Source organism: Phaethon aethereus (assembly GCF_964289735.1).
Source record: "Phaethon aethereus genome assembly, chromosome: 23".
In the NCBI taxonomy this organism is placed as follows: domain Eukaryota; kingdom Metazoa; phylum Chordata; class Aves; order Phaethontiformes; family Phaethontidae; genus Phaethon; species Phaethon aethereus.
This window is the reverse complement of record NC_138599.1, coordinates 6,075,021-6,146,893: the sequence shown is the minus strand read 5'-3', so window position 1 is coordinate 6,146,893 and position 71,873 is coordinate 6,075,021. Positions and strand designations below refer to the sequence as shown.

Sequence of the window (71,873 nt, the reverse complement as noted above, 5' to 3'; positions counted from 1 at the left end):
ACATGGGACGCTCAGTCTCTGTTGACTTTCTCCACGTGAGAACCTTGCCAACTACAAAGTAAAAGGACTGGATTAATGTTGGTTTAACATCCAAACTTTGTGTGCCTTTTAGACAGCCGCTTGCTTTCTATATAACACAGCTCCTCATTTTCCCCCGAAGTCATTTAATCTTAATTGAAGACTCAGGGACTTCATACAGGTAATAGAATACTATTCAATAAAAGGAGCTTATAAAGGCAAAACAACAATATTGTGGTGTGTGTTTTTTTTTTTTTTATTTGCTTTTGTTTTGCCAGCTGGCTGAGGCACCAGGTAGTTCTGATTTTGCCTTTCCTGCTGCTGCCCTTCACCCTGCGGGGTCAGGGCTGTCTGTGAACGGCTAACTGATGTGTAAAGAGGACTTTCTCATCTCTCTTGCCTTCAGCTTGAGTTTGTCTTTGGTGCATCCTAGCTGAATAGAATAAAAGAATCCATATCCAGTGCATAACACCTACAGCTTAAGCCAGAAAAAGAGCCCAGTAAAAAAACAAACAACAAAACTCTCCTGCTTTGAAATTCACTGATGTTTCTTACTATCACAGCTGCTTGAAGGACCAAAGCTTTTAAAATCTTAGTTAGAGAAGACACTAATAGCAGCTGATTCATCCAATAATGTTTCTTCAAACTGGTTTCATGTTTTCAACACAAAATCTGGAGGGTCAGCATTCTTCTCTGTTTCACAGCTGAGGAAACTGAGACACAGAAAGGGTAGATGATGTGTTCAAGATCACATAATGAGTGCTGAGAATGTCAGGAACTACAAGATGATGTCCTGATTTTGAGCTAATTGATGCAATCCTAAATTCACCGTATTTCCCATGACTGTCCTGGTGTGGGAAGTCCAGCCTGTGTGACTTTACTAGTAGAGTGTTTGATTTTTCCCTTTTTCACAGGGAAGATGGATCCGGGAGATCCTGTGGACCTTTGGTGATGCCTGACAGAACTTTTTGTAAGAGTAAAGCCTTGTCTCACGGCTTCCCCTTTGTTTAACCGTGATCTTTGAAGGACTCCGCTCTGGAGCAGCAAAAGAGGAGAGGATGTGAGACTGTGACACATGGCTTAGGGTACTATAAACCAGTTCTTCTTCTGGGCCTCAGAAAAAGTGCAGAGAGACTGTCAGAAATGGGTGGTGTGCACGTAAGAGAAGAGGGGGCTGAAATGGTGGGAGAGAATGAGAAGGGAAGAGGGCAAGAAAAATATGTGAACACAAGAGGTTCAAAGACATTCCTTGGCTGCTTCTGCCTCCTGTGCCTGTGCTGGCTCAGCTAGTGCTGGGGCCATGAAGGCCTTTCTTAATCTATATTTCCTTTTCCTCCTTCACTGGGAATGGAAGAGTCATGTGTAAGTGACCCTGCTCTCCCCCTCTTTCCCTCTCCATTTCCTTTCCCAGCAGTGTCTCTCTGGGATACGCAGCCATCTGGCTGTTTACTGCAGCATGAGCTGAACTCTTAGATGTATCCTTTGGAATTTGGTCTGCGTTTAATGCTTTCTCCATCATTCCTTTGCATTTTCTATACATCTCATTTGTGCCCTTGGTGTCACTGTTGCGTGAGTGCACTCTGTCCTTTTGTATCCCATGTACTTTCATGTTTCTTCTTCTCCCTAGAACTTCTCAACATTCCTGTTTGGTTTCTATTATTTTTATTCCATTTTTTCTCACGTTTCTCCGCTTCATGTTAGCACAGGGAGCACCATCCCACTCTGAAACAGTTGACTGAGCATAGGCATCAGCCTCCCTCCTGCTCTAATCCTATCCATCCTGGGTCAAGACACTGACCTCAGAGGCATTGCTGGAGGCGGAAAGGGAAGATGCGAACGATTCCAGAGGAAGTTCAGCCTTGAAGTTCAGCGCTGGGATAATGAGCGAGAATCCTTAGCTTTTCTCCCTTTGTGCTATGAGTAAAATGCACAGTACTGTCTGCTTAACTCCTTCACTTCCAGGAGCAAGCAAAGGTGCTGGTAGAGAGACAGGGAAACAAAACGGAGCACCTTCCCTGAAGAGACCATCTATTTGATATTGGTAAGAGCGCGTGAGGTACTGAGAATATAATGGTAAAGTAGAACCCTGTCCTTTCATACTCCTTTCCTCTTCCAGGATATCTCATAAGATAATGTTAACCATACAGGTGCCGCAAATAGATTTCTTGATGGACTTCTCATGAAAGAATGGATTGATGCCGTGGACTGAAATCTTCATTTGTGTCTGGTGGTGACATAAACTAGGAATATTATAGGGCTATTGTTCTAGGCTCTTTGAGTGTTGGGGACTTTTTCCTGGTTATTTCATTCCTCTTGCTTTAACAGTGAACTTCCCATAGCTGTTTGCTTGTGCTGGATGCCATCAGGGAAGGGCTGAACATAAAGTTGGTGCTTCCTGTACCATCGCAAGTGTTAGATGTGACGAGTAGCATGCAGGGATGGTGTGCTGGGATCTGTGCCGAGGAGGTTGAATGGCCACTGACAGCTTCACAGTGGCAGAGGATATGGACCCAGAATAATTAAACAACTGTGTCTCATTGCAGCTCATGACAGCTTCCAGATGCTGCTGTAAGTGATTCCAGATGTGTTCTTCAGAACTTCTGGTTGTTGAGAGCATCCATGCATTGGGAGGGTGAGAGGTACATCCTTTTCCAGGGATGCATGTGGCATAACTTTTTCTTTTAGACTTACCTGGTGGGGATGAGATCAGCAGCATTCAAAAGCACACCCAAAGGGCAAAGGCTTTTTTATGTGTCCCTCCAGTAACTGTGTCCTTTCAAGAGCTCACAGATGTGCACAGCTGTGCAGTTGACCAGGGCACAAAAGATTGTCTCTGTATATTGCCTTTTAAACCATTTTCTTCTTTATGCACAATTACTTTCACAGCCCACGGTCTCCCACAGTGGAAGATGGGAGTGGGAGACATGCAGACCCAAAGGGACCATCGTGGTCCTCTTGTCTAACAGCACAGAGCATGGAATTTCTCTTGGTTACTCTCATGTCTGGCCTGATACCTCCCTCTGCTGTTCCTTGCCTGTTTGGCACTCAGCATCCAGCTCCAGTCCAGCTCGGGCTTTACTCCTGAATATTTTATATCTCCAGAGCTGGGGTCAGCCTCTTGCATGCTGCAGGTGGCAAGAGAGCAGAGGTGGGACAGTGAGTTCACAGCAGTAAGACTCCACAAATATTGCAGAGCAGGAGGATGACTTGAAATGAAGTTCATGGGCCGGGCATCCTGGATGAGCTCTCTGCCTGGGGAGGTGCTCAGAAGGCAGAGGGGTTCAGCTCTGTGAACCCTGAACTTGGGAGCCAGAAGGCCTTTCTGATACTGACTGCAGGTGCTTCTCTCAGTTTCCCCATCTCTAGGATAATGCCACCTCTCCATATACTTCCCAGGGCTGGGTTTTAAGAGATTGATTTGCTAAGCTTCATATGGTTGATTTTTTTTTTTTTTTTTAATGATGGTTTATGCACTCAGTCCCAGTGTCATTAAAGGCCTTCTTTTGTCCTTCCCAGCATGAACACTTCTAGACTGAGATTGGTTTATATTTTAGTGCTTTTAAAGTAATAAATGTAATGATACAATTATGGGAAGATCCAGAAAGGAGGAAGAGTAACAGAAGAAGCCTTATTCCTGCTCATTCAAGCCCCTTCACTGTACTGTGCAAACCATCTGCTATAAAACAGGCAGGCAGTTTTACCAAGGTGTGTGGAGACTAACAGTATTCCCTCCGACTTCTGCACAGGAGCTGCTCGGGTAGGAAAGGTGTTATATTGTCTGTGGGGGTGCCCCCAGAGAAACAGAATAACATTAGATTGTAAAATCTTGGTGAAAGGGGCAGTTTTTATTGCATGGTGATTCAGCATCCAGCACAAGGGGTGCTCATCCCAGCTGAGCGCCATCCTATTAAAAGTAACTATTACTTTCCAAAATAAAAATAGCTACCATAGTAGTAACAGTAAAGTGGGAAAGACAGACAAATGAGACGAAGAAGAGGGCATGAAGTGATGATTTTGCCCGTTATGGTACAGATGTTCAGACTGAATTCGTCTGCAAAGCTCAGGGACATTTTGGTCTTACTTTCTCAGGTTTCCTTGGCTTGACATAGTGCTCTTGACTTATGTTGCAGCAGTAAGAGTTTTATGCTTGCGCACCGGCTCTGGGGCTCTGCTCTGGAGGATTGCCATCTGGTGGTCTGCTTTTGGAAAGGCATGGCTGTGGTGGGTGGTGAACTTGGAATATTGTACCCTGCGTTTACCTGTGCAGCTTGGCTCATCCCTGTTCCCTCTGGTACATGAGCTGGTATGAACCCTGGCAGGGCAGAAGCACCTTTGCTGACTCTAGACCAGCCAGACTGGGGAGCAAAGCTGGACGTTTTAAAATAGTTTTTATAAATGCACTAAAAAGCAAAGTAGTGAGTAGAGGTTGTAACATTAGAAATCAAATGCCAAACAGTCTTATTAAATAAGCACTTAGGTGCTAGAGGTGAATGCATTCAAATTAGATGTAAAACTTTCATTTTGTGGTGGCACATCTCAGCAGGTGGGTGAATTCTCTTTTTCAGGATGCTGTCAAATGAAGGCTTTGTGGATGCTTTCTGAAGATGTTGTTTCACCCCAAAATTACTAACCAGAGCAGTTCAAGGACATCTGCGTTGAGCCGTCTGGATAAATTTATCATGTGTGCTTTAACTCTATGAATGTGTTGCTATTGCTTAGTAGGGAGGGTGACTTGAATAATGGGAAGAGAAGGCTGGACTGGGTTTCAGACTGCATGGGTTATACTTCTGCCCATGAGAGAAAGTGGATGGCAGTCATTAAGACGAGACGGGGTAGCCCTGTCTGTATACATTTGTTTAGAAACATAGTTATACTGGTGCAACATGAGAGTACAGTATCTGGTACAATAAAGTTGGCTATAATGGTTTAGGTTTTAGCTGCAAATGTACTGCTATGAGCTGACTTCGTCCACACAAGTTGTAAATCAGACAGTGCCCATCCACAGTTTTAGAGTGGTTTTAGGAAAATCATATTTTGACTTGAAGCTGAGGAACTCTGTGTGGACTGAGTTGGGGTGAGGACTTCTATGTTCTCTTTCTGGGACACATGGATGTGATTCATGAGCCTATTCCTGTCTGCGATGAAGAACTATCCAGGAATATGGATGTGCAAGATATTCCTGATATTCCTGGTAGGTAGGAACCAAGTATAAGGCTGGTAGTGACTTAGACAGGAACAGAAGAAAGGAGAAACTTAAATTTAGGCAAGACGGTTTCTATAGCAAGCATGCAAGACTCATCCCAGGCTCATTCTGTGGTCTTCTGTTCGCCCATTTTACATGGCAAGCAACAAAGCCTTTATCTAACACTGTATTACTGTGAGCCTATTGCACCTTAAGAGTTTTAATAACTTCTTTGAGCAGAAGGATGCAGACGTTGGCTTACGATTTTATTCGGTCCGGCTGGTGAACCTGTCCTTGGCTTGTCAGGAGACAAGGGAAAATGCTCTGATTAGATGAGCAGACATCCTGCAGGGAAGGACTATGACACAAGACATCTGGTTGTGTTTGGAGTGCTGCCCTGAAAATCACTCTTATTTCCCTAGACGAATCTCACCCCTCATCTTTGCCTCCGATTCCCCACATGTAAAGAAAACGATAGTGTTGCGTGATCTGTGGATGCTGTGAGAGTGAATCCGCTAGTACTTGTAGGGCACTCAAATTCTGTGGTAATATGCTCAAAGAAAAGTCAACCAGTAAAGTAAGTGATGAATAACACAGGCCAATATAAACCATTTCTTGGATGTGGTACAGCACAGTTTTAATGACTCATGGTCTCGTGCAGTGTAACACCATCGTTTCTGATAGAACAATAGTTTTATATTGCATCATGCATCAAGTGCTCACAGACTTATGCACAAGAAAGACAGTTTTATGTTTTATACACATATGCTTTGCAGCCTTCTGCCCCTCTGCTTCATAAAGATTCAAGGGAGGGGTTATTCCAACTTTGCAGCAAAGCCAGTGTTTCTTCCTGAAGATTAGTAATTAGATCCTGTGGCAGCACTTAGACATTTTGATGATGGGTCCTTTAAAAGCATCTTAGATTAGATAGTCAGATAGGAATGCATGATAATAAACTGAGCAGACAGGGCCATGTGCTGAGTTACTCGTTATCACTTCAATCCATTTTGAATTGTGTGAACATGCTGCCACTAAAAAGGGAAAAAAGTGAAGTGGGCTTCTTAAAAATAATCCTATTTTTTGCTCTCCATAATTGATTATATACATGTGTTATTGTAGCATGATTCAGAAGAAAGGACAAGTCATTTTATCCTTGCCTGACTTTTGCTGGCTTCCTTAGAAAATGCAACTTCGAATAGATACAATAATTCTCTGAAAGTCTAAATTACATTCTCTTAAAAACCTTATTAATGGGCCCTCCGTGAAATGCCAGCTCTGACAGTAGTGAGTCAGGCTGCATTTCAACGGACTTCAGTTGAAGCTCAAACACAGGATTGGGCATTTATAGAGGGGAACCTGATCCCAGAAAGGCACTGCAGGATGCCATTCACAGTTATGATTAGAAATGTCCCAGGAATGCGTGGGGAAGGATGAGTGTACAGTCTGCCTTAGATAGTGCCAGCGTGGTCTCTAGCTCTCTCAGAAGTGGCCAGATGGTATTGTCTTTTTTTCCCAGTGATTTCGATTCGATAAGGTCGTCTTTTCCATGTGCTCAACGGTAACAGCTCATTCACTCAGTCTGGCTGCAGAGGACCTGGGAGAGGGGGAACATCTGACTCAAATCTTTTCTGTGGGATTGTTTCAGGATTTGCTGCCGACCCCATTCCCCAGTGCTGGCATGCAACAGTCTACTGCAGCGCTCCAGCAAGCAGAGCAACAGAGGGACACCACCCAGTAACTTCTCAGCCTGATACCCAAATTTCCACTCCCATCTATTTCCAGGCCCTGTGACTGGCCTCTGGCAACTAAAGAATCTCTACAAGAGGCTTCCCTTTCTCTTGCCAGTGTAGTAAATTTAAAGCTTTGAGATCATTGTACAAAGACATAACACCACTGCAGCACCAACAGTATCATTACTAGGGTTGTTAGCCAACAAGTTACTGGCTGAGTTTAATTTCTTTGGCTATTTGTCAGTTATCTCTAGATAGGCTTTGATTATTTTTTTCCCCTGACACGAAGACTTTGTGGCATACAATAGAGCTTTGAGCTCTATTCACAAGGAGCCCTAGCCCACCCTTGGATTAATTGAATATATAATTTTTTTAAAATGTAGAGCTTGTTAAAAAGGACTTGCAACTGCAAATTTTGCCAGAAGGGGGAACTGTGGCTCCATCTCCCAAGAGCTACTCTACCACAACTGGCAGGCATGTACTTCTTAAAAGCTTTGGATTCAGATTCCTCTTTCTCTTGAGGCAGCTGCTGGAAAGAACTCTTGGTAACATTCAGAGTGGATTAATTATTCTATTAGGTCAGTTTTCCCCAAAACCCAATGATCGAAAAATCACATCAGGTCTGAATGGACTTTAAGTACTCATTTAAAATCATGAAGTTTTTATTACTACAGATGCTGCTTGAAAGAAGCATCTTGTGCTTTTTTCTTCAGTCTTCTGGTGGTTCAGTTTCCCAGCAGTCAGAGTTGATCTGACAGAGATGTGATTATATTTCTAGTAACATAACTGAGGAAGCTGGTGCTTTAAGAAGAGTGTCAGCGCTACAAATCTTGCAATGAATTACCGAGTCAGAAACCCTTCACACCTCAACACTGTTGGCCACCTGAAGAGACTATTCAGTCAGGCTACATTTCAGGGGCATTGATCACGGTGCAGGCCCCACACGTACGGTTGCTTCTTTTTCAGCTGTACATGCAGTTCTCCAGAGAGCTGTCTAAGCAGAGAACAGCAACAAAAAAGGTAGGGCTGTGTTGCAACTTTTGTGGGGTCACAGGGCTGGCAAGTGGCAGAGCCAGGAATTGCATCCATCTCCTGCAACAGAGTTGTTTGCAGATAGCACTGTACCTTCCCAGCACACAGCAATGATCGTTTATTAATTGTTCAGTTTAGCAACACATCCATTATCTGTCTCTCCTGTTTTTTCATTTCTCCACCTCCTCCCTTCACCCAGAATCTCAAACCACAACAAATTCTGTACCTCTTTTTGGGGAAGAGAAGTCTTCAGAAAGACTCACAGCATTAAACGTAATGGAAACATTTGCTAATGAATGAGCCCTCGTTATACATGTTACAAGGAAACACTTAATTGACAGTGGCCACCGGATAACAGGGTTTAATTAATAAATCTAGGTGGCGTCATATACACCACAGGAAGGGATTACAGGGGTTAATGTGTCTGTCTGTTGGACTTTTATGGAAGAGTTGTGTTGCCTGTCTTTTAACATGAATAACCCGCATGTCTGTGACCCAACACTTGCAAAAGGGAGAGTCAATTGGTTATGAGAACACAGCAGCCCTGTCTGGATGTTTGAACATGGGCTGGATGGCATCTAAGGCTGAAACAGAGCAAAGGGACATTTGTTTTCTTGCCTCTTTAGCCAGCATCTGGGTTTCTATGGTGCTATCTATTCTAGCCACACACACCACCGTGTGTTTGACAAACAAGTCTTCTCAAACTTAGCATTTTAATGATGGGTTCATTAGTGCCTCAGACTGTCAGCACTCACCACAACAATACTAGCAAGATTTAGCAGCAGGATATGCAAAACAGGGATTCTCAGCTGATGGATGTTGATAACTATTGAAAAATTAGTTAAGCTGTGCTGACCTACATCTACCTAGCACTAGTACAGTGATGCCACATGCAATGAGAAGCGAGGCTCTGGAGATCCCACTGAAGTCTGTCAAAGACGACAGGTTGCTGTTACTCTGACCTGCAAGCTGCTCTTTGAGTTTGCAGTGTAGTGTGAAAAGGTCAGAAAGAGTCCAAGTCTTCTAATCAATCTGTCCTTTGATAACATTGTCATCCTTTTCTGTTTGCATGTATCTAGAACAGTTAAAGTGCTTATTTTAGAGCTGAGAGCATTTATTTGTTTGTAAAGTACAATGGGGTAACATTCACAAACACCACCAGCCCAGGAACACTCCACCTTTACCCACTCTGCAGATTGCTTGGGTGCTAGTCACCAAGACCTCAGAAATCCCCTGCAGAGGAGACAGAAAGCAGCAGCTGACAACATGTACCTTTGCCCAAGAGACCTGTATCTCCTCATATAAGTTCGCTAAGCCCTGCGGAAGCAAACAGAACCAGCCTGATTTATCCCAGCCCACGACCTGGGCTGCATATCTACTGTTACTCATGCATACGAAGTGACAACTGGGCACTAGATGAACAAAACTGCTCTCTGCTTGAAGTAGCACCTCACATCAGGAGAGCCCTTTGGAACGTGGCAGAGTTTGTACTCCTGTACACAGGAGCATCTTGTAGCAATGTGGCCATACCAGTTCTGCTTAAAACAATTAGGAACAGAAAACCCTTTAACCTGCTCTTTGCCTTTCCCAAAATCATTTGTGACTTACCAGTACATTTTAAGGCACTGTCCTTTGCCTGATTGAAGCCGTCATTGTCATGCCTTTAAAGTTCCAGTGTAAATTTTTTATATATATATATATACACACACACAGTAAAGAAGCAACTTTTCACAAGGATGCTGCTATAAACTCAGAGCAGGTCTTTATTGTTAACCAAGTTACTTCTCCTGATTCAACCAAGAGAACAGTTGGACCATGGAGACCTAATTAGCTGGTAATTATTCTCAAGATTTCCCTCATCTGGATCACAAGACAGATCTTTATCAAGTATCAGTTTAGTACCATTGCAGGCAATGGAGTGGGATTAATCTGTTAAACTGGATCATGTTCACATTCCTAATATTCTGGAAGATCCTGGGAGTTTTCCCACTTGTGTCTGCAGAAACACCGCAGCTAACAACAAGTGTGAAGTGGAAGACAGTGAAGGTACAGAGGTGACATTGATTGGCCAATGCAGATCAAAGTACCAGCACAAAAAGAGGGACACAGACCAGCTACTAGACTTAGCACTCTGCCTCCTGCCCCATCTTCCCTAGCCAGCCTCTACCACGCAATGTCATTCAAACCTTCTCTCCTTCCTGCTAGGAGCTCTATTTACTTCTTAGCTCTCACATCTCCTTTCATGCTTCCAAGACCCAATTGCCCTCAGTTCCCCCATCTTGCTTTCCTTTAAAGCATCCACAATCTGCTTTGATTATGGGAAAAACTAAGACAGGAGACTGTCATGCTAGAATGGACCAAGAGCTGCTGTAAACTGGTTGATGCCCATGAAGTTGATAGCTTGCTTTCCTCTACCCAGATCAGCAAGGTTAGCTCTGCTTATTGGTGTCTAAAGCATGTCCTTGACTTTCGCATTAGTTGCACATCAAATGTCTATGTTTCAGGCATTACACCAAGACAGAAACACCGGATAGTTTTCTGTCAAGCTTTCCAGCTAGTGCCATTACCATTTGTCGTCAGCCCTATCCTTCTCACCCCAGCTGCCCATCCATGTCTGCCCTGAATTTTTTTCTGAAAGAATTGTCACAGAGATGCTGTATGTTTCTTTTATATGTTATTTGTTATTCTACTCTATTATAGAAGGGAAGAAAGCCTATTTCTGTCATTCTAGGAGCAGACATCTCACTGCTCGATGAACAGGCTGGAATAAACAATTTCATTACTGATTATCACTAACAGGCTATGAAGTGGTAGTAATAAGTTGAAAAGAAGTTGGCTTCACTATGAGAAATTTTATATCTTGATTTACTCTCTAGCTGCAGATGAATCATTTCTTTCTGTTCACTTAGTAGAAGACTTTCTATAAGCCTTAACTCTTCCGCCATGTGCCAGTGTACATACCTACTTTAATGTTTCTGTTTTCCTATGCACTCAGTATTCTTCTAGACCTGATAAATACTCATGTTCTTTTAATGCAAAAAGCACAGAACAGAATGCAGAGAAGCATTAAGTCTCTAAGGAGTCTTGGAGTGCTCCCTGACCCCTTGTTTGTAGCTCATAAAGAACATTGTTACCTATAACAGGGATCCATAGCTGATGAAAATAAATTTTCATGTAAGTTAATAAGACTTCAGAAACTAAGTCTTGGAACATTCTTCTTTCAGTGCTTGAAGATACAACATTTGTTTCAAGCTCAGAATTGAGACAGAAAGAGAGAAAGAGCTCTATGTAATAAAACATGGGCTGTAGTAAGATGCCCTTACCATAAGTGCTCAGACTTTTTTTCTCCATAGTGTTCTTCTAGGCTAATATTGTGCAATCATAGTGTATAGAGGCTTTTTCTGTATTGACCCTGCCTACTTTAACAGCAAGAACACTTTGCTTTCAAATTCTGAGACTAATACTGAGTTGTTACCACAGCATAACTAGCAACCATAACTATTACAAGTCTCTCTAAGGCTGTTTCTGTTGCCTTTTTATAGTGCAGAAGGCACTTAGCAATGTGCCTCGTAATTAGTGCTTGCAAGTGGAAATGCACAGGCGTGGGCACCCATCCTTTCTTATAAAAGGGGGAAGAAGAGCTTTCCTTCTGTTTTTTTAGCCACAGTTTTCTTTTCCTTCTCTTCTTGTATTGGGAAGACTCCCAGAGCTAAAAATATGGGCTGCTAAAGAGGAAGGCAGCCACTACCTCAACTCTGGTAAGATAATAAGAAGGGAATAATAGGAAATGAGAGAATAAAATAGAGCTAAGCTAGGAGGAATTTAAAATGTAAAATATTAGCATAGTAAGCAGGAAAGCCTCTGGAGTAGGAAGAAATGTTAATGGCAGATTGGTGGCAAAGTGGTAGACAGGTAGCAGGAGCAAGCTTTCAGGCAGAGTCCAAACAGCTTTCTTTTCTGTTCTTCAGTTGTTGCTGTCTACAGCGGGCTGGAGAGTGGAACTTTACCTACCTTAGGAAATCTTTGAAATAGGTGAAAGGGAAATGAGAACAGTTCTTGCTTGCAAACAGACATGATCAAGGTCTGTGCAGTCTGGGTTAAGCTCTGAATGAAAGACACTGGGCTATGATCAGTTAGCAGCTAATACCAGGCTGGAGGCTCCCAGACTTGGTAAGGTCCCTGGCAGGAGGGATTAAGGCCTTTCAGAATGCCACTGAAAAGGACCATTGAGAGCATTTTTGAGAGAGCAGGCAAGGAAATAAGTAATGGTGCTCAGGGTCAAGCATAAAGCTGAGGTTATAGGCAGAAAAATGGGACATCTGAGTCGAGGAACTTGGAGGTGCTTCTTAAATGCAAGGGGATTGGGCACATGTACCAGTTGTTTGATGTCCTACTCCCCTACTCACATTGATAACACAGTAAAAGCTCTATGGCTTAACCATTGGCACCAGGGTCTTAACAGCTATGTGTATTTTAATGTCCTAATTATACTGAATGGCAATTGAATTATAGTTGATTTCTCCCTGTTCCTCATGGGCACTAGCTGGTTTGTCTGAACCCTAAGCTGGGGGCAGGGCTTGTCCCCACACAGACCTGGGATCATCCGAAAAGCTCTATCTGAAAACCCATTGCAGCAAACAGAAGGGACGTGAGGCAGCGCGAGTTACTGTGGAGGTGAGCAGCGGCACAACCTGATGGATTGCAGATCCCTGTGGGTGCCTTGGCTGTTGTTAAGCAATTCAAAGTGTGACAGATTTGCCTCCAGAATGGCACTGGTGCAAGACAGGTCATTCTTCAGGGCCAAATCTTTTAGTCCAAGGCTACTCTGAGGGATTCAGGGTTACAAGTAGTTTTGACTGAGCTGGGGCTGATGAATCTGAGTTTGCTGCAGGCAGCCCAGCTGCCTGTGCCGAGTCCCCCGAATACAGTGCTCCTGAACCCTTGGAGCTGTGCGCTGGTTTCTAGCTGATGTTGAAGTACCCAGCTACTGCAACCCAGGCAACAAATCCTTCTGGGAATGGTATTGCTCTTCAACTCTGGCTCAGAAATGGATTCCTGAGCTGTACCACAGGTAGGGACCTTATGCAGACTGTGTAGCAGGTCTAGGAAGGACGCTGAGAATCACAGGTAGCCAAATTAGGTTCTTTTAATAGGAGGGACACTCTCTGTTTCAAGCACTGAACCCTGCCTTGGCTCGCTTCCATGCATATAACAAGGCCTTTGCCTGTGAGCAGGCTACCTCAGAAGAGTAAATTTGGCCAGGACCTCTGAAAGGGGTTTTTCACTGTAGCTGAGGTTTTGCTCTTTCCTTGTTTAAAAGGAATTAATCTATTTATAGGCGTGATCAGGCGCTGCTGTTTGGAAATCTCTCTGCCCTTCTCTTAGCATTAGGCAATGAAAGTCCCAGCCTTACCTGTGAACCCTAGGGACCCAGGAGTGCTATGGTGAATTTTGGTTTGCTTTGTTATTTATCAGCTCCCAGAGCCCCTGTCTCTCCTTGTTTGTCCTTGTATTAATTGTGAGTCTATCTACACCAGTGAATTGCAGCAGCATGGTGCCTGGGTAAGCGAAGACCGAGACCCGGGCTCTTGGAGTGTATTGTAATAGCTGGGCTGCTTGCAGGCGATTCCTGGCTCTCTGCAGCCTGCTTGGGAGGGGAACCCTGAGCAGATTGTGTAGGACACACAGCATCGGGGCACTCTCTGGGAATGGTAGTCTTGGTTTTTTTGAACGGCTGTGCTAAGATCCACCTGCAGGTTTGGATTTGGGGTCCTGCAGAGCCCAGAATGATGAAGGCTGTCTAGAAACCATTTACAAAAATCAGTACTTGATGGCATCAATAACTCCCTTTGGGCTTCTTGCAGGCTGAGATAGTGGCAGATTGTCAAAATTACTTAACGTCCTGGAACACCACCCATTCCAGTATGAATAGGCTTCTTGTGTACAACTCACATGATCATGGTGTTTTTCTGGTGTCTCTATGGAGACTGGAGACATTCTTCTGGTCTATTGGTTTGGGATCTTTTTTCTTCTCTGCTTTCAGGTAAATTGTCTTGCAGGAAAAAAGAAAACAAACAGATATAATCCTTGTGAACAATGAATAAAGCATCAGTCACAGAACACCAAAACATCCTTGCCCCTTTTATAGAAGGACTTAGCTATATTTTGATTTTTTTCTTTTTTAACATGCTACCATCCAGCTTGGCAGAGATTTAGCAAGCCTTATGCAAAAAAAAATTGGCCTTAGGCAAAGCTGGATGAAGCAGTGAGAATTTGCATGTGGATCCTCATCCAAATTAGGCTGGAGTATGGATTAAAGAGTGAAGAGGTGTTAGATTTGGGAAGCCTTCCGTGCCAAAAAAAAAAAAGGGGAGGTTTTTTAAGATGTTCCAATCCCAAACACTCATTCTCATGAGATCACATGCTCCCCCTTACCGTTGGCTCCAGTCCCTCTAGGAAAGTGGTTTAAATGAGATTTTTTTGTTACCTTGGCCTTATTAAAATGGGCTTCTTGGTTTTTACTGGCGTCCTGGAGAGGACAGCAATGTGGGTAGGATGATGAGGAAGACTGTGGAGTTCCCTGGAGAAACGGTTTCATGGGGAACCACTATTTATTGTCTGTTAATATTTGGGATGAATAGTAGGGGACCAGGCACATCTACTTTGCCCAAACTGAACCCTCGCGTGTTGTGCTTAGGACAGCAGCAGGAACAGTTGCCTTCCGTGATATTCTCCAGGATTTTCTCCTTCCTCAGTAGCGGGCCTGTCCATGACTGGTACAATCTGCTACCTCTGTTCCACAGCAAGTCCCATTGGTGTGTTTTACTGCTCAGGATGACACAGAATGCTCCTTTGCATTCCTGGTTGCCGCTCCCAAACTCCTTAGCTCTAGTTTACAAGTCCTCTTGGCTATAGCATGAAAAAACAAATCCCCACTTGCTGAAAGATGGCATATGTTTTTTGGCATAAACTCAGGCATATGTGGTATCTATACAACACCCAGAAAATCAGAGCCACCCCATAAATATCCCTCTAAATGCCTTCAGTTCTGCCAGTGAGTCTGTCTCAGGATTCATAGTGATTTATCCTACCTAGTGTTTGGTTCCCTGAGTAGCAGCAAGGCAGTGCTGCCAGCGAGCTCATGGAAACCACTCCAGCCACCACTGCCAATGGCAGGATCTGGTTTGATTTTGGTAGCAATAGAACCTTAGGAAAGGAGGAGCTGCTCAGGTGTTATGCATCCCCGCAAAGAGGTAACTGGAAAAATAGCAAGGCACTGTTTCACAGCCCCCAGTGCCATTGTGGGGAAAAAAAAAAATGAGGTCACAGGAGGAAAATATGGGGATTTAGATTATGCTCTCCACCTGGAGAATGCATGATGTTGAGTGAGGTCTGGCTTCTGTCCTGAGGGTTAACAGAGGGAGCCTCTGCCTCAGTTTCTCTGCATGTAGATCTGAAACCATATCTATAGCTCCTTTCCAAAGGACTTCACAATCTGTGCAATGAGTTCTTTCTGGCTTATGCTTTCTGAGCCTGCTACCAGCACTGAAAACAATTAATATTAGCTGTATTAGTACTTTAAAGTAGAGCATCTTAATGAATTTGGGGACTAGTCACTGGCTTTACTCGCATAAGTAACATTATACTCTATTTCTAGATGATTCAAAGCTGGGTCTAAGCAAGGGAGACTAGGTTTAGGGCTTGTGACACAGCAATAAAGGTGTCCCAGTTGCTAGTTCAGCTTTCAGTATAATTTTACTGAAGAAAGTAACTCAAGCCTTCATTTATTCTGACCACATCAAGGGGGCTACTTTGTAGTGTTGCTGCCATAAGCCCAGGTCCATCCATTAAGGGACAAAACCTGCTAGCAAAGCCAGGGCTGGTTTGGACTGCACAAATGCTGCAGCATCACAGTGGGGTAGGGGGAATAGGAGGAGAAGCAGTCTTGCTCCCAGTGAGGTCTGTTGACACTCAAAGAGGCTGCAGACAGATTTAAAGGTGACAGGAGAAGTAATGTAATTGTGAGGATTTGAGATAGGCTCCATAGATTGGGAGCTGGGGGAAAAAAAATCCAATGAAACCGCTGGACTCAGAGCAGTCCTATTCTGCAGGCACTTAGGCTAGGAGTGAAACTTGCTGGAAGATTTGTGAAAGATAAGCTGGAAGCAACAGCGTCCCTGAAGCCAACGGAGTGCGTGAGCATGTGCAGCTACCTTTCAGCTCTGCTATTTCTATTACATGGCACACTTCGGTGCCCAGTGGTATCATCTTGCCATCTGAAAAGGGGCCAAGGTAAAGTTCAGAGTCAACAAACACTTCAGTTTCTCCTCCATCCTGTGACGGGATCATGCTTTTACAAAGGCCTTCCAGGAGATGGGAGAGAGACCCTGCTCAGAGGTGTCTGACTGTCTGTCTTTCAAAAAGCATTACTGTCAGGGGAACATAGAAGACTAAGGAGCTCATTTGGCTTACCTTATGTGTGCATGTGTGGGGAGATTCTACGCTGTTTTCCTGGTTTTAAGAGAAGCTTCCTGGGAAATTCTATTTTCTCTGGCATCTGGAAACCTGCTTTGCTTGTGTGAGATGGACGCCGAGATCTTTTACTCAAAGGGACTTTGATGCACTGAGACCTTTCACGCAGAGAGGACAAAGCCTCTGGATATGCTTCCTTGGAGTGAAACACTGGCCCAAATTGTGCCTCCCTTTTTCTAGCTACACATTTTCCTATTCTGGATCAGGTATCAAGCCCAATATCATGCTGGAAAAGGCATACACTTAAGATCAGAGTGTTGGTGTTTAACAGGATTGGTTATGTTTGTATGTATCTATTTTCAAAGGTGGTTGGATTTCACTGGAAAAAGAGACTTTTCCAGTGATTAAACATGGTAATGTCAGGGTCTTGCAAAAGATATCTTTGCCCTTTTGATAAGGAAAAAGGAATTCAGAGCAAGAACCAATGCACTTTAAGGCTTTGGCACTTTTTTTGACAGAATGGGCAGGGGAAAAAAAATAGGTATTTTGCCTTTTAAATTCTTCTTTGAATGTGAAAACTAGTGAGCTGAAAACCCACCTTGCAGAATTCCTCTCCTTAGGCAAATGATCCCAGTGTGCTAGGCAATGTACAAGTACAGAAGCAAGTAATCACAACCAGCTAACTCTTCCCTGAGCAGAGCCAGGAATTTGGGTGCTACCTAAATAATAAGTCTAGTAGTAATGCAGCAGCTTAATTCCTATGGCCTTAATCACCATCTTATGATAATGTTTGTGCTGGGACTAAACCAGTCTACTCTAAGGTGCTTAACCATTTTCCAGAGGTACACAGCACCGCTGGGGTTTCAGTACTGCATGAAAAGTGCCTGGTAGCACAAACTGTCTCCAAATTAAAGCAAGTTTTCTTCTGAAATTGTAGTTCAGAAGGTCTCCTGCCATCTCTTTTCTGATTGAACACGACTGCCCTCCTGGAGGATCTACTTCCTAAGTTCTCTGGTAGAGGGCTGAACTCCCTCCTCTTCATCAACAGCCTGTTGCTGACTGACAAGCTCAGAGCAGTGTTACTTTCCTCCTCCGTTCTGATACTGGTTTTACACAAAAAAATAGCTTCAGTCAGTGAATTGCAGGATCGTGTCCCTTGAATTAATTGCCCCTTCTCTCTTGGAAAAGGGCAGGTGCAGAAATCCTGGTAACTTGCTGTGGTGCTGCCATTTGTGGAGCGCAGATGCTGGGCTCACGCACGCAAACCGCGTCAAGTCTTCTGCCCTCCAAACCTTTCCTAACACGCCTTTTGCTTTCCACCCTTCCGTACGGCCCATTTCTCAACCACTAGAGAAACCTTAGGGAGAAGTGCTTACCAGCGAGGCTGTCCTAGATGGGAAGAGTACTGGGGGCTCCAACAGCTGCTCAGGGTTTGAGTCCCCTTGGCAGATGTTTGCTATTCCAGCCACTTCATTAATGTTGGAAACAAAACCCCTGATTATTCCTGACCAAAGCACCCCCTTTTTGATTGACAGCCAGCGTGTGTTTCATACGACATAACCCACCGTGTTCATCCAGCCACTTTTTAGAAAAATTCTCATTAATAAAAGCCAAAAAGTTCCTGGAGATGTGTCAGGGTATGCTAATCCCACCTGCCAGTTCATCTCCCTGGGCTCCAGTGAGGGCATCGGAGTTTCTAGAGCACAGGCAGAGGTGCCAGCCTCACATCTCTGGATAGGCAGCCCTTCAGATGGGAGAAAGAAACGCGTAAAAGACAAGCGGAGACTCTTGTCTGGCGGTGGGTTGTGTGCGAGTTAGGCGAGCCGACGGTTTTCTTCCCCTCTTGATTTCTGAGCTGGATCTAGTCAGGCTCATGGAAGGCTCTTTGATTTCCAGCGCTTGCATTGCACTCTCAATTTAGGAAACATTCCTCTGCTCCATCTTGTCAGATTTTGTGAAGCCAGTAAATGCAAAATGAATTTGGAGTGGGGGTTGCAGGGGTGCAGCTACTGTCCGGACACCGAGGAAACACGGCAACACGGCAGAGCAAAATGCGGTTTGCTGCTGTTTTTTCCTCTTTCAGGATTTAAATCAGCTGCTTGCTCAGGACACTGCTTCAGAAATACTCTTTCCAATAATTATCAGCAAGCAGCAATTGCTGAAGTTAACGTTACTGGTATTTTTTGTGTTTTCTTGGGAAAAAAAAAAAAAGTCTGAAAAAGCAGCACAGAAAGTATGTTCCTAAAATGCTTGATGTCCGAATTAAGACATGAGTATTCATAAAGCTACATTCATAATGAAGTCAGCAAATCTCCTGAAATATTTGTAGTTTGTTTAGCAGCAGTTTAAGTGATTTAAAAATAGTTATATCATCGGGGGAAAAAAGTCCTTGAGCTCCTTGATGGTTGTTGTCATTCTAGTTAAATTCCTGTTTATAAAATTGCTTTAGTTTCTCAAAAAAAAAAAAAAGTAAACCCCTTTCCAACCAACTTATTTTAAATGAGAATAAGCCATTGGAATGGCAATGAGCAAAACACTTTGTTTTAATATGATTTGCTGTGCTGTGTTTTTTAAAACCATTTAATGAGTTTTTAAGAAAATAGTTCAAAGGTTATATCAAAAGTATTATTTTTCCTTGTGTCTGCCTTCCAGTTTTGACAGTGTGTGGACGATGAGAGTATCTTTTTTATTATTTTAGGGCTCTCCAAATCAACAAATGTATCTCTGAAGTTAAAGCCAAATGATACTTGTTGTTGAACAAGAAATAGTGCTTTTACAAAAGAGATTAACGATGGTTCATAGATTTGCAAGGGCTTTTCCAAATATAAATCAACACAATAGTTGCTCAAATAGTTTATGAGAGTTTGAGACGGTCGTTGCCTTCTGCAAAATCAGATTGAGTTTTTAATAGTAAAAGAAGAGTTTGCTGCCATTTGGATCACCAAAGCATGAAGACTGAAGAGTGGCTGATAGCATTTTAGAGATTAGATTTAAATCCTCACATGAAGGCAGCAAATAATTATTTGGGGGGGGTGGGGAGGTGGCGGCACATTTCCATAAAGAGCCTTTCTTTACCCGTTTAAAGTTTGTGAGCAGGCTGTGGTTTCTGGAAAACCATGCAGCAACTGGTTTATCGGCAGGACGACTCCAGATATGCCTTCCCTTGCATAAGGTGCCCCACTGATTCCCCTGCTAAACCGCAGTGACTCCAAACGGGGTGCGCTGCAATTTCTCAACGGGCTAAAACCCTCATTTGGGAGCAGTTCACCCCACACACATCAGGGGAACTGCTCCAGGGAGGCCACCGAGCAGAGACACAGAACTGGGGGCTCAGCCTGCGAGGAAAACTAGCTGCGGGGGAGTGGGAAAACCTCGGCATCCCGAGTCCTCAGCAGAAGGGGCTCAAAGCCCATTTCGCAAAAATCCAGCTGAGATAAGCAGCGATCTGCCAGTGAATCATCTCGGGCTGCGAGAGCAGCCCGGGGACGGAGGAACGCGGCTGCGGAGAAGGCAGCGTTTGCTTCAGCAAGACACCTATAAATAGGAAATTTTTTTTTTTATTCCCCCTCCGCCGCTCTCCAGCACTTCGCGGCGGGGAAATAGGTTTGATGCCGCTCGGCGAAAGCTTCGGGGCGTCGGGAAAAGCCGCTCTCCCGCATTTGCGGGATGAGCACTTTCAATTTTTTTAAACTAATTACAGGCTAGAGGGGGGCGGGAGGCAGCCAGCCCCAATCTGGAGCCCTTCCAGGTTTTGCACACACAAAAAAAAAGGCAAGAAAGCAACACAGGCAGGCCAGTATCTTAAAATAGAGAGCAGGGAGGGGAGAGGCTCGGCGGGATCCTCCCAGCCCGGCGCAGGGTAACAATGGTGCTCGCCGGGGAGCAGCGGGCGCCCTGATTGACAGCCGGAGCGTCCTAAAAAGGCCGCGGAGAGATGCTTATCGGAAGGTTTATATAGCGGGGGAGCCGAGCGGAGCAGCAGCAGAAGCGGCGGCAGCAGCGGCAGCGCTCGCAGGCGCCGGGCGCCCATGCGCGGCCGGCCGCGGCTCTCGCAGCGCCGCGCAGCCCCGCAGCCCCGGGGCCGGCGGGCGGCCCCGCCATGCACTGCCAGCCCCAGCCGCGGCTCGCCGCGCCCGGCCGCCCCAAGGCAGGCAGGCGGCGCTACAAGACCTTCATGATCGACGAGATCCTCTCCAAGGAGACCTGCGATTACTTCGAGAAACTTTCCCTCTACTCCGTCTGCCCGTCCCTGCTGGTCCGGCCCAAGCCGCTGCACTCCTGCGCCGGTAAGCCCGCTCCCCGCGCCCGCCCCGGCGCCCCCGAGGGGAAGGGAGCGAAGCAGCCCCCCGGCAGGGGCTCTGCCCTTGGGCGGGGCGAGCAGCCCCCTCCGAAGCGAAGGAGACTCCCCCGAACCCGGTCCCGGCCGTGAACCCGAGTTTTCAGGCCCCGGCTTGGAGGGTTTGCGTCTGCTCCCGCTCCCCGGTCCCTGCGGAGATGTGGTCTGATAAATCCTCAGGCGCGACCCAGAGGGTTTGCGTCTGCTCCCGCTCCCCGGGGCTTCCAGGGAAGGGGGGGAGATGCCTGGTACATCTTCAGGGCCACATCGCTCACCTCGGCGTGCAGTGGCGGGATTCAGCCTTAATCTTCCTCGAGGTGTTCACAAATAAATCGCCGATGCCAACGATGATCGGTTAACGGGAGCACATCTCCTTTAGAAAGCGGCCTTGATCTTGTGCGCGTCGAAACCGTCGGTGGTTTTGTCATTGCTGTCGGTGGAAGTACAAAGAAATTGATAGAAAATTTGAAAAAGGAGAAGAGCTTCTATTGAGACAGAATATTTTCTACCCTAAATCCTCTCTTCCTTTGAAACAGGTTAGGCTATTTCTAACAGAGAAGATGGGAAAATATTTGTGTTGGTTTGGTGGACGTAGGCACCACAAATAACTACGTACAAATGGATCTGTGTCCTGGACAGATACCGCTGATTTTAACGCAACAAAATGAGCGATTGGGGCTTGACCATGGGCGTTATTAAATCTCACCGACAGAGTAGTCTAATGTGAGCTTTTAAAACCTCGTGTTAAAAGCAAAAATATCTTTCTTATAATGCATTCCAGATTTAAAAAAAGGGGGAAAAAACTACTTTTTTTTCCTAGTGAAGTAGGCAGTTTTCCAGATTTATATTGTTCCCATAATGCCACACTTCCAATGGTGACACCTAATGTCTTAAGAGAATCAGATGATGAAACTGAAACTTAAAAATACATTTTTTAAAAAATCTTAACTATTGAAACTTATTTGCAAAGGACTAATTCCCGGTAAAATAATAAATATTTCGAGGTCATAACATTCTGTTTTTTCTTTCTCTTTCCTGGGAATGTTCACTTTGCATTTGTGTGAAGCTGTGTTTAAAAATTCAGGGCAATTCAGGGCCTGCACTTTGGCTTAGGTTTTTGTTTTGGTTTTAATGCTCAGCTGAATATAAATAAGAAGGACCTTTTCCTTATTCCTTCCAGTCTTAGTGGAACTGTGCTAATATAAAACTTGCTGTTAGTGTATACTAAGAGCTTGATGAGTGGAGTAAACCCATGGTCCAAGCATAAGTCTTCCTCCAACCTCAATATTTATTTTGTAAATATTAACTCTGATCCGGCCTCCTAATCGCTTCTGGATCTTTAATTATTAAGACCCATGATGACCAACTTTTGGGAAGAAGTTACATGACTAGTATGATCCTCATTCGACATTTATTTCTTCCGATCGATTTGTGTGTGATGATCCTTGCTTTCTCTAACGAGTATTTTTATACAAGATGATCTGGTTGTTAATCAAGATACTGGTGACAAGGGAGATTTTCAGGGCTGATGCTTCACTGCTGCGTAGACAGTGAAATTCTGTGCTTGGCCAAAATAGACCCGAGAGTCCCAAGTGGGTTCAGTGTGTGGCGGCTTGCAGTTATTCGTAGAGGGCCCGATTCTGCGCACACCAGAGGTAATGGCGTCTTCCACAGACCTCAGTCTGCCACGAAGGGGAAAAATATTTCTATGTCCTTCTGTACAGAAAGAGGAAGCGTTAGGAAAGAAAGCTCCTTTTAGTGCCCAAAAGGAATATTAACCTGAATATTTGCCAACATCCAGAAGCATGTGCGACTAACTCGGCATCAAAAAGCATGATTTGAATGTCATGTTTAGGCAAAGGGATCCTTAGCATTTTTGGTGGGTGGGTGTTTCCAGCAGCTGTTTGGAGTCTCAAAATCCTCATGGAGGAAGAAAAAAAAGTTTTTTTAAAAGACATGGTTCTGTGTCAAGTATAGCAAACATAGTCTTTGCAAGACTAATATATATTCATTAAATAATCATTAATAATCCTCAGATGCTTCAGCAGAGGATTCTGAGTGATGCTAGCATGACTTTTGTGGTTACTGTTCAATTAAAGCCTTATTTCTCTTTGTGCCTGGGATCTTTAATGAATTTACCCTCAAGATTGTGTTTCTAGCCCAAGCTCTGGCCTGTCCCTGTGTCAGGGTGGATTGTGAATATCTGCTTCTAGTGGAATAAGCTTTATGGAGTTGCAGTGCTTGAGACGTGAAGTACGGAGAGAGATTTGCTTGCAGGATTAAAACCATAAAAGAAACTGCTACGAAAGTCCATACTTCCAAACTGTAAGCCTTCTGAGCTTTATAGGTACAATTAAAGTCCTATATGTACTAGGTAATGGAAACTTTTTTTATTATAAAAGAGAGGAAATTCTGTCTTTCTCTAAGAAATGGACAATACCACAAAAGATAACTAAATGTGAAAGAATTTGAAAAATACTCAACACAAACCTGTTTTAAAAAATTTAAAAAAAAAAATTAAAACGCTTAAAAAAAACACTTGGGGACTAAAGACTGCAGAAATACAGCACTATGGCATTGAACTTACTGCCTGCGTTTCCTTTGTCTCTTGAGTTAATCGGGAAGAGAGTGAGCACTTGGTCTCTTTGCGGTCTAAAAAAATGAGCCTTAATCTAAATCACAGAAATTTATCTCGCCAAGGTTGTCGTAGTTGGGACTTGGGAGTGTTTGAAACGGTAATGAGTAATTAATTACTTCAGCTGAACTTCTCTTCAGCAGCATGGCTTTTTCTCAAGTCAGGAGTCAAATTTTGTAGGCGTTTTCATGCGCTAAAGAGTTAATAGTTCTTTCATCTTGGGTGAAGCCAGAGAAGTCTGATATGCGTTTATAATTTATTTGGAGTTGAAAGACAGAAGATGTTTTAGTTGTGCAGCATGTGTGTTTAACAACATCCTTTGTTAAGGGAAGAGATCTGAAAAACATTGGTAACCAAATGGAAAATATTTTTTTTCTTTTGGCTATGATCAAACACTAAATATTTAAGCATGTGCAGCTGAATTGGGAAAAACCAAGATTCTTAAGTAGAGAGGAATGGGGGGTGGGTGGAAGGAGCGTTCGGGACTTCTCCTGCGCATCGTGAAGGTGAAGACTGGCGTTTTGGTTGTGAGGAGCATTCGGGAGCTGTAATGCGAAGCTCGCCGGTCTCACTGGGGAGGTTTGCATTGCAAAGAGCTTGGAACGAGCTCCAACCAAAGTTTTTCTTTGGAAAGAAGTATGCAAATCCCTGGAAAAGGGATCCATCATTAGCTGAAAATTTGGTGCATGAACGTGTATTGTGGCATTACTGAGACAAATAAACAAGGCTGTATTCATACTGAATCCATAACAAACTGCTAGCCCAGGTTCAGAGCCATTATGATTAAAAAAAAAAACCCACCATATTTAAACAGAAATATTTTCAGATGGTGGTTAATACCTCTTTGATTTATGACTTTTTGGATTGTGAGGACTTAGTGAAATAATTATTTATTTTGTTTCACAATATTTATATTTTTATTGGCTTTTTCCATAATGTCACTCATATCTAATTAATTTGTGTAAGTAGTGATTACAGCACTAATGTATGCTGTGCTTGGTTTCTTACAGTGATTTCTGAAGGTTGCTTTTCAACTGAACAGAGTCCTACAGGAATCACTTTTCAAATTGTCTTTATGGTTTTTTACATTTAAAAATACTAAAATACTTGTAGGTGAGTCTATACCAATTCCAGGTTTTGTGCTGGATTTTTTTTTTTTTTAAATGTTGGTTCAGCGATACATTCAAAATCCAATTGCCGTCTTTGTAGTTCTGGGCATGATAAAGAATCAAAGGACATTGCCAGTGTCTGATGTTATGAGGTCAAACTGGAGACGTTTCATATTTATCAAAGTAACTAAAATTGCTTCACAAATAAATGCCAGGTTGGTTGTGGCCAGGGGTTGGGGGGGAAGCTGTGTGCTACGCGTGGTGATAGTGGAATTTGTGACACTGTGTATTGATAATGGACAATATTGGTCTTACATCTCCTTTCTAGACTATCCCAATTAAATGAAGATGGCTGAATTACAAAGAATCGCATTGCCTCTTTGAAAAGAGCTCTTTATGAGTTTTCAGTTTATTTTAGCAAGGTTGTAGTGCCAATTATTTGTTGTCTATGCCATGTATTTGTTCCTACCCGGACCTGTTCTGGAGCTCATTAAGATACCTCAAATTTGAAATTATCTGAGTGATTTCTAACATAAATTCCAATGAGCATCAGTGTAACTTATTTCCATTCTACACCAAGGTTTTTTACTGGTCTGTATCTCAGGTAGGGCTGTGCGGCTTTCTTCTTTCAGCTGCTGCAGAAGCTATACTAGAACAACGCCTTGCCAGACTTAGTTTTACGGGCACAAAGATGCCTTATATCGGTGTGATTTTACCTTTCGTCTGAGAGAATTAGCTACTTTGATATCAAATATTTACACTCGTTTAAGGGGAGTTGTGTTAAAGGGGATTGTATTGCTCTGTATTTTTTAAAGTGCCATGGCTTCTGGAAGTGGACGTAACCTTAATGTTCTCTGCTTGTTTACATCTTTTTTGCAAGTTTACTATTCTGCTGCTAGTCTGTGGAACAAGTTGCCTTTAAAGAACACTAATAATTATGAGTTGCTTCCTTGAGTTATTATTTTGGATTTTTTTTAATGGGGTTGAGACCTTGTTCAGTATTTGCGCAATCTGGGCTTTAGTGTAGGCAGGTATCTAGTATAGAATTGTTCAAAACTTGAATTCTTCTTTTCCAGTTCTGTCTGTCTTCTGTTGTTTTATCTTAGGATGAAATTGGGAACTTCTTATCCCAAAGGTCTTTTTGAGGTGTAATTTTCCTGGTATATTTGATATTTTCTGGATTAAACTAAGCGATACCTGCAACCACTGGGCCCTGCGGGAATCGTTTGCTTCTGTGATAACGTGTGAGCTTTGATACTCCTGGTCCTCAGTCAGTCTTGTCAGCCTTTTTAGGAAACCACAGTGAGAAAGTAGATTTATTGCCTCTTAAAACAGCTCAGTTTTTATGTGTGACCTCGCAACAAGATTCCTTCTGATTCTCTTCAAAAAGGCCTTGATATGGGCAAGGTTTGAATTTGCTCTGGGGCATTATTTCAAATAGGGGTAGAAGCCGTTTCGTTTGCTCAAATACTTGGTAAACCTTTTTCTTTTAAATCGAGTGGATACCGTTCTGGAGTTCCTGGGGGAAAGGAAAAGGGCATCCGTGGAGTGTATGTCCCAGCGCGGGGAAAAATGAGCTGCCGTTCCGTTCAAAGCGCGTTATCTGAAACATAACAGCTGGATTCACGCCGTTAAATAAAGCTAAGCCGAAGTCGTGAGTATTCCTTCTCCCAGGCTAACGTGAACCTGCATGTGCCCAGCCTCCTGTCAGCCCTGCATCGTCAGCGGCAGTTTGAATTGCCATCGCCCAGTACACCCCAGGTGTGGGGCTTTGCTGAGGCGTCCCAGTACCAGGTATTGGAAAGAGATTTGGTCTTGTGGTGTGTCAAGTGCGTGCTCAGGAGACCTAGGTGTCTTAAATGTGTGCCGGCAATGGCAGGAGCTGGGACTCTGTGATTCATGAGGTCCACGAAGGACCTGTGTCCCAAAATGTATTTGTTGAGGGAAACAGGCCAAAAGGAATATGCTTGTTTATATGGCAGCAGATAGTGATAGGTGCCAACTTAAATTGCAAAGCTCTAAGTGTCTCTGTGGAAATCTATGTTGCTGCAATACTGTTTGGGATTTTTTCTGATTATTTGTGCAAACATATGAAAAAAAAATCTTTTATAAACCCCTAATGTGTATTTGTTTTAGCTTACAACAATAAGACTAATTCTACAGTTTAATAGCAAAAAGTAAAGGCAAAATGACAAAGGAAATCTATTAAGTGTGGCTTCTGTAGGTGTCTCTGATCCAGTATTAGGGAATCTGTTGAGTATTCTTAGTAAATGCAAGATAATTGTGAGATGACGTTACTGCATACAGATCCCAGAAGATGCAGTCACGTTTGCGCTGACATCTCGGAGCGCTCCTCTGAAAGTCTAGAAAAGTCAGAATTTGCTGTTGGGACTGTCTCCCCACTCCTGTAGCATGATTTATTCATCTGAGACCTCAGGAAAGTCTGTGTTTTCTCAAAACTCTCAGCCAAATAACTCTCCATCCATTTTAGCCTAGCAAGAACAAGTCTTTCCTGTAGCAATCGCGCTGAAGACCAGTTTATCAGCTGAAGTAAACTGAACAATTTTGTCAGCCGAAGTAAACTGAACAAATGCTATAGACTTTGAAGGTGGCTTCATCTATAAGTGCTGAAGATTGGGCACAAAATTTAAAAAGCTTGGCATTTGTCAGGATGTTTGCCTTGGTTTTTACGTGTTTTGATGTCTATAGCAGAAAACATAGTTCAGAAACGCGAAAAAGCGGCACATAAGGCATAATAATAGGCTGGGTAATGATAACTCTATACTCGGAGAAGTGTCTGTCAATTTTCTCCATCACATTATATCCAATATTAGAAGTGGTGTTTCAGAAGCAAAGCCAGATCAGAATCTGGATTTGAAAACAGGTCCCACTTAGCCTGAAATCTGGCTTTAAAGACATTTCAATGCTAGATATTAAAATAAAAAAATTGGAATCCAGATTGAATTTTGCTGTCTGTATCGCAGAACAGTTAATAGTGAGTAAAAGAGATCAATGAAAGGCAAAACTACATGGAACAAAACAGAAAATCACACTGCAGTGATTGCAATAAAACCTACTGTGGGAAGTAATCAGTGTTGTGGTTGTGGTTGAGCATGAATAAGCGTTGCGGGGGAATGCTATAATAGGAGGTATTAATGAATGTGGGATTCCACTGGGAAAATTGACACCTACACCTTATTTTCTAAACCCTCGTGGCTCGCACTGAAGTGCAGTTTAAATCCGTCTACGTGCTGTTTTGGGCTTAAGTGCTGTGGATTTGTAAAGACCCTGCCGACCTTCATTTGGACGCTGCTCACAGAGACTTGACTGCGCAATGCAGACCTAGTGCCACAGCTCTCAAGCTGTTGCGATGACTATTTTTGACTTTTATTCAACTTGCTGCTGTAAAATGCAGGAAAAGACAGACGCGTCTGGTAGAATAAATGTCCCCCAGCATTGCTGCCTTCAGTACCAGCTGGATAGGAGCAAGGGCAAGAATCTTCACGGGGGAAGTTGGGGAAAAAGAAGTGAGACACTTTTGAGCCAACGAGTTGTGTGAAGCTCCTAGTCAAATCACCAGGCTACAGGGGAACAGAGCAGAGCAGTAGCTAAGGAGACTTTTTGTTTTTTCTTCTGTTTACTTGTGTTGAGCATGACATTTATTTTCCAGTGTAAGAGTATGGTGAAGGACAGCTCACAGTATCATAATCTTGGCGTTGTGTTGACCAGAGTGTTGATACACCTTCAGAAAGGATTTAATGCCAATAGGAGTGTTGCTAGCAGGTTTGGGTGATGGAAAGAAATCTCTGCCTTTCTGACTTCAACTGGCTTCTGTGCCCTCAGTGCAAGCCTGTGAGGAAGGAAGGTTTGCACGCAACTGCACACGGGAGATGACAGAGCCGATCATCTGGAATTGATCTTTCCATCGGGAACTGATCTCTGTAGATGACTTGCTCGATACGCTCGGTAGAGTTGTTTCTTAATCCACTGCTGGCATTTACTAGGTTAAAGAGAGAGGTTCTGCTGTTGCTCACTGTTGCTCAGATGTTCTTGATTTCTTGATTCTGATGATCTATTTCTTATGCTCATTCCCTTGATAACTTGTCCAGCTAGAGGTGACTGTGCAGCCTTGCTTGAAGGAAGTGGTAACTTGGGCTTTGTATTTGCAGACCATGTACAAAATTTCATCACATCAAAGCAGAAATACCAGTAGTCAGAAAAATGGATGTTTGGGGGTTTTGGTAGATAAAAGAAATAATAATCACCTGTCCTTTTCAGTTCAGGGTGAAGCAAAATGTTTTAGATTTATTTTGGCAAGTTGAAAGTTTAAAAAGTGTGCGTGTAGGAGACCAGATCAAAGAAAATACTTGATCTGAATAAAACATTGAAAACATATCTTCTAAAGGCTGAAGCGAAACTTTCTAATACTTTGCTTTTTTTATAAGACGTTTGGCAAATCAATACTTTCTGTATTGCAAAATTCTTTCTTTTTTTTTTTTTTTCTTTTTTGATGAGAGGAAGTTAAAACCGAACATTTTCAGTCGGTTCTATTTAAGAATTGCTCCATCTGGACTGCAGGAGCCAGAAGACGTTAGCACGAGCTTCATTTGCTAGGAAATAATAGTTCCTTGGAAAGTTTAGGACTTGGTTTGTGATCTCAGCTTGTGTAAGTGAAGACAAAGTCTGCAACAGAACAGGATCACAAGAACACGCTAACGGGAGCTGAGCAGTAGACGTCCTACGTACACTTTTACTCGGCGGTGAATGGAACGCAGCGTTGCATCGCTCAGGTGAGACACACCAAGTTATGCCTCCTGGTGATGGGCGCGACAGTGCCTGCCGACACTGACGTACACAGCAAAGCCTCCCCTCTTTGCACTGCTCACATTTCTCGCTCTGCTAGGAAGAGTTTCCATGCCGTGGTGTGTCAGATCGCTCTCACCATGGATTGGACGGGTGAGATGAATGCGAGAGTTTCGGAGTAGCTTAACGACAATAAATCGTGAGGTCATAGTAATGTTACCGTCTAGTGAAATATTTCTCTTCCCGCCCCCCCCCAGGTTATCTATTATTTCTTGTGTTCCTAGCACTCCTGGAGAATCTAGCTGAGAGGCTTCTAGCCCTTATTGAGTGATGTGACATTCCCAAAGCTACATTTTAATGACATCTTGAAAAATATATAGATATTTGGTGTTAGGACCTGGCTAACACAGTAAATACTTAATATTTTCCATTTTCCTCTCATGCAACTTTGTTTTGACTGATTCTTGGCATCTTCTCCCCCATTTCTCTTGGCCAGAACACAGCGCAGAAGAACACCAAGTTACCAGGTGCTGATATTTCGGACAAGTATTCGGGTACTTGGCACTGAGACCTAACTAGCAACTAAAGGGAAGGGTGAAGAAGAGCCTTTCCCCAAAAAATTCTCCATCTCCCCAAATGTGGTAATCAAATCTCTCCTGACTGCAGTTAGCACATCCTGGTGTTGCAAATGAAGTTACATATTTGCTGCTTCTCACATGTCCTCTGAACATATCCTGGCCCTCAGAGAGGACAAGTCCAGCAGGGTCTGGGTGATGCTGGTAGAACATGTGCCATGAGGGTGTGAAAGGTTTGACTCTGCTCTTAGCTACCCGATGAGAATTTGTGAGGCTGTTAGCGTTCTTGGGGTCAACATCAGTTAGTTGTCTGTGTAAATCTCTCTCTCTGAAGTGTGCCACATGGACAGGCAGTCCAGCATCTCTCTCTTATTGAAAGAAAAACAAACAAACAAACAAAAAAAACCCCAAAGAAAAAACCAAGACAAAACTACTTAATTTCCTTTTACTACTCGTTTTGTAGATTTTCTTCAAAACAAGAGAGTTTTCAATGTACCCATCAAGTCCTCTTCAAACATTTGGCTCACCATTTGGCTTTGGATATTTCTACTAGTGATTATCTTGCGAGTTACAGGATAGTTAATGGCTAAGTGTTCCTGATGATGCAAAGTCTTTTTTTTTTTTTTTCTTTAACTGGGATTTCACCTTACAGAAGTTGCATTTCATCTGAATTAAATTTTAATAGCCATCTTCAGAACTAATGTTGAAGCAAGAACAGATCCCTGTAGCTTCGAGTGTACAGGTGCCTATTGCCGCATCTAGTGTACAGCTGCCTACGTTTATACGTTAAAAACCAAAACACTGTTGTGTAAGCACACAGGGTTGAAGCCTTAATAAAAGCATCTCCTTTTCTTTTACAAGACAGAGAAATGTGTGTGATATGTTTGTGGTTACTTAAATAGGGTATTCTATGACAGATTAACCTGTCATCTTTGAAGCAAAATTAGCCGTGGTGGTACGTACTTATGGGAAGTATCTACTTGCATGCGGTATGTATCACGTACGTGTAATTGCAAAACATTAGACGTCTTTAGGAAAGCCTGTTGCTCTGGCTTGCATTTATTCATGTAGCTCAAAGAGGAAAAAGATGAAACCCCCCCCTGAAATAGAAAGTGAGTAATGTACTAATTGATACAATATAATGGTGAAAAGTCTGAAGCAAATGGGGATTTTTTTGGCCAGAAAACATTTGCGTGAGTTTGCGAATACATTTTGCTTCACCCTTCTGTCTGATGTATTCAAAACCTCCTCTTGACAGCTTTGCTAACAGTTCATTTTGTTCCTGCAGTGACTAAATAGTGGAGGAGCTGATATTTGAAGTTTTCTGTAACAGCAGAGGACAGTACGAGGCAGTTTGGATCTCTGCCGTCTGCTCTTCGTTGTGCTCTTTTGCTTTCCTTAAGCAGATTTATTTTAGGTTGCCTGATAGTAGTGAAAATTTCCACTGAGGGACAGGAAGCCGTGCCAGAAGTTAGAAGGCTTAGTTTCACCTTGGTGCAATAAATTGCAGAGCAATCATAAATGATGGGAAGGAGTTTGATGAAGTGGGTGAGGAACAATTGATGGATTATTTTAGTTAAAATTACTTGGAGCCCAATCCAACTCCCACTGAAGTCAATTAAATCGTAGTTGGATCAGGGCCAAAATGAGTCAAATTCAATTATGCCTTAACTGTAAACATTTAAAAGCATATTATTATAAGGCACTTTAGCACTTAAATTACATTAAAACAAAAGCATTTACAAAATCCCAGACTGATAGTATTTTATTTGTACAACTCTAATGAAACCCTCTTTCTTGTGGCTGAGGGACAGAGACCTCTTAGGCTGGTGCCTAACCCCTATAGCACCCATCTGTTGTGAAGAGGTGTCACAGCGATTGATACTGCAGACGTATTTCTGTCCATCAGAGACTAGCTGCCTAGCGACTCTGTGAGAAGAGGCAGCAAAAATGACTGAAAAGAGATTGTAGAAATCCCGGTGGTGTTTGATCTAATTGTCAGGATTTAGAGAGCTTACTTGTGTAAGGATCAGTTCACAAATTACTGAAACTTTTGTGTGAGCTAATCTCAAAATTGTAATGGTTATGGATATTCATCTTTGTCTCGGCTGAACAAAGTTCAGCATCCAAAATATTATTTCAAAAGAGAAATTGCATACATGATAAAAAGATGGATTTATAAATACGTTCAAGTTTAACAACATATGGTGGTGTTTTCAGAAGATTGGGAGATTATCTTTTAAATTGTGATTCGCAAGCTTGCTTTAAGACAACTTATGTATTCTTTTGCTAAATTCAGGATGGATCCTTCTCGTTCTGTCATCAGAATTTCTCCTCGCTGTCCCTATTCCAGCAGGGCGAAGGCATCTCCTGCTCTTTGGAGCAGCTCAAAGTTGGCGGGTGTTGGGTTTCCTGGCTTGCATTTGTCTGACGGGGTAGGCTGTCTCAGGAGGTTTTAGCACCGCATCCTAAGTGCCGTCCCTAAAGATCCGTCAAAAGCTCGAGGCATGGCGAGCTGTGTATACAACAGGGAATAGCTGTTAACTGGGGTCATTCCTGTCTCTCCAAGTGAACTAAATTCGTCCCTGCAGATAGACGATCTCCCAGTCAATGCCAGGCGCTGAAAGGGCTTCTGCAGGCTTTAGAGTTGGTCTGGTTTGTTTTCCGTAAGCAGCTGTGTTTAAAATGAAAGATGGGGTCTGATCCTTGTTCTAACTAAGGACGCGACAACGCTCAGGCTCTGTGAGACGTCTTGGTGGTGGATGGAGATGCTGGATGTTTGCAGAGCAGTGGAATGACAGAAAATGGGACATGGGTGGAAATGAAAAAGATCGATTTGACTGCATGCCCCGCTAGCACAGGAGTGTCGGAATCTCTTCAGAGCTGTTTAGCTGGCTAAACGGACTTGGTTTTTAGTCTGGCAAACTCAGTTCGGCAAATTATTTCCTTTTCTTTTGTGCTGTCACAGTTTTAATGGTTGTTTTGCCTTTTTTATATCCTTTCCTGTTTTCCTTGCGTTCCTATTAATAGTAGGATCAATGAATAGCTTCCACTAGTGCTTTCTGAAGAGCTTGCGACTGTGAAATAGAAATTTCTGATCTTCAGAGAAGAGTAAAAGTGATACCCATCCAGCAGTGTTCATCAGGAAAAAGGGATAAAACCATGATAAACATTGATATAGGACTTCTGTGGCACAGACTCAACTTGGGAAAAAATACTGCCTGTTTTCTTCCCCACCGGTGAACAAAGGTGCTGCCAGCAAAGCAATGCAGACAACTTGATAGTTCTAGTTGACTATCTGTGGCTTTAACATGTTTGAAAAAACTGATTTCTGTGATCCATGCCTTATTCCTCCTTTCTTAATATTAGTATGATTAGTCATGTTAAGACTTGTAAAAATGCATTGAAATCAGTTGACAGCTATTTAAAAACTGAGCATTGCTATTACCTATTCACAGATATTGACTGCTTAGTACAGCCTAGGCGTGCTTGGTTTGACTCACATTAACTCACCAGTGATCCTAATTTTGATACCACCTCTTGAAAAACAAAACCAGCAATAATGTTTTTACCTGCTGACTGTATTTCCCTCTCTCTCTGAGTATATGCCTGCAAAATAAAAATGGTATTTTCCTGTTGTAAATTATGGGATAGAAAATCCTTTTGGACAGTGAAGGATACTAAAAACGCTTTCATTCATCACGGTGCCTTGACGGCAACTTCAGTTGAAGAAAAACATTTCCTTTAGGGGAAATACCCTGGGAGAGCTCCCGATATTTCTTAGGAAACAGAGCTGGTTATGAATTTCTGAGTATCTCTGTGATGATTTGAACGTCTCGCTGACGATTTACCAGGACATAGCCCACCATAGTTTACCCTGAAACCAGTCATGCCTACAAGGTATTCACTGAGTGTTTCTTACCTATGAAGAAAGTTATAATGGAATAGCTGCTGCCGCCTATTGCTGCTTTGTTGATTAACTGAAAAAAACATCCAGAAGAAACATAAGTGTTCGTTTCCAGTACCTGGCACGTAGCTTTAGTGTGGCTTAAAATGTGGTGGACTCTTAATTTGTCTTCTCAAAATGTTTGTTTTCTCCAAAGCCAGTCATGGGTCGTTTGCCTCCAGTAATTGATACCAACATTGGAAATGTTTGTCTAGTTGATGACAAAGTTAATTTAAGTGTTTGAAAACTTAGAGCCTCTGGTTAAACTGGGGCCAGTTTGCACATTGTGAGAAAATTCAAATACGTACCTCACCTAATTTCTCTCCACAAGAATTTTCTTCATTCAGATGTCTCACTTTTTACAACAGTCAGTAAATAGCGAGGCTTATGTATTTTAAACTCTTAATTTAACCTTTCACATGCTGCAGATTATGCCCAAGCATTGCTTTTCTCAGTACCTCTTGATTTTTTCCCCCTATCCCCACTTCTTATTTACTCCTTGAAGTCAATAGAAGTTTTGGGTGTGTAGAAAAAGAAAAGGAATTGCATCAGACCGCAAATAAATGAACATTTTCTGCTGAGCATTCATTTAGCTGGCAGCTTGGGACATGCCGCTGCTGGGAGCAGGGATAACTGAACGGAGTTTGTGATTTTGCAGAGCCCATGGACAAAGCGAACTTTGCAGTGGACGCTCGGTGGTTTGGCCACCTCTACTTGGCTTTGTCCTTGACTCGCTATACTATGTGGAGCCAGTTACGTGCCCGCTGCTTGCCTCGCCTTTCCCATTAGTTAAAGGAAAACAGCGGTTCATTACACAGTTGTGCAAAGTATTGTAAAATCCTTTGCTAAGAAATGCAGTAGAAGTCCAAAGTGATATGGTCAGTGGGGACTGCATATGTTTACCTGTGCTCTTCATGAGGTTTAATGAAGTACAAAAAAAATCTGTGGTTTTTTCCCCACCAGAGAGAAGTCTGCAGTAAGGAAGAGACTTCTCCACAAATCACGTTAAGATTGGTGTTAAGGCAAAGCTGTGTTTAGTACTTTGTAGGGGCTTCAACTCATTCGTTAGCAATTTTTATCCATCCTTTGACCCTTTACTGGACTTTTTCCATTCTGTCCATGTCCTGCTGGGTTTTTCAGTTTGCTCTTTTGCTGTCTTCCTTCCTTTTTCTCTCCTCTTTCTTGCTGTCTCCCCTCAGCACAAACTGCATCTGATAATGTTTGAGTTCCAGTCGAACTTTCGAACCCATGACGTCAAGTTGGTTTGGAATTAGGCAAAACCAGTTTGCCCATCCCTTGTTGTAAAAGGGTTAATCCTCTAAACTATTGAGAGACAAGGGCAGGGAATTATGAAAGGAGCTCCTGTTTTATAAGCATTTGTATTGCAAGTGCTTGAATACCCATAATAAGTAGGTTGCTTCTGTGATTAATGACCGCGTTTTGCATGCTGATGACGGATGATGTGTCTTATTGTAGAAGCCATTTATTTTTATTTGGTCTCCTCACCCAAGCAGTACTGGAAATGAGATGTTAACATCTTGGTGGGAGTATGTTTTATTCCCAACGGTTTAATGGAAGGTGACCCACAGAGATGAGAAAATAATTGAAATGATGCCTTTTTAAATTTTTGCTTCTTTGTAATGTGTGCAAAGACAATTCATACGGGTTTTTGTTTTAATACCGATCTTTTCTTTCTCTGTAGAGATTCTTATTTTGTTTCCTCCAAGTTGGAAAGGAGAAGGGGTGTGTTGCCAGTCTGAAACTTTTTGTAGAATTGGAAGGGGCAAGCTATTCAAATGCCTTAAACTCAGTCTGTCTTTGTTTTATTAATTTATTTTTAATAAAGGACTAACTTTGAAATCTTTAGTTATTTTGAGCCAATTCTTGTATCAGATTATAAGTTTTTGATTTTGCTTTAGTTTCAGTTGCACTTTTTCCCCCCACTACATCATTTTGTATGCATAAAGGAGGAGGCAACGGAGCGTTTCTGGTGGTCTGAATACACAGGCTGGACACAGAAGAGAAGTCACCTTTTTATTAAACCAACTATATATCTATATCTATATGCATTCACCATTGCATCCATATAGCTTCACGATTTTCATTTCTATAGAATGATTCAATAAAGAATGGAGGAAAAAGACTTAAAAAAAGCACTCTTGAATTAATTGGAGAGAATCTATTTCAAGACAGTGAAATTGGTTGCAGTGTCCAAGCAAGTCTTTCTAAAGCTCTGCGTAAACTGAAAGACCTTGGATCTGGCTTCCCAGCAGATCCTCTGGGATAGAAACAGACACAGCTGTAGGCATGGCATCGATACTTCAAGAAAGAGAAGAAGATGAGTGGGATTTTTTTTTTGAATGTTAGCATTTAAGCATTTTTTCATATGTGGTTCACCAAACATAAATTAAAGGCTTATTTAGCGCTCAGAATTTAAAAGATCCCTTGAAACTATTATGCCATAGCTGAGCAAAGCAAACCAGTTCAGCTTGATGGATCGATAGTGTTGGTTGCTTTTCATCATATAGCAATAAACACCAATAATTGCCAAAGTTCTCTGGGCAGATTATCTAATTATCTAATAACATTCCAGGTGGGATATGGCCCCCATTTCAAAGCTTAATGAAAACACTGGCAATGTCAAGAGCCTGTCATGCTGTTTGCAGGGAGAGCATGGAAATGCCAAATGTAAGATGAGTTTCATCCCTGCAGTGGCACATAAAGGAGTCTGGTAATGATGGTATTTGAGAAATATAAAAAAATATTCCCTGCCGATTTATTTCTTTAGATCACTGTCATGTGATCAGCCATGGCTGATCTTTTGGCAGAATATCTTTGTTGGTTCAGAAGAACTTCAAAAAAAGAAGCTGAAAAGAGTTATTTTAGTTTGAAAAATCATGTGCTGCATATGTGCCTGTTATTGGAGGAGTTCCCGTGGAAACATTGCCAGTTGCACAACCACAGGATGCATGCATTGCTTCAATATTAACATATATATTAATGGCACATTAAGGAATTTTGTAATCCTATGACACAAAAGAGAGTTCTCAGTGCAGTGTTCATGCAATCTATTAATGTGGAATGTCTTCAGCAAGCTGTGAGATAATAACACCTCTGCCTCCCCTTGTGGCTTCTGTTTGAGTACTTTCCAGACCATACAACAACCTTGTGTGGTAGGCATTGTCGTCCTCGCTTCACCTGTGGGGAAAACAGAAGTCCAGTGAGACCCAGCGACTTGGCTGAGGTCATACATTGAGGCAGTGGCAGGGTTGGAAACGCTATGCCTAATGTCCTCTTTCCCCAAAATCCACATGTAGGTGAACAAAATTCTGTTCTTTGGGCCTTTATGGGGCAGGTGAGAGTAGAAAAAGTCGGTAGGAATGAGACAATATTCCCATCAGCCCAGAGTCGTTTCTGATGCTAGCGGGAGCTGTACACCCACACGCGTGTGGAGAGAAGAAAGGGCTTTATTGTTTTGTATGTTACTGGCTTTTATGGTTGGTATTTAAATAAGATTATCGAGTCACAGATGTACCTGTGGAACACGGCGATGCTGCATTCCTCAGTGACAGGTGCTGTAGGAGAATTGGAGGGAAATGGATGTGCTGATGAAAACCAGAGATGGGCGATAACCAAAGCTTTGACTCAAAGCCCTCCAGACTTAAGGGTGAGGGAGGGTTTCCCATCTGGATCCTTAAATCAGAGCGTTTCTAGGGGCATGTTTGTGGTTCTAGACTGGAGTTGTCAGAAACAGGTGCCCTTCTAACATTTCTGTCCACAATGTCATCAATTCACAATTAAAGCTAGCAGAATTTGAGCACTGTAGAAACCTAATTCAAACCCTTATGATTAATTGGGTACTATCTCCACCCTAAGCTAATCTGTATTTTGTCTGGAGATGTGAAAACAGTGTCTGCTTGGCTGACTTCCTATCAGAACAGAAAAACACCCAGCACACTGATGTCTGGCATGAGTGAGGGCTCATATTCTTTGGAGACTGGGACAGCTAGAGCTCACCAACTGGAATTTCTGGCTTATCCTTCTACCAGTGCGCTTGTATAGGCAGCCTGGTAGCTGAGAAAACCTTGTCATCGCTTTTCTGGCACAGAAGTGGTTTTATGCCTCCAAAGTGCTTTGCAACTCTAAGGTTGGCATTTTTCTCATGGAGCTATTTATTCTGGGTGCGTCCATTTTGAGACTGCCCGTCCTTGAGACATTTTTCAGCTTACTTTTTGAGGTTAGGTGAATTTCAATAAGAGTGAAACTTGGTTTGTGCTTCAGCTGAAAAAACCAAACCACCACCCACACTGAAATGAATAGGCTGGTCTCAGCTGCTATAAATCAGACTGGTTTTGGTGTTGGGGGCTATGCAAGTTTGTACAGGCTGAAGATCTGGTGCAGACAGTACACCTTGGTGTAGGGTGGACTCAGGTGGTGTTTGGAGTCCTCTAGGTCATTCTCCACCAAACAATTGGCGATTCTGCCTGTTGCTTATCTCCATTTCCCTGCTACAGACCAACCCCGTAGCTTCCTTGTCTGCTCTGCTTGTGTTTTCATCCACTGGCTCTACTCTGCAGTGAAAATAGATGTGCAATGCTGCAGTCTGACATGCTCTTTCCATGATGTCTGTAGTACTGAATGCAGCCTTCCTCGTCCTCACTCCGGAGCCACAGGGCAGGCTAATTAAGTACAGATGTTGAAGTGAGTGGAATATCGTTTTTTTCCGGAGACTGGGGTGTAACTGATAGGAGCATCCCGCCTCCCCGTGTCCGTATTGGACAGTCCTGGCTGCAGGTAGAGGCCGTGATGAACTCTGAGAGTTCTTGCAACATCTTCTCTCGTGACTGACTTTATATAGGACGTAGACAGTCCTGCTGTCCAGGGAGCTGCTTTGGGAATGAAGTTGCCGGCACTGATTTTTAGCAAAGTTGCAGAATGGTTTGAAATGAAATGTTTCTATAAACTGGGAATTCAGCTGTATGGGGTTTTTTCCCCCCCCATCCAAAAAGTGAAAGCTTAGCTGTCCTTGATTCATTCTGTTTGGGTTAAGATTCAATCCATGGGGTGACATGGGCGTGCTATTATCTGATGTGAAGGGAATAAAAATAGTCATGCCCTGTGCTGGTGGAAGCTCTGACATGGTCTTTGTCAGCTTATTCAACCAAAAAAATCAGGTTTGGAGGAAATCCTTATTCCAAGGTGCTCTAGATTCTGATAATAAGGTTTCAGCTTCCTGGAACAGTACTGCGACGTGCATTATGCCTAGCTTTATTCCCTGGATACGTCTCTCCTCCTTAGCCCAACCGCAAGAGCTGGGTTAAGATCACTGATCTAATTGGCAAACACAAAGGGTAGACAGGCTGTGAACAAAACCTGCTCGTGTATCGTTTGCATCCTTCTAAATGGCATTGTTTGTGCAGCTGTTCAGCCAAATCGTCCACACAGTTTATTTTTGTCCATAGAGGAAACAGAGATGAGTTTTCTCTCTGCTGGGGCAGATGCAAGATCAAAGAATCATATATGCGGCTCAGAGAGACCAACCTCTCCGTTAAACGAGTCCTGATGGGGGCAAGATTATTAATAAAGCAACCCTTGAGATGATAAGGCACAATTATAAGAGCCGAAGGCTTTGCCAAGATGTGACAGGTCTCTTTCAGGTTAACACTGGTACTTGGTGAAGTCCCCCTTTCATTTCAGTGGGGAGGAAAAGGGGAGTGTCTGTGTATTTTAAACACTGACCTACTATGCTCCCGAGAAGAAAAACGCGTTTTCTAGAAGATCCATCAGGCAAAATTTACACAGTCTGGTGTTTAGAAACAATTGAACTCTCTTTCTTCCCACGTGTCACTCACCAGAGTGTTTTAGAGGCTCGAAGCAGGAAGAGGTAGTGATATTTATGGCAAGCTTTTTGCTGGAGCTCACACAAGGGTGGGCTTGAGAAACCTGAAGAGTGCTTTTGTGTGCACAGCTCGTCAGCTGTCCAAGGCTAGTGTTTGCTTATGGATGTTGTGATAATAATTAACAGAGCAGGAAGTGAAGGACTGATTGATTTATGCATGCATGGCATTATGCGTTTGAACTTGGACAGAAACCGTGAAATCCTGAGAGAAGGCAGATTTATTTATCAAACGTGTAAGGATAGAAGAATGGTCATAATGTGTCAGTCCAAAGTCCATATAAACCCATATCTTGGACGGTGGCCAGTAAGAGATACTTAGGGAGCAGTATAAAGAACAGAACGTGACTTATCCTTTGATTAACCTGTACCCTGTCAGCTCTGATGATCTGTTTCTCGATCTAAGTCCAAATCTTACTCCTTGACCAGTGACACCATCTGGACAGAGGATTGGATTTGGCCTCCTAAGTTTCTCCCTAGTGTCCCAAGATGTCTGGTCATCTGGCTGTCATCAGTAAAGACAGAAACTTGTTGCAACTTAAGCTTAGACACCCTGAGAGCTGTGTCATCTTGGTGCAGCGTTTCTTCTCCACCCCCAATAGACCAGACCGGAGACTGCCTGTAAATCCATTCCTTCTAGCTATTTGATTCTGTAATCTTTTGGCTACTTTGCTTGTTAAATCTGGGTCCAACGGGTGATGAGCTCTAGAGTTGAGTCTTATCCTCGGTAATGGAGGAAACACTTGGCTGAAGTATTTACCATGACTTAGTTCAAAGGAAAGAGCTTCAAATTGAAGTTGGCTTAATGGAGCCAGTGTCCCTCGATACAGATCTGGTAAATGAGCTGGTGGCTTGTATCCCAGTAACTTTCCTGCACCATCTGAGCGCTGTCGCTTATGGAGACGTGCTTATGTTTACTTCTCTGGGACTAATGTGGCCTGGTTTTAAAACTCCCTCGGAGTCCAAACAGTAAGGGCCTGGAATGGACGTTCATTTCCAAACCCACCCTCCATTTGGAGCTGTTTCCAGTCATGATGGCCTTGGGCCCATATATCCTAATAGGAGCTATTAGGACTGCTTGGGTTCAGAGCACCTCCTTTCCCACTGAGTAGGATTTAAAGAGATCGTCTGCTAAAGATGAGGAATCCCGGACAGAATCACTTTTCTGTAGCCCCAGACAGAGAGCAGGACCTTTGCCTGAAGAGTATGGATTTGAGTCAGGGGGGGCTCCCTTCCAAAAGGCAGGTTGCCGTCTGAGTACGTGAAGCAGAATAATTCAAAAGAGAAGAGAGACGCATGCTCTTCTGATTCATTTTCCAGTTAAGCCACGGTGCTATTACATTTGCTACAAAGGATTTCTTGAGCGCTGGCCAAATAGATTCTTTAAATGCTTCCTTAATAAAAAGAATAATCTTCTTTATATATAAATTTTCTTCTTCACTGAGGATCTGACAAGGTCCTGGCACACACCCCTGTTTGACAGACAGCCGGGAAGAAAGGCTGCTGTGTGCAAGGAGAACAATCTATAGCACCCAGGTGGTGCTTGCTTATATCTTTCCGGCAATGGAGAAGAAACTCAGCAGCCAAGCATCGCTATCCTCTGATAACCGGCAACCACGGCGGAGCGACTAGCCCCAGGACAGCAGCACAACCAAGTCTTTTGACTCCAGGTTCAACATGCATTCCTACCTCCTCCCCCACCAGCGTGGCCCTTGAACAAAGCCATCTTGTTATGATGGTTATCACCAACCCTGCCAGAAGAACCCTGGTGCCATCCTACAGGGATCTGGCATCCCCGGAGACATTGATGCTGTAAGTGAATTTCTGGATTGTGTTTATAAGATAGATCATCGCCCCACATCCAGCCCTGTCTAAGGCAGGGTGTTATACATCTGCCTGTGGCAGCAGGGAGTGAGAGAAATTCTCCTTCGGGGAGGCTCGCGGGCTCATCATTTGTTCGAGGCCAATTACTTACTGTGTGTATGGTGCCTTAAACATGCGAAAAAAGCACAATGTAAATATCAAATGTCATTATTAAGTAAGGATTAATTATCTTTCTGGTTAGTTTTTGTGAAGGCCTCCGGCATGCATGCCTCAGATGCATCAAACTTATTAATTGCTGTTATTATGTAAAAGTTATACCGAAACATTATGTTCGTACATTGCTAATGGGGACAGGCTTGAAACAGAAAACCTGGATCTCACAGCTCCAAGCGCTGAGGAAATTTCACTTGTGGCTTTGAAATTGGGCTAAATTTAACCACAGCTCTAAGTGCCCCACAGCTGCGGCTTGTGTCCAGCTCCTCTCACCCCTGGGTAGCACGATGAGAGATGCTTTGAGGAGGAGCACCTTTCAGCTGCAGGGTGTCGTATCCAGTGTTACGAAAGTTAACATTTACAGCCATCAGGGTTTTTGTTTGCAACTGACTTAGCTGAAAACCTACCCCCTCAAAAAAAAAAGTGAACATAAAAATGACTGTTCTCTAATGTGCCTAGGGAAGGTCAAATAGGACTCCTGGATGAGCCCTGATTCTCCCCGCCTGAGAAGCTGAGGTAAAAAATTACTATTTGGTAAGGTGCCACTTTTTTTCCCCCAACTTACACTTGGCTCATCACAGAAGGTATAGGCTCCTGAAGAACTGGCCTTCAATCAGAATGCCTTAAAAAGGATAATTTTAGATGCACTAAGGTTACCTGCAGTAATTTTAATTTCCTTCTTGTTTTCCTCCTGTGGACACATGCAGGTGAAATCCTGGCTCCACTGAAGCCGATGGGCATTTTGCCATGGACGTCAGTTGGGTCCGGATTCTTCCGCAAAGGAGAGAAGCCATTTGCTACCAAGCAGACTTTTTGCTGTGTAGCTGAGTGACGTTTCATTTTTGCAAGACTTGCAAGTCCTTGTCAGACTAATAGGGTTCATTGAATTGAAGTGGAAATAGAATATGGTGTGAACTGTACCTGCAGCCTTTGACTGAGGAGCAGTTAGACTTCACTCTGAGGAACCTTGCCGAATGCTATTTTGGAGTACCACCAGTGTCTTTTCATGTTCCAGCTCTGCACTTAGATTTCAGGGTTGACGGTTCTGCTTTCCTGTAGCATCTGTGACACTCATGATTCCCCTGGAAATTTTGGCTCTGCATTTGAGCTGAGTCTTGGGACTATTTTTGTAAGCTTTCAAAATGTCCCAGAAGTGCCCTTCACCTCTGCTCATGGCTCTTGCTTAGCTACAACTGGCTTCCACATGTAACCAAAGAAAAAGAGAGCTAGTAGAAAAAGAAACAACAAAAATGAATAAAGAAAATTCTCCCCTCCCAAAACAACACTAACTCTCAGTTGAGTGACTGAGCTCTTGGGTGCTGGGATGATGGAGAAGAGGAATGGCAATAAGGAGCATTATCAAGTGTCCCCAGTTCCAGAATTCCTGTTTAATATATAATAGCCACAGAAAGATCTGATGATGGAGTTGAGATATGGCACTTTTAAAGGTCTGAGGATTGCATCTAGGTTTTCCAACTATTTCATATTCAAAGAGGGGTAGGCTCTGTAGGGGTGTCTTCCAGTAAGACTGGAAGGAATGAGAACAGAATCAATGTCTGAACTGGTTGATACAAAGGATTCCTGACAAATTATCTGTCACCACCTCTCTGGCCAAGCTTTGTTTCACAGGGATATTAAACTTTTAAGTCTGTACTTAGATACCATCTCTGGGCTTAAGGCTCGGTTAACTTGTGCAGGGGGCAGCTTCAGGAAGACTTTGTGGCTCTGCCTGGACTTGCAGCCCATGATGAGAGGACACGAGAGGGGTAGCTAGCTCTGAAAGACCATTTGTGTCAACGTGTTGCAAGGGCCACACCGTGCAAATACACCGACTCATGTCTTGGAAACTGTCAAGCTGTCAACACAGTGTTCACAACCTAATTAGCCCACCTCTCTTCAAACCATAATTAGCTCAGGTGCAATCATACCCTGGAATGGCTGTGCTGCTTCCCATTCTAGAGATAGCTGAGGGATCTGTGCACAGTACCACGCTGCATAGCGTAAACATCACCCAGGGTGTTTTTTTTTTAACGTGGGATTCAGGTGTTTGTTAACAAGAGCTCTCCAGTGGGCAGGGCACCTAGGAAAGGACTGGATCTTGGGCTATTTGTAAGGAGGCTGGGAGACCTGGTTATTTCCCTTCAACCCTCCTGTAAGCACTTACTCCTAAGGGAAAATTAATTTGCCTGGTATATGCACAGCCCATTGCTGTTCTTCTCTTTCCTTTTGCCTTTACGTCCTTATCAGGGCACTTGGTGGAGCACCGCATGGATCTCGGGAAGAAGCTGATGCAAGCTGCCTTCTAACGTTAATAATCGTAAAGCGGAGCTTCAGGAAAACATTAAATGAGTACAGTTTTTTTACTTACACAGTGGCTTAAGTTTTTTGTGTGTTACTGGATCATATAATGCAATAGCAAATAGGTGATGTATCTTGGTATGGCACTGCCTGTGTAAACACAACGCAAGCACGGGGAAGAGACAAGAAGGAATCTCGCTGGGGCGGTGCTTGCTCGGTGGTAAAGTTGGCAGCTCAAGGGTACAGCTCTGCTGGCAAGGGTATGCTCCTCGTCCCACCACCTCTTGCCTGCTGCCTTGCCTTGACCGACCGTGTGATGGCTTTCATGACAGGTGCACTCAGCAAGAGAGCTGACAGCGTGGCTATGCAACCATGCAATGCTGGATGTAGGCTGAGACAAATCCTGCCAGGTGAGGGAAAGTCACCTTTCCAGGAAGGACAGGCAGCGGTGCCCGGGGAGACGCTGATCCCGTGCTTGCCAGTGCTCAGGGTGCTGGGGGGCAGCAAAGGGGAGGCCAGGACATGCAAGAAGAGGCTCCCGTGTCTCGGGGCTGCTCAGTGCCTGAGCCTGGTATAGATGGAGCAGAGAAGGCTTAAGTCCAATGTCAGCAAAAACAGATGGGGTAAGGTCTAACCTGAGAGCAGGAATTGCTCAGTGGGGTTTCTGACAGACAAGAGAGATGCTGCGGGTCCATGCTGGTCCATGATATATGCTGGCTGAGGAAGCTAAGCAGAAGGAGCACAGCGCTTGCGTAAGAACCGTGTTTGGTCCCTGGTCAGCCTTTGGCTAGCTCTAGCAACCACAAGGCAAAGGACCCCACGCTGACCTGAGAGGACATCCTGTGTCCTGGGGTACACGGTGGGCATTTGGCTGTTGTCTTTTAAGCAGTTGGCTCCTGGACCAAGCTGAATGTCTGGGTTGTACCAAGTCCACACTCAGCTCTGGCTCTGGTGGTGAAGTCCAGCCAAGATCCATGGGAATAGCATGGCTGGTTGTGGGGATCTGTGGTGGAAAAAGTAGATGTAACACCGTCCCCCCTAAACAAACTGTGTATGGTTCAAGTTATTCTCAATGTTTCCATGCTTCTTTTGCCTTCTTTGCTTCACTCAGGCTTGCTTCTTCCTTTCAGTAGGCTGCCCGCTCCTTCGGCAAAATCAAGTTCTTTCCTAAACGAACTCAACTCCTTCTTGGTTCCCTTTTGTTTTGACACTCAGGAGATGGCAGATTTATAGACCTTCCTGAGTCGTAAGTTCATTTTCTTTTATTATTTACCTTTCACTGCAGCCCATTCTGAGATTTCATTCTGCCTCCGAGCAGGGCTGACCTGCCAAGAGGAGCTGATCCATAAATCTTTCCTTCCTTTTTCTTTCTTCCCAAAACAGAATTAGCTGAGTTTGCCTAGGAGGAAAACTGTTCTGCCATTGCCGGCAGTCAAACAGTGCAATTAATTAGTGCTTTCCCTTTTCTCTCCGCTCTAGTCTGTGTCTGCCCAGATTGAAAGTAAGCCTGGGAGGAGGGGGAGGGGAAAAAGAAGGGGAAAAGATTTGTTTGAAGTACTCACTTTTAATTAAAACCTTTGCAACGCCATCTGATGTAGCGGTGGCGTACCTATTGCGTCATATCTAGTGGTCAGAAGAAGTTCAGTCGAAACGTCCCAGCAGATGAGTAGAGATGACTTCAGGTTGGTCTGATGAAAAGCAAGTGTTCCCAATTCCTGCTCGTGGAGCTGGAGCTGGAGCCAGTGTGGGGAGGCCTGAGCCTTTTCTGCTTTCCCCCTGTGTTCACGCCTGGGGTAAGAGGGAGTAAAAGGCCAGCGCGCCGAAGGTTTATGCCTGGGATATTGGCTTGTTTTGGCTCGTAAAAATTGACATTCCTGACTGAAACCTTCTGGAGAAAATGGGATGAATTCTTTGTCCTTTTTCTTGGTGTTACTGCTGAAAAGCAAAACAAGTGAGAAAAAGCTGTCTTTGGATACATTAGGTCGGGATGCGTTTCTAGGACAAATCTTTTACGTGTAACTAGGAAATGGGAGCCCAGGGCTCTTCTAGACCTGCGTGGCTTGAGTAAGCCAATTCATTTCAAGGTGGTGTGGTCAGTGCATTGTGCAAGGGGCAGGTCTATTCACTGTACAGCAGGCTGCCAACATGGTCTGATTTAAATAGCAAAGCAAAATGTTTTCAGATCCTTAGAAAACATTCTGCAGATCCAATGTCCTTTTTATTTTTAGCTCTTGGTTACTTTTAGCAATCGAGCGGCCAGATGTTAGCTTTACGGACATGGACAGAAATAAGAGCTTTCTCGCTGCTTGAAATTGAGACTATTCAAATGCTTAAAAAATAACTACAGGAAAACTTTTGTTGCCGAAGCAGTGCTCCCTCAGTTGTGCATGGTATGAAGTATGGATTATAATAATACTTCTCAAGTATTTGAGACGTATTCAGCAGCAAAGCGAGCCTGAGGCTGCCTTAGACTTTGGGGTGATTACATCTGGTCTAATAGATAAAACTGGGACTTTTCTATATAAAACCACACAGTAAGAGACCACTGTCTCTGTGAAGAGCATTGAGACCTCCTGAGTCCTAAACCGCTGGTGGCTTCACCGTTGGCCTGGGCTGTCTTTTCATTGCTTAGATGGAGACAATAAAACACTTGAGGTGTCTTGCTAGGGTAGGAGGCTAATTCCTCATGTGCTGTCATATGTGAGCTGCTTTTTGGTTTTCAAGTGCAAAAGGCCAGTGGGTCAGGATTGGAAAAGGTGCTCGGACAACAACGCAGGAAAGTATGCGTTGAGCTGAAACTGTTTTGAAAGGCAGAGACGAAAAGGAAGAGTGCTTCATTTCCATTCCTTCCCATTTTGGGAGACAGAGCATGTCACAACAGTGCTGAGCAGACAAGAGCTGCTTGCCAGCATTTAATTTGTTGAAGATTAAGAAATTATTCCATTCTTACGATACCATGTCAGTCTAGAAATACCTTTGAACTGTGGGGGATGTGAAATTTAGATCTAGCCTCAGATTTCCTAGTGTTTGGAAGCCAGGGCTTTATCAGGGTAAGAGTTGTACAGATGGTTTAAGGGGAGTCATGTTAATAGTGTACCTAGAGACAATGGACTGGCTCAACTTCAGCTACCTTTGAACTTTGGAATTACTAGATCCAGAACAGGACACCGAATGTGGGCTTTTTTCTTTGTGATCTAGAAGCTATCTAGTGCAATGCAGAGGCTAGCTTTTCTGCTTTACTCTGTCTGCAAGGAGAGTTGGCTGCTGAAGCGTTGCCCCCTTTCTGGCCAGCAGCTTTCCCCCTAGAAAATAACTGCAGCCTTGAACCCCACGTCTTTCTCTAAATGCTGTCCTTACGCTATGCCCTAACCATCCTGTGTCCTCATCAGGCTGAGGGCAGAAAGCTGAGAAGTCTTGTATATGGCTGGGCTGAACATCAGCAGATGCCTTCATTATTTACGATAGTTTCTAAAAGCACTGTCGCAACTGTTGGTGTCAAACCGGCTTCTCTTACGATCGTAAATGATAAACAAATATAAGACACTTGGTGGCAACAGCCTCACAAATCTGTTCACCACCTGGAGCTCGAAGCAGCTCAGTGGTTGCAAACTGCTACTTGCACAGAAGTAGAACAGCGGTTTCAGAAGTGCCATAAGTAAATAAGTGTCCTGACGTAAGCACCAAAAATAAGCCCGTGCTGAGCTTTTCTGAGCATTTGGCCAGGTCACAGCTGCTGGCTGCTGAACATTCGGGGAAAAATGTATCCCCTCATTCAGGTGCTCAGCACTTGAAAACGTGGACCTGAAAAAACTCCAGTGTCATCTGCTTCTCTAATAACCAGCCACTGTTTACTAAAATAGCCAAGTTCTCGCTGCTGTTCCTGGAAGGAAGAAAGCAGTTCTTTTATTCCTGATCCTACCTGACAACTAGAAAAACAGCCTGAAGAGACTTTCCTCTGTTTGATGGAGGCAGATCTTAAGCTCTGGGACCATTGTAGCTAGCCTCCCCTCACCCCGAGCTGTCCCACATGCTGCTGCTATGGCATACGGGAGAGCAAATACCCCTGATTGCTCTGATATCAAATACCCTTTGCTGACCTCCCTTGAAGAGAGTCCCTTGTAAAACTGCTTTTGTCCAGAGGTTTTAGTCACTTGGAGCCTCGCAGGGGTTTCTGAGCTCAGGTGATTTATTGCTCCTTAGTAATCTTGGGGTTTATGGAGAGCCCTGCTGGAAATATACAGGGGCACGAGGGTAAAAGTATCAGTTAACCAGTGATTTGGTGCCAAAAGCCACCCATGTGCAAGGACAGGAATGGGGTTTCAGGCTATGGGGGAAGGCTTGGCGAATGAAGCTGCAGGGGAGCAGGAGCTGTCCGATGGGAAGGTTTGAACCAGGACCCCTAACAGCAGGATAAGGGTGTATAATGAGGCTGGATCCACTCCTTTGTGGCGTGTAAGCTAGAGCATCAGTTTTCAGTCTCCTTATTCAGAGCAGGTTGGGACTGGGATCCTTGAAGTCTCTCCACTTGCAGCTTCTGTGAACAAGAGCAGTAATGCAGAAGAGCAGTGGTGCAGAAGGGCCAAGTCCCAGGACTGCTGCCAGATTCAGACCATCAACACACCTCATCACTCACCCAGGAGCATCTATGGTGGAAGTAGCTTCAGAGTTCCTGCACCGGACTCTTGCACTGGAGGTGCCCTTCAAGAAGGGAAGAGGCTCTGATTCTTTTCGGCAAATTTGGCTGAAACAGAGCAAGTCGTCTGTTCCATTGGTGGGTCAGCATTCCTTTTGCTATCCCACGATGGCCAGAACTAACTGTAGTGGGTACTGGCAAGGAGGATATAGACTATGGGAGCAGGATCTCTTTTGCCTTCTGTATAGCTGGCTGGTGTCAATGGGTGCATAAATATCAGTGAGGGCAGAATTAGTAGTTTAAAGCAAAGGACAGTGTGCTCGATCCTAATTTATGATCTTTGAACAGCCACTGAGGTTGTAGATCAAGGCAGAATTTCTGCCAGGTTATTTGGTGATGCTGTAGATCCACATGGTCCTCAGCTGAAAAAAAATCCAAAGAAGGAAAAGGTAGATAATGCTTTACATAAGCTAAAGGTTGGCTTGGCAATTCGGTTCTCATCTCTCAAGCACTTCCTTAGTGGTTTAAGTGGAATACTTTAAATTTAATGGAAATATTTTGACTTTTTTAGTGTTGCAGAGATGTGGAGGAGAAAGCAAGGCTTGTCCCAGTCTGCCAAAATTTGAGTCTGTGCTCACAGTCTTGCTTAAATCCCAGTTTGTTGGGATTTGCAGTGTTATGGCAACGGTTTTCCAAACTTGCTTTGTAAGTGGCTGGATTTTGCACAACCTGCAGTGGTTGAAGCGACGATCGACAATCTGCGCGATTCCTTGAGGTGCCCTGCGCCCTGCAGCTTACCTGGGACCTGATTTACACGATCACAACCCTTCACTTGGGGGAGGAGGGTAAGGAATACAGGTCATCAGCAGGCCAGGCTGGCAACTCCTTTCTTCCACCATGATGAGTTACTCACCGAAATAGACTCACTGAGGTCTATAGATTGTTATTTTCATTAGTGGTGATTCATATTAAGAGTTTCACAATCGGGCTTGCTGGTGTAATATGTGCCTTTCCACAATACCATTTATCTGAAGATCTCTGAATACCTTAATGTACATTAAACTTTAATCCATGATTTACCACCAGTGAGGTAGGTAAGGAGGATTGTTTCCATTTTGCAAATGAGGTAAACTGAGGTACGGGGCAAGAAAGTGACTTGCCCAAGACTTGGGGTGGTTGCAGGTTGGTTGCAAAGTTGTATAGAGTGCCATCTTGCAATGAGTGTACATTTCCCGGACGTGGCCCTATTTCCCTGCCTGAATTTTAAAGGAACGTTTGATTTCCTGGGGCTAAGGCAGAAATCTGTCTATAGCTGTAAATTCAGAAGGTCTGATGTGAATCAGAACTTCATCTAGTGTTTGGGAATGTTTAGATTTGTCATCCCAGACTGGCCCTGACCTGAAAGGATTGGAGCAGAACTGCTGGGTTGTTCTTTAGGGCTGATACCAACTGGTTGTTATAAGATGTAGAGTTAAGAGTTGGTGAAGAACTCTGCTTCCGATGTATTCATCTGCCTGTATAGCCAACGGGGTCAGTAGAGACAGCGGAGGATGAAAGTGTGATTCACCTGACTCTTTCAGTTACCTACTAGAGGATGAGATGAATTGTGACTTGAACTCTGTTGTCTGTCGCCTGTGAAGGGAGATTACGTTACTGTCTCAAGTGAACCCTGTCCTAGTGTCTGTGGAGAAGAGTAGTTGCATGAATCGAGACAGATCTCATTGTTTGCTGAGTTTAATCTCATGGGGTAATTAGACAGAAGACTTCAACGGTGTGTTTTATAATAGCTCCTAAAAAAAAAAAAACGATGCATTGGAAACACAGGCCCTCCTTTCCTTGTGCTAGAGAAACGCACATCAAGACTCCCAGCCCAAGGAAGGCTAAACACATGCAATTTGGGAGAAGGAACAGGTCCAGAGAGGGGAATTGACTTGCTTGTGGTCATTTAAGAAGTGAATGGCAGAGCCAGGAAGGGTATTCCTCTCTCCCTGCTCTCTCCAGTGCTCCCATTACTTAACCATATTGCCACTGAACTGCCTTTATCCACCTCTGCTTCCTTCCCTGCCAGGGTCCCCTTCTCTGAGGGCGTATCCTCTCATCTCCGTCATCACCAGGCAGCCCTCCGTGGTCCCTCACCTCGTCCCGGCTGCCACCAGCTCCCGTGTGCTGCCAGCCCAGCCTTCCTCAGGGACTGCGAGCTCAGAGACGCCTGCCAGCGAGACCCATGCCAGCAGCGAGTCAGAGGCAGAGCAGCCCGCGCCTCGGTTAAAAAAGCCACGTCGGAGTAGGACCATCTTCACGGAGCTCCAGCTGATGGGCTTGGAGAAGAAATTCCAGAAGCAGAAGTATCTGTCTACCCCTGACAGGTTGGTCAGTCTCTTGCACTAGGAAAAGGAATGAGCAAAAGGGCCGCCCTCGTCCTGCTCAGTTGTTCCTTTACCAAACACTCCCTGGCTGTAGTGTGCTGCCTTCCAGCTCCACAGAGATGGCTCTGCCATTGGCCAAGGACATGGGCAGATGCCCAGATTCAATTTCAAGGCTTGCTTTTCCTGGGATCAAAGGTGACACGAATAGATTATATCAATGGAAACGCCACGTGGTGATATATGTATGTTGCTAGCAGGCATCCAGGCTCAGAGATAGGCAAGGTACAGGGCAGGAGGCAACAGGTCTTTCCCATTCCTGCCTCACGCTTGAGAAAAGGTGGAGCCTATCCCCTCCTGGGATCTGGTGGTGGACGGCTGTGTCTCCATGGCATCTGAGAGGTTGGCTGTAGCTTCAGCTGACTGCTGAACTACCTTTCATCTAGCAAACTTGGGTAGCAATTCAATGAGAAGGTGGTGACCTGTCCATCAGCTTGAAAACTGAGGGTTGCATAGAGTTGAAGGCTACCTTGTCTTTGTGAAGGCACAGGCAAGTACCTTGTCTTTGTGAAGGAAAAGGCAAGTTCTTAGGGACTACTTGGCACCAAATGGTGCCAAACTAACCTAAGGAGAGGTTTTACCTTTTTTAAAGGCTTTGAATCCCACTCTGCAAATTTAAATTACAGGAGAAAGACCTGTCCAATTCCTATTAAGTTTGTAAACCTGGAGAGGGTTTGAAAGGATACACTAGACCTTGAACTCCGCAGATGGCAGCGTCCCAATATTTAAATTGGTTTTGAAGATCAGCATTCTCCGCGCATACTGCCTGTCACCAAAGCCAAGGATCGCAGCTAGACCGAATTTCACGGGCATGGCCAGGCTGTCTCATACAGTTTCAGAGTTCCTAATACTCCTGTACTGATTCCTCACAGCTTCACATAACCAGATGGTTGACACCGCTGATGAAGCACTTAAGGCTGTTAATTAATTTTACGGTATGACTGTTCCTTGGCTTTGTACATGTTTGAGGGTGATGAGCAATTCCTGTCCGTGTACCACTTCCCCTCTGTTTGTTGCCTCAGGTTTCTAGGCAATACTGGTTATGCTAATGTGTGTGGCAAAAGGTGGTAACTGGTTTCAGGTGCACTAAGGCAAGAGTTAGTCAAGCAGTGTTTCCCTCTGTTAACTCAGGGTTGGAAACGCGATGATGAAGCAGTGGATTGCGATCTGCATTCACTCCCGCAGCTTTTGGCATGCACACAAGATTGTACCGCTTGGAGGGCAACTGAAGCACCTGGTTTATTAGTAGTAAGGGAGTGCAGTACAACGGGATAATGCCTCTGCTAGATTCTGCTTCTCAGTTGTAGTATCTTTAAGTCAATGGAATATCTCACAGACATTATGTCGTGGCATAGGCAGCAAGGCAAACCAAGCCTGTAGGTCTGAGAGTGAATCCAAAGTGGGGGAAGAGCATGAGGGTGCGTTTGAGCACACTGAGCTGGTGTGGGGTACGTAGGTGTTTGTAAATGTAAGAGAGAGTCTGACTGCCCTAGGAGCCCAGCTGAAACAAAAATTTATTATGAAAAACTTGGCATTGACAAATGTGTTTCCCCATCCAAAGGTGGGGAAATATTTTCCAAAAAGTTCACACAACCCAGAACAGCTTGGAATGTGACTCTGAGTTTGAGCTGTCCCACCTGCAGGACTTGCATGATTCTGTGGGGCACTTGCTCAGCGCTGTTGAGGATTTCCAACTCCGTCCGTTGTGCAACTCCATTACAACACCGCCAGATGCATGGCGCTGTCACCTGTGGGGAAGGCTAAAGAGTTACTCTGAGCTGCATTTGCTTCATATCCTGGGTTTTAATATAGAAATAATGAATGGTTTCAGATTAACTTGCACAGGTTGGAGACTTGTGGAGTATGAGTCAGGATTATGGGCTGCCTGCCACACATACCCTTAAGCTAAACACGCAAACAATAAATTCATTTATAAGCCTAAATTGCCTATAATAGCAGAATGCATGAGAAATTAATAATGTAGATGTACTACTTACTCTGTGAGAAATGAAAAGTATTATTATCCCCATTATGTAGGTAGTGAAGAAGAAATACAATACAAAGAGCAGCACTTTCAAAGGCAGACTGATGCTGGGTGTCTTGGTTCTTACGTGTTTGCTTCAGACACCATAGACCTGTTTTTCAGGGATGCGGTGTACCAGTAGCTCCCTGCTTCATATAGAAACGTGGAGCATCAGCGTTTGGAGTACAGCAGGCTTGTGTCTTAAAGAGGGCAGGCAAACTTCTGAAACTTCTGGGCTTGCTCATTTGGCCAGTGGTCACAGAGAAGACAAGAGAACAGATAGCCTGCAAACACCTAAATATTCCTGTTTCTTCCATCAGAGCATCTATCTCTACATCCTAAATTCACAGGGGTTTACCACTTTTGTCTGACCTTTTCTCAAAGTAACAGATTAGAGAGACAAATGGCCATCTTTTCTGGCGGTCCCGCTGTTGTATGCTCTGACAGCGTTGGTTTGGCTGCACCTGGCATCTGAGCTCTTCTCGTCCTCTGTAAACTCATTTCAATGTCTGTCTTCTCTCCCAGGCTTGACTTAGCCCAGTCGTTGGGGCTGACTCAGCTCCAGGTGAAGACGTGGTACCAGAACCGTAGGATGAAGTGGAAGAAAATGGTAAGTGGTTCGCTATACCATTTCTCCATGGTCCTTAAAAACTGATTTCAAAAGAGCAGATTTGGAAGCTGAGCTGTCAGTGCCCTGTATCTATTTATACCAAATTTTGTTTTATTTTTGATCTCTTTTTTTAGAAACATACTCTTTTTAAAAAAAATTTATATTGCAATGTATGTGGTGGGCTAGAGGGACCATAGGCAGTAGGAAGAATACAAGACAAAGGGATGAAAGAAATTAGAATAGAACAGAGGGAAGAACCAAAATATCTCCCTCTACATTTTTGGCGTTCCTGTGATCTTAATGTTTGTGGGACTGGTTATGTGCATAGACAAAAAAGATTGTATTGCTCCATGGAAACCAATGCAGTTTTGAGAGCTAGTATCATTAATTCTTGCTGTTCATATCTTCCTTTCACCTCTTTTACTTCTTCTCGGCTTCATGGCCCTTTTCCAGTTAAAATGCTTTTAGAAAGGACAACTGTCCGATAAAGCGTGGTGGGAACCATGATGCTGTGACATTCTGCAGTGGAGATGTTTATGTATTCTGATCTGGGAGAGGAGATGCAGTTCTAGACTATATCTTTGAATGTATGTGACAGCTGCAGAAGTTGCTGCCACTTGAAACAAATTTGGGATTAGCTTGAGTACAGATCATTGGTTGGAAGTGTCTTGTTGCTGCAGTGATGGTGAGAAGGGAGAGGGAATTAAACACAGCAACAGACCTGTTCTGCTGACTCCCACCTTGTACACAGATGAGAGAGGTCTCATGTATTATAATGCCGGTGTTTCAAAAAAAAAAAAAAAAAAGAGGCTATTTCAGATGCCAAAGAGGCTGGAGGAAAGGCAGTTGGAGGAAATCCTGGCTAAGGTTTATGGCTGTTCTTACTTGGGCTTTCGATAAAGCAAACACTCAGGAAAAGAACTGAATTCTGCATAAAATCTTCTCTGTAGCGTTGAGGACTGTGTGCATAGGTTGCTTTTGGGCCTCCCATAGGAACTGACTTGGACATCTCCAGAGTTTTGAGTGTCCTTTGCTGGTAATGTTTGCATTTCCTTTTATTTATTTATATGAAATACAGATATTCACTCCATGAATGCAGGGCATTTCTATAAGGCTGAAAAAAATCCGTGACCAAGTCATGGATTAACTTTGAGGTCAAAGCCGAGTTTTGTCCTTCTCTAAAGCTTGTCTCACAGCAGCGGAGTTCAGATTGATCCTGATGGTTCATCTCTTTGCTCCAGGTACTGAAAGGTGGACAGGAGGCTCCGACGAAGCCCAAAGGCCGTCCAAAGAAAAACTCCATTCCCACCTCGGAGGAAATTGAAGCAGAGGAGAAAATGAACAGCCAGGCGCAGAGTCAGGAGCTGGAGGGATCTCAAGCTCCCGAGGAGCCTAAACTGACAGAGGAGAAGCCAGAAGTCTCTTTGGAGGCAGAGAAGTCTCCAGAACATATACCAGAGTCCTCCTCAGAGGAGACTACGCCATTAAGTTAAGAGGGAAAGCAAGGAGGGAAAGGGGAAAAACGAAAAGCAAAAAAAGATAAAAGGAAAAATCCAAAACCAAATATATATATGTGTATATATATATTTAAATATGTATGTAATTGTGTGTGTGTACATATATATATAAATATATATATATATGTAGGCCTTGTGTATAAGTCTAAAGATTGGTCACTTTGTGCCTTTGGGAATCAGCCATCATGGGCCATGGTGGAGCAAAGACATCCCGTGTGAGTGGTGACGACCCGTCCCTCCGGCAGCGTGCGTGAGCCTTCCCACAGATAGTGTCGGAGGCCTGAGCGTGTTTCCAGAGAAAACCACGACTAGAAACCTGAGACAGCCCCTGGCAAGTAAAGGAGAAGGCCAGGGCTCCCTTCATGCTGCGGGAGGCAAATGTGTAGCGATACGACTGTGTTGGAGGGTTCAGTGTGTTCGCTTGACTCTATCCTTGCCTTTTAAAGTAGTGCAAACGGACAGAGTACTTGGTCTGGTCACAGATCAAGGACCGCTAAGAAACGGGGAGCTCCGAGAGCCCCCTTTCATTGTGTGACCAGCACTTATTTCTGTTAGGCCCAACTTAAACAGTTTTAGGAAGGAGTTCAGACCCATAGGTTTGCTTTGGCCCAGTGTAAAGCTCAAAGCTTCCGCAGCGAGATTCGTACCCGGGTCAGCATTCAGATTCCATCTCTCTTGGTTGTTGGGGTGCCGTGTCTGTGAATTTGCAGTGATCCAGGATAAAACTTTGAATGAGATGAGGGTTTGGATTTGAGTCTGCTCCAAAAGCTTTGGGATGCTTGGATCTGGGATTTTTGCTTTGGGCCCACTTCTAATTTTTGTAGGGTTTTTTTAAGTAACATTTAAATGTTTTCAGGGTTTGGGGAGAATGATGGATTTAAGAAGTTGCTGCAGAAAGTTCGCGTTTGTTGAAGATGTGTGCCAAGAATAGATGTGCATCATGTTTCATAAAGTCTTGTTAAGGGTGCATTTTGCCCAAAGGCTGCAAGAGATGTATTAAGATAACCTTTATTTTTTAATTAAAAATTAAATATATAAATAAAACAGTTGTTGTTGTTTCTCTTTCAGAATGCTAGACAGAGATTTTTCTGGGCTAGGTTTTTCTGTTCTAACATACCTTGGAGAAAGTGGCACCTTGCTGAGGTAGGTGAGGGGTGTTGTTAATGCCACCTTGTCACTAGGTGCATATGAATGTGTCAGGAGGAGAGCACTGGTGTTCTAGCTATTTTCTGTCACCTCCCATCCTGCAGTTATCTCTGGACATCCAATAAATGGCTCTTTGTGACCCTGTGAAGATGATTTCTTAGTATCCCTTTTTTGGGGTGGTGGTAACAATTCACACACGTAGATCTCAACTGACTTATCCAAGGAGCGTTGAGTGGGGAGAAAGGATTTTTTTATTCCCCCCCCCCCCCAGTTTCTTGCTCAGTGGTGTTTGGAAGACTTTGGTTCCACCTCCGTGTTAGCTCTGCAATGGCATCTGCATCGTGGCAAAACTCCAGCTGACTTCAGCGAAGCCAGGGCGGGATGTTGCTCCACTCACTGTGTACTGTGTATTGCTGAGTACTTAATACCCAGTAATCAACTTTGCAAAGGCATCTACAGGTTTGCACCTAAACCTAAAAAAAAAAAAAAAAAAAATCACCAAAGTTGGGCAACGCTCGTTTGCAAGAAACTTTGAAAATCACAGGCATTTGACGCCGTTTAGTTCTTTTTTTATGGCAGAGAGAGCGAGAAGGGATAAAAGATTTCCCTCCTGCCTGTTGTGTTGAAAATGCAGGCTGTGAGCTACAAAGTCTTTCCTCTGCCATTAAAATGTGTCAAAATTTGTTTGTCTTTGAACCATTGTTCTTCCCCCTGAGCCTTGACATACTCATGACAGGCACAGCGAGAGGCAAGCGTGGTGGGGCAGGATTTTGGCACTTGGCCGGAGTTATGATATAGTATGTTGCTGCACATTCTTTATCTATGGATGTCTTTTTTTTTTTTCCCCCAGAACTGTGCTTTAGTTCAACCGTATCTATTGGACCTGAAATGGCATTTAATTTAAAAAAGGCCTATGGCCTGTTTATACAGGAATTAGATTAGATGGTGTATGAAATCTAGACTCATCCTCTATTGTTCTTGGATAGTAGCAACAGCACTGTTATCTCAAAATAAAATGTTTCCACAAGTCTTAAATGCAGTAGTATTCGCTGAGGGTGAAGAGAGCAATTTACGGGAAATAATTTGTCTAATGAGTTTCACCGTTAGATCGCAAAAAAAAGTCTGCGAGGGTTTCTGTTAGGTTTATTTGGAAGCCTGAGTAGTTCGTGAAATCAAATTTTGTGTGCAGTTCGATCCAGAAACATAAAAACTGACCATCAGGGAAGGCATGAACGATATTTTAACTTCTTTGAGTTCAAAGTGGAAACATCTTCCAGTGAATTAAAAAAAAAAAATGTTCAGACATGTATTTTAAACATAGCATTTAGAAATTTCAGTATATAGCTTTTCTTCCAAGCAAATGTGTTCCATAAAATGGGTAATGCATGTGGGGTTTGTGGGGGTTTTGTGGGTTTGCGGGTTTTTTTTGCATTTGACAGCCAGTGGATTTGTCTGATTTGAGGAATTTTGATAAATCTACATGGCGGGGAGGAAAGAAAAGTACAAACAGGAAAAAAAAATTACTTTCTTGCCCTGAAATCGAAATGGTGTGCTGTGTTTCTGTGCTATCCAGTGGAACGGAGAAATATGAAAATACAAAATTTCAAAACTTTTAAAGATATGTTTCTAAATCACAAGCAAAGCAGAGCTGGTAATTTTCCAGCAAAGAGTAAAATAAGCTTTACAGAATGACATGTCCTACTTCCCAGATAAAAATCACTCTTTCTGACTCAGCCCCACTTGGCAGTGGGAACAGTTCCCGTGGTTTTTTGTGGGTTGTTTTTTTTTTTTTGTTAATCCCATTCTAATCACTTATGAGTCAATCTGGGTAAAAATGCAATACTCTAGCTGTCTGGGCTAGTTTTTAATGAGTCCATAAGACACTGAAGATGTTTTTGCTCCTCTTTTGGATGAGTAGCAATCTTAGCATCTTATTTTTCAATGTGATTATTTAAGTGCAAAATCAGCTCTTTGAAATGCTGTTTGACACTTGTTCACACTGAATTACTTTCACTGACTTTCCTGATAATCTCTTGAATGTTCATGGAAAGCACGTTCTGAATGCGTGTGTTTGGATGGAAAGAAAACAGCAGGGGAGAAATGGTAAAACCATTGAATTATTTCTTGGCTAAATCCTTTCATACTTCTTTTCTGTTCTGTGTTACATCTGCAGCTGAAGCAAACCATCTACGAATTCTGGTAGAACTGAATATACTGATCCCAGCCATTGATGGTAGGCTCCTTTTCCTCTTGTTTTAAGATTTTCCTCCTTTAGGCTTATTTTTGGTCTTGTCACCGAAATGCAAAGAATTGAGCAACTCTTCCCCTTTGCTTTGGGCTGAGCTGAGATAGGCTTCAAGGCTGGGCTGGAGAAAGCCTGGCTGTTTGAGTTTAGCCTTTGAAGGGGCTGCAGTGATGCCCAGCTCTTACGGCTGGGAGTTGTATGTGCTACATGCTCCCGAGACAGAAAAAACATTACGAGTCTCATTTTAGACCCCCTTGTTCAGACGTGTGGCCAAGGTGTACCGCTGCCTGCATCAGTATTGAGGAATTCTGCACAAACAGGCTTCGTCTGTATCCACAGTGACAGCAAAGGGCTTTCCGAGTGCCTTTGCACTGGTCCTGAAGATAGTTTTCTTTCTTGAAAATGCCACTGACTGTTATGTCACCCAGGCACCGACATCTCCTGTCCCAGGACTTCTTGTCACTTACCGGAGGAGTCGGATCGGAGACGTGTGCCCTTGGGGTTCAACCTTGCTGATGTTCAGGGGTGTTCAGCTTCCAGTTCTAACAGCAAGGAACAAGCCCCGATGTCGAAATCCGAACTCCCCTACAGGGATGGAAAGTGCTCATATCCGGAGTTCTGGCTGGGACCCACCTTTTATTGTACCCACTGTTTAGATAATTTTGCAAAGCACTGAGCTCATCCTGCAAGCTGAGGGTAAGTTCTCCCAGGTCCCAGCGAGGATGCCTTTGTCCTGTTTTGCAAGGAAATAAAGTCTGTATTCGTTTAAGTTCAAGCCAGTACAAATAAATTTGGTGTTTGGGTGGGTTTTCAGTTCCCGACCTTCTCTCCATCGTCTTTCTTCAGAAGCAAAATGGAAAAGGGCAGTAAGAAAGGAATGAGTGAAAAAAGAGGGGAGGAGGAGGAGGAGGTGAAAGAAAAAGCCAAAGCTGAAAAGCATAACCGTATCATCCGACTTTAAAAATGAAAACTAGGGGGAAAAACAGTCTTGTTGAACAGTCAACTTTTGGGGGGGAAATTCTGACAGATAAAGTTCTGGTTCTCTAAATACAGAGATTTTTCTGGGGTTTAACTATACATGCGAGGATGGTGCATGAGAGGTTTTCCATAAGTTTCCTCTCACGTTGTGTAACTTAAGACAGAGAGAATAATTGGATTAGATTGAGGGTCCAATACAGGATTAGGGCCCAAATACGTGTCTTGGCAAAGGCACGGGTTTGGTGAAGCCTGGATCCCATGGAATCTTACAAGTTGGGCATGAACAGCCTGTAAGAACCTCGCTCTTCTCAGACCTCCCAAGGTCGGGTACTGCCAGGTGGGTTTATCAGGTTTTACTGTAAAGTGAAGAATAAGTGGTTTGGGGGTGTAAATCTCTGGAGCACACTAGCTTTCCCTTTTTTTTTTTTTTTTAAAGAGTGGCACATTGTAAACATAGTAGTTGCAATTCATCTCTCTTAAATTTGGTTAAAATGACAACCAAAAAACCCACCAAAAAAAACCCCAACTGGTTGCTTGTCTTGTGCTTTAGGAATCCATAACTAGATACAAGGTTTAGACTCTGAAGTCCTGGAGTTAAGGTTCATGAAGATGGCTTTGAGTGCAGGGATTTGAACCCTAAATATATTTTTCCCGAGCAGAAAGAGATTAATTGTTTGGGGTTTTTTCTCATAACCAAATACCCTGTGATTTCTAGGCTTTCCCTCCAATTTTAGTCCCTTCCCATACTGTTAACCTCCTTGAACGTACTGTCCCAACGCAATGGAGCAATTACGCCTTAGCACGGCAGTCACTGCTAGGAAGGAAGCCTCTTATCGCTGCCGGGATCCGTAGGTGCCAAAAGGAAGAGGTGTACTGCCGATGGAGAGAGTTAACCCCTCCAGGCTGTTCCGACATGTCAGTTAACTGCTGGAAACACTGGAGCTCTTGTTTTGTCAAACAATTGAGAGTAATAGAGTTACTCACTCAGAGGTTCCTGAAATCATCCTGGTCCTGGACAGACTACCTTCCTGCACGTAACTGGCAGGAGGTGGGGTTTTTTTCCCCCCAGATATTAGTGAGAAACAAATTTATCAAAAAGAAATTTCAGAAGCCAAAATTCCCTGGGGAAGAAAGCTGCTGAGCGTGCCAGAGCACTAACAGAAGCAGAGGAAGCAATGGTTACCCCTTGGGCAAATGCTTCTAATATTTGCATAAATCCAAAGGAACCAAACCCTTGCAGATAAAACAATAGTAAAATATTTCAGACCTTTTACGCTTCCCGTACGAGGGCCATTAATGCCTTTCCCAAACGGTAGCTAGCATCGTCAGGTGGCAAACGCTGCAAGTTCCTGGACACTTAAGGCTTCACCGTTCTCACCACACCCAAAGCCCAGCTCTTCTTTAAGCTAAAGCAAAACCTTCCTTAGTTACCCCAGAGCTGTGATAACCCAATTCCCAGGCCGTGCAGGTGCTTACGATGAATCCCAATGAGCCAGGGAGCGTTCGGCTGAGGTAGCCCTGTGTGAAGAGATCCTGCACGCCCACAAGTTGTCGGAGGGGCTGTCGCAGCCAGTGAATTAAGTTTAAGAGGGTCTGAGAGCTGCTTTAAGTCAGTCAGGTCCTGGTATTTATGCAAGAAGCAAACGGCCGGCAGAAAGCTTCCAGCAGCATCCTCTCCTGCCCCGGCTGGGCAGCTTGGGTGGCTGTTCCAGCGGTGTCACCTCCTAATTCTGGTATTACAGCAGTACTCTGCAAAAGTAGTGGGGAAAAAAGGGGTGTAAACTGCCATGAAAAGAGCAGGGCTTCTACCTCGAGACCCTGCAGGTCTTTGTGGCTCTCGAGTACTTCTTAGCAAGCGAAATGTTCAGGGAGAAGGATTATTTTTAAAGACAGATCACGGGGCTGCTCTCTGTGGAGCTTTCCTGGTGCCTCTGGAGAACTCAAACTCTCCCAGACGGCTGGTAGCTAAATGAGAAACAAACAGGATGAAAGTGGTGGATTAAAGTGACAAATACACAAAGAGGTCACGGGCTGGGGGTTTCTTGCTCGCAGCTGTCCTGCCGGGAGATTATTGGCACCAGCTCAGTGAGAAGAGGGGAACTTTCCCTCCGTCACTCATCCCTGTCCTTAGCGCAGGCGTGCACGTACAAGCCTTGGTGCTCTGGGCATCCCGGGTCCTGCCAGGAGAGATGGGAATTTCCCTTTTCTTACTGGAAGCTTGGATTACGCGTAATTCCGGCTCCTCTTCCAAACCTTCCTGCATTTGCCCCTTCCCAGTCAGCGTTGCTCCCGCAGGAGGTCCCTGGGGCTTCGGCAGCGGAGGGATTGCACCTTCTAGGATTCCCGGAGGTGGGAGCCGGGATCCACCCGCGCTGCCAGCTGGAGCGGCACATGCCCGAGTCTGCTCCCGAGCCACCAGCTGCCACCTCAGAGCTGCTTTCTGCATCCAGAGCAGTTGCTCCCTCTGTTCTTGCGGCTGTGCCCATCTCTGGATCGACCTGGGAAGATCGGGGGCACGGGGCTTCAGAGGCATCCCTGTCCGGAAGGACTTATCCCTTGCAAACAGGGCATGGACAGCATCAGCTCCCTGCAAACCTCAAAGCCGGCAAATACCTGGAGTTCAGGCCACCTAAGTAGGGAGAGCTGGCTTTCTGTGCTGGGACCTGCACATAGGAACTTTTTCATGAGGAAAATTAAGTGCAGCTAATCCATAACGTCATCTGCTGCTCCACACGGAGATATTTCTATTATTTGGGTGGGGAGCATGACTCAGAGAAATTATTTCCTCTCTTGTCCATGCTTCTCATTACTGGAAATACAATGGTATTTTTTCCCGTGTTTCACTTCGTGTTATTTAGGATAATGATGCTGAGGAGGTGTCTGATAATGGGATTAGAAGCCCAGACTGGGAGTTACCTGCCTTATTCTCTGTGTGCCTGAGTGAATATTTACCCCTGAGGTAGTAATTAGATCCATTTGTGCAGTGAAAAGTCACCCACCATGAGCAGTAGGATGAAGATGTCAAAGAGCAGAGGGTGGCTTGATGTTTGTTCTAAGCTCTTGCCGGGAGAGACGGGATAACTCATTCGTGAGGCGCGAGCCAGACATTTCCCCGCTAAATCCGAGTTCCTTATTCCCCTTCCCGAGGACCTGCCTCTCTCCTCCTGCCACGTTGCCACCCGGGGATAAGCAACAGCCCGTGAACTTGATCCTCCCCTTCGCCAAAGCTGTTTGACAGCCGTGGAGCAGTCCCTCTGAACCCCTTCCCGAGGAACGCTCCGCTCCCTGGCTCCCAGCCCTGCTCCGGATTAGGCCAAACGCGTTGACCTTTCGGACGCGGTACAGAGCCCATCTGTCCAAGCAGCGGTTTGTGGAGAGCCCGAGGTAGCAGAGAGTGGGATTGTGTGCCGTTTGCGTGGCCCGTGGGCCCGGGAACGAGGGCCAAGATAAGTCTTCAAAGTCTTAATTTAAGACACCCGAGAGACATCCCGATTTCCAAGCAGCAGATAATCCTGCCGCTGAAGATGGAGCTCCTCTGAGGGTGTCACGCACGGTCTCCCGCAGCAGTGGTTCTAAGTCAGGAGTTACTTACTGCAAATCCAGCAACTGGATTGCCAAGGCAGGGTGATATTTTTTTCTTATGGAGGGGAAAAAAAAGCAAAAACCAAAAAAACCCGAAAGCTTTCTACATTTCAACCGCATTCTAATAGCTCTTTTTAAAGATCTGCCGTCACCAAAGAAGCTGAGCTCTAGTCTTGGACGATAAATCTGGAGCAGGTAAACAGGGGAAGCGTTGCCAAGCCAGTGATGCTCCCCGAGTGCTTCTACGAGCCGTCCTGTCCTCTTAGGAGGATCCTATTTTTATCGGTTTCATTTCCTGCTTGTTCTTCCTAACAGCTTAGTTTGATTAAATTCGGCGTAGTTACAATAACAACGGACCGGGAAAAGGATGCTTGTGAAATGTAATACAAATATTCCCCTTTTCCCCGTGCGACAAGGTTCTCGGCTGTTAGTGCTGGGGGCTGCTTTCTCGAGACGGGGTCCCCTGCGATGGCAGGAGATAACGGGGGGGATTAGCAGGGGCTGTCTGGGCTACGAAGACCGGCTTGTTGCAATTGCATGTGTTCAGAATTTTTTATTTTATTATGAAAAAAAAAATCATCAATATATCTGTCTCTGCTTAAAAACAAATCAAGGGGGGGGTTCCTGCTCTCGGAAAGCTGTTTCAGAAGCGAACTCCTGGGGCAGTCCTTCATGAAAGTTTCTGTCTGCGCTTACGTATGTCCTATTTGACTGTACGATTTTTTTTTTTCTCACTAGCGTTGCCCACTAGCGCAAACAGTTCTTCTCCCTCTCTGCTGCTTCTCTCCTGGGTATTTATAGCTGGGGATCATATCTCCACGCAGCCTTCATCCTGCTAGGCTCTTGGAGGCTTGACTCATGAGATAAGCTCCTTCCCCCTGATCACTCTGGTATCCTTTTGCTGCTTCTGTTCCAGGCTGAATTTATCTTTCTTGCACATAGGTGATGAAAACGATACACGTTGCTAGCGAGAAGGGCTCGCAGCAGTGCTCTCTGCAGCACAAACACCTTCTCTGGCGCATTTTGGAGTTAGGCTCGCTTTTTTTTTACTATGGGCCACCTGATTTTGGTAGCCAGAAACCTTGGTTAGTCATTCACCGGTTGCCACACTCAGGGTTTGCTCCTCCCTGTCTCATTCCTCTGTTCCTGTCCTCCATCTCCTGGTTTTCCTGCAGGTTGTACAATCTGTTTCGGTAATGGCAATCTGACTCAGCTTTTTGTCATCAGCAAACTTTGATGGCTCAACTCCACTTTTTCTGCCCAGGGTTTTAATTAAAGACTTCTATAAAATTAGTCTCAGTCTGGATCCTGAACAACGCTGTTAACAAACTTCCTTGAGCCCACTCGCCTCCCTCTCAACACGTTTTCCTTTGATCTCTAGCTGCCTCTGTACCCTCTTACACAAAACCCACTTTCGGCAGTGAACTTCTCGGTTCCCTGTACAGAATTACACAGTCCGTACAAATTACTGGTGTACTGCCTTTCCTTTGTCTAGAAAACCCATTATCTGACTGAAAAGAGAGATTAGGCATAGCAACTTCTTTCCACATCCTATTTCCCTGTATCTCCTCTACACTTAGGGTCATGGGGATTTTTTCCCAAGCTATTAAAGTCCGTGTTCAGCCTACTTATTTCAAATTTTCTTTCCAGTTCTTAGATATATATAACATTTTTCCAGTGCCACCCCTGCTGGATTGGTTTGTAAAGACTTTTGCTCTTGGAGTTTGCGGTTCTGTGATAAGCGTCTTGTTTGCGACACAAAGCTCTCTGAGAGATATTTTTACTGGATCGTCATAGTTCCAGTTTTTCTGCCCTGATTTCCCCCAGATCTGACTCCTGCTTTCAGCAATTTCAGTATTCGCATTCATTTTTCCTATGTGGATTGAGGGTTCCTGTTCCATAAATGCAAAGCCTGCTTTCCACCAGGGTGGAGATGCCCTTTTGGCAGTTCAGGAGGTCCCAGTGGAAGCAGATACCTGCACAGAGACATGGAGAGATGGGTCTGCACTGTCCGCAGCAAATTTATATGACCGAGTGCAGACTTCCCAGGTATCAGCCAAGCCCGTTTGCTCCTGAGAATTCAAAGATCAGCCAAACAGGGGTGGGAAATGGGAGCAATCCTGCACGATACCGTTTCAAACAGTTTTAATGACAATATCCTTTCATACCTGCGAGTGATTTTTTTTTTTAAGCTCTTTGGCATTGTTAAACTTTTTTTTTCCTCATCCTCTCTGTTTATTTTGGTTGCAGATTTATTAGGTGCACAGTTAAGTGCCATTTAGCTTTGCAGAACTGTCATCACCGGCCCTTTATGAATGGGATCATTCACTGACAAACTATTTAAACACTAAAAAGGGGGAAAATTTACTGCTACAGGTCAATGAACAAGCCAAGATCAACTGAAACTCAGCTGCATTTCTCCTTGACTATAGGAATGTGACGAAGGCACTCGGCGTTTTCTTTAACGTATCCTCATCCTTAATTTATCCGCACACGTCAAACTGAATGTCACTCTGTTTCGTGGTGGTATTTTACCTAAAATAATGCCTTTCTTTCTGACAGCTTGCAAGAGCCCGGAGATCTAAAAATGTGGCTAAACAGGCAGTCGCACACCTGCTCATTACGGCTGTGAATAAGCTGTGACCAGTCATGCAGCCACTGGCAACCAGTTCCAGGCAGGGAAATTTTTAGGAAAAAAGAAAGTGAGGAGAGTTTTGTGGACGGAGTGCAGAGCCTGGGAGCAGTTCTGACCTTTTTCTCTCGATAACCTCGAAAAAAATCTTACTGTTTTTTACTGTTTCTGCCCCATAGCTGGCCGCGGGGCAGAGTGGTGTGTCCTTTCTTCTACCAATAGATTCACAGAGTTGCAAACTTCTCCGGGCAGATGTCAGGGACGGACTTTTCCCTCAGGCGCTTCTTCGACCGATGGAGCATGGTAGCAACTTCTACGGGTTAAACCCAACTTTTGTGGCATGGACCAGTAAGGTTGTCGCAAGCGGTTACCTCTGTTCTCCTTCAGCTGAAACATCTCATGGGCAAGGGAAGGCCTGTAGGAAACTGTGCTTGCTTTGTTTTAAATGTTCTTCTCAGAATCGCACAGAATCACAGAATCGTTAGGGTTGGAAAAGACCTTTAAGATCATCAAGTCCAACCGTCAACCCAACACCGCCGTGCCCGCTAAACCGTGTCCCCAAGTGCCACGTCTACACGTTTTTTGAACACCTCCAGTGACGGTGACTCCACCGCCTCCCTGGGCAGCCTGTTCCAATGTTTGACCACGCTCTCCATAAAGAAATTTTTCCCAATATCTGGTCTAAAATCGTCTCCCTTTGTTATAGCGTTCTAACGTATATAGCCTACAAAAGACGGATGAAGGTTGTCTGTGCACGTTATTTTGTATGTTTAGTCATGTCCTTCACATCCTAATCTTTCGTAGTTGTCTTTAATTACTTGGGAGCGTGTGAATACATATTTTTATATATATGTGTGTGACTATAGATTTGAAGGAGGACTGGACGAGCTCCAGGAGCGCAGCCGGCGGGGACTGCCGGGTGGTGAGTGAGGGAGCTAGGTGGCCTCAGGTTTCCCATCTCTCGTGTCTCTGATGCTCTGACCCTGTGAATTCCACTGGTTTTTTCCCAAGTGAAAGTTTTATCTTCACCTGATCCTGGGATATTGCCAGGCTTACAGCTCATTATACACGGGGGATCAAGTTGTATTGTAAAGTTGACAAAAATGACAATTTTATATATTTTTCTCCAGCAATGCCACATTGCCGTGCAAGGCTTCTTGGCTAATCCACTCAGATTTAGAGTTAATCCTCGTGTACTCGGTATATTTGCGTGTAGGTATTTGAGAGATTTAAATGGACACCACTAACCCCTATGGGGTCTCATTTCTTAACATACCTTAGAAACATAATCTGATGGAGGAAGATGAGACACAAAGGCTTCTTTTCTGTAGCAATCAGCTTTAATTTGACTCTCCTTACAGGGTGAAATAATGAAAACAAGAACTCCATGGCCATGATTTTAAATGCTTTCCAAAACTTCTAATTTAAGTGAAGCGCCCATTTTACAGATACGGAAACTAAAGGCACAAAGAGGTGAAGCACATTTCTCAAAATAACAAAGAGAAGAGTGGCAAGAGTGCAAAACCCCAAGCAATAAGAGCACAGACATGAGTTCAGCTGCTCCCAAGAAATGTATTTTAATTCCTTTGAAAGGCTTTGGCTTGTGAACCGGAGTGTAAATCTTGCCAAAGTTTCTTGTAAATTCTTCTGAATTATTGTGCTTTTGCTGCATGGGGAAATATTATAACAGACTTTCTGGTAGTATTTTATCACCTGCAATTCCAGCCAAAGTCAGCAGGTGCAGCAGGATGCGAGAGGCAGGGGCGGGAGCAAGCTGTAGCATTCAGGTCTGGACTACAGATTAAGAAAACCCACAGTCATGGTGGAGCTTGCCGTTGGGGGTGAATTTGTGGAGGCACCCAAAGCTGGCAGTCAATACACTCAGCCTGGAAATCACATACGTGCTCCTGTGGGACTGGTCATCAGCTTTAGAGAGGTTCAGGTTGAAGCCACCAGCCTTTAATATTTGAAATTGGATCTTCACACCCATCTCCAGTGAAGCCACAATCAGCTGTACTGTCTAGTTTGGGGTCCAAGCCACTTCAGGTATGTCGGGTCCCGTTACTGTTTAGCTGTAATGTAACTCCCATAGCCAGATTTTGCCATATTCACTCATGTTCTTAAGCCAAATGAGCTAAAATTTCACCTGGATTTAATAGAAATGCTGTCATGATTTCTGGGTGGAAGTTGCTGTGATTTGCACTCTTTTGCTGGCTCCTTCTCCAGCGCTCTCCTCCAGTTTCAGTTGGTAGTTGGATTACCTTATCATATTTTTGTTGCCTTTATGGTATGCAAAAAATCAGCCCTTTCAGGACTGACAATTAAGAGGTGAGGAAATAAACTTTATACTACCTTCATTTTTTAAAATTAAGGTAGAATTTCTTACTGTCGTTTTGAGAATCTGTCAGGCAACGCTACACGACAGCGGCTTGAAACGCTCCTCGCTTTGGATGGGCTTCATCTCACCTGACTTTGACCAGCTAAAAGTTTGCTGTTTAGCCTGAGCTGACCGTCTCCTCTCCATCTATGGCCATCGAAGAGAAAGAGCCAATTTAATTTATCCTGTCTCCTGCAGAGGTGAATTGCTGCCTGGAGATGCCACTGACTATCCACAGAGGTTAAGTTGGTTCCCTCAGTTTAGATTGCTGATGTCTAGATAAGATCTGAAGCCACCAGACCTTGTTTCGTGTGGAAATGAATGCTCCCCTGGTACCTGTAGCAACAACAGATGTCTTGTAGTTTGGCTGCTTCGTTCTTGGCCGAACACTACCTGCAACACCAAGTGGAAGTGGAGAAAACAGAGTAATTTAGAAAAATAGGTGCCCAAAGAGTAGACTCACGGTTGTGCAGCCTGCGTCGGCGTTGGGTACCAAAGGCCCCAAGGGAAATACAAGGCACAGGAGCAGGCAGATGCAGAGCACTTTCTTCCACAATGGCCCTTTTCCTAACCCCTAGCAGCTGGCTTAACCCCGGTACGTGACATTGTATATGCCTTCCAAATGCTTCTTACGTCTGGCTATAATGACCCTTGGTATTATTATCCACATAAATTACACTTTGGCTCTTGGGTTTCAGAAGCATCGTGTGGCAGGGAGTCCTGCAGCCTCATTAAGCTCTCAAGTACGCCCTTCCTCCTCGCTTCTGTGCCGATCTGCTTCTTGCTCGTCGAGGACGGCGTAGACATGCCCTGGACAACCCTTTGTGCGCCTTTGGGCTCACGGACCCGCCTTCCCTCCCTCCCCTGGCACCGTGCCCTTGTGGTAGGCGAGCGCAGAATCGGGCCCATTGTCTCTGCCATTGCTGGTGATTATAATTAATAAAGTTCTATTTTTATCCAGCTTTTTTTCAGGAGCTACGGGTACTCTGGCGTAATAACAGATGCCGCATTAAAAATAGGTGATCTCGCTAAACAGGCTGCGAATAGTTCAGTTCTGTTCAAGCCTTTGTCTTGTAACTTGGGGAAAGAGCAGAGAAATATCTGCGGTTGCTTAATGGGGTAATAATAACTTGCTGTTACGGTTATTCCATTTGGCAAACGTGGAAATATTCCCCCATGCTTGGGCCCGATGTTTTTGAATGGAGACAGCATTAACGTGGCTGAGGCTGTACGAAACCTTCTATTCATAGGGCTGGGCTTCTTGCTGTGCCAAGTCCCTTTGCTTGCACGCTCGTTATATTGTCAATGAGTTTATTAGCTCTTGGTCTAGAGTCAGAAGCAGAGGAGCTGTAATTGCAGCTTCTGGAAAATAATATCTTTTGGGGAAGGTGTTTTGTTTTTTTTTTAAATTAACATTATACTTTTTTTTTTTCATTTAAAAATGATATAGAAGTTGAAATGACATGCATCTCATTTTTAAATCTATCGGATTTTCCCTAATGGACAGAATGGATGATGGAGACGGCAGGAGAGACGTTTTAACAGCGAGGCGAATTGGTCACGGAGCAGTGTGCCTAGGTTACGGTGGATTTTCCATTACTGGAAATACCGATATCCAGAGTAGATTTGCCTTCTTAAGAAACTTCCTCTAGTTAAAAAGAATTCTGCTCCTGTGTTATAGGGGAGATGAAAAGAGGGGATCACACTGTTCCCCCGTCACCGTGGTATATTACCTCAAGCCCGGCGCTGGTGGGGTCACCGCGACTCTTTAGGACTGAATAAACCCCCGGGAGCCGGCGGATGCTCTCCCCCGTGTCTGGGGGTCGGTAGCAAGCCCCCGGCCGCACGCGGTGGGGGTCACCGCCATCGCTCCTTGGTGGGGAAGGGCTCGCTTGGCAGCGCCGGGCATCGCCGCAGTGCGGCTAGGCTTAATCCCGCCGTGGCACCGCGCCTTCGCCCGGCGTGCCTCGCCCGGCAATCCCGCCTTAGAAATAGAGGGACAGAATGCAAAAATTACAAGCGAGGAGCGTTTCGGGCCCACAACGTGGCGTCGTCCTGCGTGAATCTACCGCGGATGAGGAATGCCAGAAGCCCAGCACCGGGCTGTCTCCTCTCCGCTTTATCCCCCCATTTCCCGAAAAAACAGGTCAATTTATCATTATCTTGCAACACCCAGTTTCCAGCATTCCCAGCTTTTCCGAGCCCCGGGGTTTGCAACTAGAATGCCGAGGGGTTTTTGCGGTTTCTTCATGCAAACGTGAATGTTGTGTCCAAGCGTAAGCCTCCTCCTTCCAGTGCAAAGGCATCTCTGCGCCATGAATCGCAGGGATGCTGCGCCCCGGCCACCGCCGTCCTGCTCTCCCCTGCATGCAGAGTGGTCCGTGCAATGCGTCCTCTCTGCTGGCTGAGCATGAAAAATAAGAGCATGATACAGTATAAAAAAATCCAGGAACTTAGAGAAATAGCTGATGGGAGATTTCTCTCTCTTTTTTTTTTTTTAAATTATTAATTTCTGTGGGGTTTGTTGTTTTTTTTAAGGACGATGGCAATATGTATCCTGTTGAGGAGAGCAGAACAGCCCCTCATTCTTTTCACCTGTTGCAGTAGCTTGAAATTTCTGCTTAGCTAAAATTACTGGGTTCGAGTGCAGCGTAGTGCAATGCTACACAGAAACCCAGCGACGTAGTCGAGTCGTATTTTCAGCTGACATAAATCAGCGGGGAGCCATTTATACCCTCTGAGTATCTGGCTGGGGGTGAGGTATTTCATCTTCCGTCCTCCCTGCCAGAGGCTCATCCCACGAACGAGGAATAGCTTCGACCCAACGAAGTTGGAAAGGAAGGTCGGGGTTACGCACACCAGCTACTGAGAAGTCAGCGAGGGTGGGAGCTTGCGGCGGCGGCTGCTCTTAACGCCACGTTGGTGGGAAGTGATTTACCTCGCCATTTTGGAGAGGAGGGAGGAGAAGCTCCGGCGGCAGAGGCAGCAGCGCCGAGTGTTTCCCAGGCTTGGGCTAGAGCGGCATCGCGGCGCGGAGAACATAACCTACCAGCAAAGGCCAGTGCTGGGGAGCGATGGGAGCCTTGGCTCTGGGAAAGCCACATGAACCGTGAGCCCGTGCATTAAATCGTTGCGTACGTTTTGGAGAGGAGAAAGAGGAGCCTTAGCCAGTGAAGCCTGGCGTTGGCAGAAAAAGCTCTTCCCACCTCTTACCTTTTGAGGCAGACAAAGGGTGAAGAAAAAGTAGACACCACATATATACATTAATTAATGCTCTCCAGGCTGATGCTTCTTGGTCACCTTAAGCCTTTAATGCCTGGGATTTAAGACCATGGCTTTTTATTGGTCTCCAGGTAGTAAGCGTGGAAAGGAGTGCTGCGGGAAAGCCTTCGCGTCCAACTCCTCACCCGCTGGGCCAGCCCGGCCAGCCGGACGCCCGTGGTGCGCAGCCTGCGTCCCGCGGGAAGGCGGGGCTGCCGAAATCCGCTGCGCTCGCGCTCGCCTTCCCTGTGCTTTGCACTAACCCCTTCTCTTTTCCGTTGGCAGTAGACTAAGAGCGGGCACGGGGTCAGTCACGTCACCCCTGCCGAAAGGTGGGAATTTTGCATGATGTGTTATGTCCCCTTCATTCACGAATA

The 71,873-nt window shown here is 44.4% G+C and overlaps 1 protein-coding gene across 1 annotated transcript; it reads left to right on the top strand.

Moving 5' to 3' along the window:
* Positions 1–20,533: 20,533 nt before the first annotated feature.
* On the top strand, positions 20,534–55,366 carry BARX2 (BARX homeobox 2; the record flags this gene model as incomplete). The annotated part of the gene is made up of 4 exons (XM_082009857.1): positions 20,534–20,720; positions 50,771–51,068; positions 53,674–53,758; positions 55,000–55,366. 4 exons carry the CDS (start codon positions 20,534–20,536, stop codon positions 55,249–55,251), a joined length of 822 nt encoding a protein of 273 aa, XP_081865983.1. The 3' UTR covers positions 55,252–55,366.
* Between the last annotated feature and the right edge of the window lie 16,507 nt (positions 55,367–71,873).